We start from the raw sequence: 71,061 nt of genomic DNA on the forward strand, positions 1-71,061 counted from the left end.
GCACTCGCTCTTCAGAACATCCCTTGGGATTATTTCCAGGAGAGCAGGGCACTCCCTGGCTGTCGACGTCAGTTCCTATTTGTGAAGTAAAAGGTTGTGTGTGAGGACTGTCGGTTACTCGGGGGGGTGGGGTAGCTGTGTGTCAAGGGGGCAGCTTGGAGTACAGCTGTGTAGGTTTGGGGTGTGTGTGTGGCTGTGACTGTGTGGAGGTGACTGGTAGGGTTTTGTGAGGTTGTGTGCATGTGTGGCTGTATGTGTGGTGGGGTTATTCTGGCCCGGTGACCAGGTGATTTGACTGCCCAGGTCCTATCACTCTGACCTTGCCAGATGCCCTTGCTGTTTCTGGAGTGAGCTGGAAGGGTCCCCATTCCAGAAGGAGGACCTCCAGGCCGTGCTGTCCACGCCAAGCTTCTGCTTCCTGCACAGGGGAGTGTGTGCAAGGCCATCTAGGCCATCCTCCTGCCTCAGGGCGGGGCTGTGTTGCACCCGGGCTTGGCAGCTGCCCCTGCCACCACCATTCCCCTGCGGGCTTGCACCTGCTCTCCAGGGGTGGCAGGCCGGAAGCCTTCCACTGTGGTCTTCCCGCTCAGGCTGGGCCCAGCTGCTGATGCCCCCTGAGTCTGCAGCTCTGCCGGGGCCCTGAGCGGGGGCTTCTCTCTCCTGCTGGGGTTTTCCTGTGTTTGTGGGCAGCCCTGAAGGCCCTCTCCACCCTTGGGCACAGAGATGGGGCAGACGGAACCCTCTGGAAAGCAGGTTGGCTGTGGGTAGAAAAGGGCTAGTCCCAGAGCTGGGCTCGAATGCTACTTTCCTTTCAGGACTTCCTGAGTGACCTGGGACTTCTACTGCTCAACTTGATCCTCAAACAGAGGTAATCCGGGGCTTCTCTGAGTTGGGGAAGGGTGCCCTGGGATCCTGTCCCTTCTCACCCACCCCAGGGCCTCTCACCACGCCCTCTTTCTTCTCTAGTCATCACCCTTTTGTTCCTTACCCAGTCTCTCCCATGACAATAAGCATCCTGGTATTTCTACATCCTAACAAACAAAACTCCCTTGACCACATATCTTCCACCCTCAGCCTCATTTCCCACCCCCCCCACCTTTTTTTTAATAGCAAAACTTCTCAGATGGGTTGTCTTAATGCCTCATCAACTTTTATTCTCTCTCTGGAACTCTAATCAGGCTTTTGCTCCACATTATTCCAGCCAATGTTTCCATAGCTCAACCCCACAGTCAAGTTTCAGCGTGTATCTTTCCTTGTACTCCCAGGAGCGTTTGATGGCCAGAACATCAGTCTCCTGACTTTTCTCCTTCCTTTCTGGTCTTTCTTTCTAGGTCTCCTTTGCTGGTCCCACCCTCTCCCCACCCTTGATCTCCCTGACTTCTAAATATCGGCGTGCTTATTCCTAGGACTCCTTCTCTGTCCTTTCTCACTCCCTTGGTAATGTCATCCCTCTCAGGGTTCAAAATATCAAAATTAGGCTGACAGCTCCTAAATACTTATCTCCAGCCCAGACCATTTCCCTGATTTCTAGATCAGCGTCTCCCCTTGGACGTCTAGCAGGTATTGCAAACTTATCACCTCCCAAATTCAGCTTCTTCTTAGTAGAACTGCCAGGTTTAGAAACAAAGCAAAAGCAAAGCAAAAACAAAAACCCAAACGCAGGCCACTCAGTTCAATTTGAATTTCAGATAGTCCATGAAACATACTTAAAGTAAAAAAAAATTAGGTGTTTATCTGAAACTGAAACTTCATTGGGTGTCCTGTATTCTATTTGGCAACCTGTTCCTTGGATTCCTCTCCAGCCTTCTCTACTCATGGGCTCTTGGAGTAAACAGCACTTTTACTCACTTACCTGTTCAGGCCTCAGATGGACTCACGGTGACTCATTTTTCTCAAACCGCACATTCAATGTTGGTGAATCTTTTTTTTTTCTTTCCCTCTTCTTTCCTTTATTTCTTTCTTTTCTTTTTTTTTTTTTTTTTTGAGTTTGGAGCCAATAAAGGTTTATTGCAAGGGCTGAGCAAGGAGAACAGGTGGCTCACGCTCAAAAAGCCCGAACTCTTGATGTCCGCGAATTATTTTGTTGTTACTTTCAGATTATTTTCAGAATCGAGAAATTTCTCACTGACTCCATTAGTGTTATTCTGTCAGCGTTAAAGCCATGAATTATTTCTTTCCTAAATTATTACAATAGTCTTACAGCTGGTCACTCTGTTTTATCCATTGCCCCATGTATCTACTGCTAACACAGCTAGTAATTTTTGTTCAAAATGGTCCACTGTCTTCTTGATCACTCAGAGTGACAGCCAAAGGCTTCAGGGTGCTTTTAGGACCCTATGTGAGCTGATCCTATTCAGGCCTCACTGGAACCTTCTGGCCTCATTCCCCACAACTCTTGGCTCTCCCCTGCCCTTCCTCATTGATTTCCTTGCTGTCCTGGGTGCACACTGGATCTTCCCTAGCCTCAGCACCTGTGAACTCACCCTTCCTTCTAGCTGACACACTTTTCCCACAAACCTCTGCCTGGCTTGCTCCCTTGCCTTCCCTGACCTCCACATTCACGTTGCAACCCACGCCCTCAGCCCTGCTCCTTCCTCTCCTGCTGTATTTTTCTCCTTAGCACTATAATCATGTAGCGTATTTTGTATTTTGCTTATTCTTCTTGTTAGTTGTCTCACTACAATCTACAGTCATTTTTGTCTTGTGTCCACTGGTGTGTTCCCAGTGCCTGAAACAGGGTCTGGCACTTTGTAGACCAAAGCACAATAAGCCCCAGTCCTGGGCCAGCATGCGGCCACTGTTTAATGAGCCCCTTCTAGCTTACGGTCCCAACCTCTGGCCCTCCGGAAGTCTCTGACCATGCACCCTCCTCCAGGAAGCTTTTACTGACCGAGCCTTGTCTGTCTCCCTCTCTTCTTGCCACGAGGCCCAAACCCTTGGTCCTCAAGGGTCAGGTGGGCCCTTTCTTGGGGGCCGGGTGAAGCCAGTTGGGGTGAGACATGTGCAATATGCCTGAAGTCAGCAGTCCCTGCAGGGTGAGAGCTTTGGGAACCTTGATCCTGGGCCAAGGAGGTGATGGGCATTGGGCGCCAGGGACTAGAGCCTAGGATGGGTCTGGGTTGCAGGGCTGTGGTTCCTGAACTCACTGTTCCTGCAAACTGAGGAGGACATGTGCTAGGTGCCTAGATGAGTGGCTGGCCGTTAGCCGAGCTGGGAGCAGGAGAGGAGCAGGGCAGGCGGGGAGGGGACAGCAGCAGTGACCTTGCGCCTGGAGTTTGCTAAATGGTATTTGTTTGTGACAGTATTCCAATGCATACCTTTTGATAGGGGCTGTTGGAACATTCTGATGTGGCCTGTAGAAACCCTTTGTTATGATGGAAGCCTGTAGAAGGCAGTTTCGCCTGCATCCCCTACTCCATCCATAAACCTCACTGAACTTGCAACACTTGGCCTGTTCTGGACCCTCAGGGCTGGGGTGTGCTCAGGACTGGTTGCTTCGACACAGCCAGGCTGTCCTCTACAGCCAAATGCCCTACCGGGTGGTCTGAGTTCCCCGGGGGACACATGCGCGTGGACCTCTGGAGGCAGCCGGATGCGTGGGCCTGGGCCTCGGGAAAGAGAAGAACACTGGGAATGCTCCTGGCTTGCTTGTGCAAATGCAAAAATGGTGCAGCCTCTGCCAAAAGCAGTGTGGTGTGTCCTCAAATAGTTAAGCATAGAATTACCACTTGATCCAGCAAGTCCCCACCCAGGTGTATACCTGAAAAATCTGGGAACAGAGACTCAGACAAATACCTGGCATGAATGTTCACAATAGCACTGTTCACAATGGCCAAGTGTTTGGAAACAAGCTGCGTGTCCATCAAAGGCAGAACAGATGGACAAAACGTGGTCCCCCATACAATAGAATATTGTTGCTGCTTCGTCACCGAGTCATGTCCAGCTCTTTGTGACCTAGTGGACTGTAGCATGCCAGGTTCCTGTGTCCGCCACTATTTCCTGGAGTTGGCTCAGATTCGTGTCTATTGAGTTGGTGATGCTGTCTAACCATCTCATCCTCTGCTGACCCCTTCTTCGTTTGCTTTCAATCTTTCCCAGCATCAGGGTCTTTTCCAGTGAGCTGGCTCTTCACATCAGGTGGCCAAAGTACTTGAGCTTCAGCTTCAGCAACAGACCTTCCAGTGAATACTCAGGGTTGATTTCCTTTAGGATTGACTGGTTTGATCTGGCAGTCTAAGGGACTCTCAAGAGTTTTCGCCAGCACCACAGTTCGAAAGCATCAATTCTTTGGCATTCAGCCTTCTCTGTAATCCAACTCTCACATCTGTACGTGACAGCCGTAAAATGGAATCAAGTTCTGAGACATGCTGCAACGTGGATGAATCTTGAAAACGCTATGCTAAGTGAAATACACCAGACACAGAGGACAAATATCACATGATTTCATTTATACGAAATACAAGATGAATTCATAGAGACAATAAGTTGTCAGCAGTTACTAGGGCTGGGTGGAGGGGAGCATAGGGGTTATTGTCTGATGGGTAAAGACTTTTTGCAGAGGTGATGGAAAAGTTCTGGAAATAGAAGTGATGGTTGTATACTTTCAACACTATTGAATTTTACACTTAAAGCTGATTAAAGTGGCAATGTCATGTTATATGTATTTTCTCACAATAAAAAAATGAAGGTAAAAGAAAAGGGGGAAAGAAATATGGGTTTGGGAGTCAGCGCTGTCCAGATGGTCATGAAGCCCATGGAAGAGGGCATGCCACTGAAGATTGTGGGTAGACAGCCTGGGACAGAGCCCAGAGGACCTTGCCCATGAAGGGGGCAGGAGAAGGAGACTGAGGGGGAGTTACTGGAGCAGCAGAAAACTGGAAGAATGATGGTGTTCTAGAAGCCTGGATGTATTAGTCAGTGCCCTGGATTGCAAACAACAGAAACCCACCTTGAGTTAGTTTGGGCACAAAGGGGAATTAATTGGTTTGCAGAAATGTGGGAAGGGCAGGGGTATCTGAGGGCCCCACAAGCACCTGGCTAGAGTCAGGTCTGTTTTCTAGGACCTGGCTCCTGCCTGGATCACCCCTGCTCCTCTGGGACTGCTGCCAGCTTCCTCTCTCCTTGTATGGATGGACTTCTGCAAAAGGCTTTTGCTCATGGCCAGCAGCAGCTCTGAGTGCACACCTCCCCAGGATTTGCTGCTACACACTTCCCTTAGGAAGGATTCAAGTAACGCAAGGAAGAGCCCTGAGTGGCCCCACCTAGAGCACATATCCACCTTGAGGTAAGCAGGCCAGGATGCATGACGGGCAGTTGCCTTTCAGTACAGTTCAGTTCAGTTGCTCAGTCCTGTCTGACTCTTTGCGACCCCATGGACTGCAGCACGCCAGGCCTCCCTGTCCATCACCAACTCCTGGAGCTTACTCAAACTCATATTCATTGAGTCGGTGATGCCATCCAACCATCTCATCCTCTGTCATCCCCTTCTCCTCCTGCCTTCAATCTTTCCCAGCATCAGGGTCTTTTCCAATGAGTCAGTTCTTCCCATCAGATGGCCAAAGTATTGGAGCTTCAGCTTCAGCATCAGTCCTTCCAATGAATATTCAGGACTGATTTCCTTTAGGATGGACTGGTTGGATCTCCTTGCAGTCCAAGGGACTCTCAAGAGTCTTCTCCAACACCACAGTTCAAAAACATCAATTCTTCAGAGCTCAGTTTTCTTTATAGTCCAACTCTCACATCCATACATGATTACTGGAAAAACCATAGTCTTGACTAGATGGACATCTAGATTACTAGATGACTAGTAATATCTCTGCTTTTTAATATGCTGTCTAGTCATAACTTTTCTTCCAGGGAGCAAGTGTCTTTTAATTTCATGGCTGCAGACACCATCTGCAGGGGTTTTAGAGCCCCCCAAAATAAAGTTTCTCCCTGTTTCCATTGTTTCCCCATCTATTTGCCATGAAGTGATGGGACCAGATGCCACAATCTTCGTTTTCTGAGTGTTGAGTTTTAAGCAAAATTTTTCACTCTTCTTTCAATTTCAACAAGAGGCTGTTTAGTTCTTCTTTGCTTTCTGCCATAAGGGTGGTGTCATCTGCATATCTGAGGTTATTGATATTTCTCCTGGCAGTCTTGATTCCAGCTTGTTCTTCATCCAGCCCAGCGTTTCTCATGATGTACTCTGCATATAAGTTAAATAAGCAGGGTGACAATATACAGCCTTGATGTATTCCTTTCCTGATTTGGAACCAGTCTGTTGTTCCATGTCCAATTCTAACTGTTGCTTCTTGACCTGCATACAGATTTCTCAGGAGGCAAGTCAGGTGGTCTGGTATCCCCATCTCTTGAAGAATTTTCCATAGTTTGTTGTGATCCACACAATCAAAGGCTTTGGCATAGTCAATAAAGCAGAAGTAGATGTTTTTCTGGAACTCTCTTGCTTTTTTGATGATCCAACGGATATTGGCAATTTGATCTCTGGTTCCTCTGCCTTTTCTAAATCCAGCTTGAACTTCTGGAAGTTCACAGTTTGTGTACTGTTGAAGCCTGGCTTGGAGAATTTTGAGCATTACTTTGCTAGCATGTGAGATGAGTGTAATTATGTGCTAGTTTGGGCATTCTTTGGCATTGCCTTTCTTTGGGATTGGAATGAAAACTGACCTGTGGCCACTGCTGAGTTTTCCAGATTTGCTGGCATATTGAGTGCAGCACTTTCACAGCATCATCTTTTGTGATTTGAAAAAGCTCAACTGGAATTCCATCACCTCCACTAGCTTTGTTCGTACTGATGCTTCCTAAGGCCCACTTGACTTTGCATTCCAGGATGTCTGGCTCTAGGTGAGTGATCACACCACCATGATTATCTTGGTCCTGAAGATCTTTTTTGTCTAGTTCTTCTATGTATTCTTGCCACCTCTTCTTAATATCTTCTGCTTCTGTTAGGTCCCCATAATTTCTGTCCTTTGTTGTGTCCATCTTTGCATGAAATATTCCCTTCAGTTCAGTTCAGTTGCTCAGTCGTGTCCGACTCTTTGCGACCCCATGAATCGCAGCACGCCAGGCCTCCCTGTTCATCACCATCTCCCGGAGTTCAATCAGACTCACATCCATCGAATCAGTGATGCCGTCCAGCCATCTCATCCTCGGTTGTCCCCTTCTCCTCCTGCCCCCAATCCCTCCCAGCATCAGAGTCTTTTCCAATGAGTCAACTCTTCGCATGAGGTGACCAAAGTACTGGAGTTTCAGCTTTAGCATCATTCCTTCCAAAGAAATCCCAGGGTTGATCTCCATCAGAATGGACTGGTTGAATCTCCTTGCAGTCCAAGGGACACTCAAGAGTCTTCTCCAACACCACAGTTCAAAAGCATCAATTCTTCGGCGCTCAGCCTTCTTCACAGTCCAACTCTCACATCCATACATGACCACAGGAAAAACCATAGCCTTGACTAGACGGACCTTAGTCGGCAAAGTAATGTCTCTGCTTTTGAATATACTATCTAGGTTGGTCATAACTTTTCTTCCAAGGAGTAAGCGTCTTTTAATTTCAGAGCTGCAATCACCATCTGCAGTGATTTTGAAGCCCAGAAAAATAAAGTCTGACACTGTTTCCACTGTTTCCCCATCTATTTCCCATGGAGTGATGGGACCGGATGCCATGATCTTCATTTTCTGAATGTTGAGCTTTAAGACAACTTTTTCGCTCTCCTCTTTCACTTTCATCAAGAGGCTTTTTAGCTCCTCTTCACTTTCTGCCATAAGGGTGGTGTCATACCAATGTTCCCTTGGTATCTCTAATTTTCTTGAAATGATCTCTAGTCTTTCCCATTCTATTGTGTGCCTCTATTTCTTTGCATTGATCACTGAGGAAGGCTTTCTTATCTCTCCTTGCTATTCTTTGGAACTCTGCATTCAAATATCTTTCCTTTTCTCCTTTGCCTTTCACTTCTCTTCTCAACTATTTGTAAAGCCTCCTCAGACAACCATTTTGTCTTTTTGCATTTCTTTTTCTTGGGGGTGGTCTTGATCCCTGCCTCTTGTACAATGTCATAAACCTCCATCCATAGTTCTTCAGGCACTCCATCAGATCTAATCCCTTGAATCTATTTGTCACTTTAGCACCCCAGATTAGAGGGAGAGGAGAATCTTGAGTGGACAGGATACATTGGGGAAGAGGCTCAAGAAGGAAGGGCTGCTTAATCTCTAAAATGACTCATGGTTTAAGATAAGGCCTGGGAGCACCCACTGGGCTTACTCACAAAGGAATCTTTGGTGTGCTTGGCAAGGGAAGGTGTGAGTGGGATGCTGGGCCAGAGACTGGCTCATAGCTGGTGGGAATCAGAGGGAGGTGAGCATGTAGAGACAGTATGTGCAGACCTCTGACTCAGGAGGAACAGTTGTGCAAGGCAGTAGAGAGATGAGGAGGAAGCTGCAGGAGATAGGGGTTCAAAGAAGGATTTTGTTTTTGGTTTTTGGATGGGAGAGAGATGAACATGCTTGGATGCTGAGAGAGCCAGGAAAGGAGCAGAGGTTGAAGAAATAGGAAAGAGTGAGGAGGTGGGGGAGGTAGGGCATCTGAGCACGGGGTGGGGGGCAGATTCGAGTGTTGGCAGGAGCAGGCTCACCCTCTTTTCTGTGCTGGGGGGAAGGGGAAGGACCTGTATGGATACGGTAGGTCTGTAGGTGTGGTGACCGTGGATAGGAAAGCATTCTTCTCAGACAGCTTCTACTTTCTCTGAGAGGTCGGATGAAAACAAGATGGTACTGGCTGGAAGGTGCAAGCAGAGTGGAGAAAGTTGAGAAGGCTAACCAGCATGAGGAGCAGCAGATAGAGTGAAGCAGGGAGGATAAGGAGAGTCACATGGACTAAAGAACATGCATTTGCAGCAGCCTAGCGCTGGTGGCCTGATTCTCACCAGCAGAGCCCAGCGCAGGGTATGGAGGTGGGACAGCATGGTTGGATGGATCTGGGCTGGGGGTTGGCCAAGCAGGAGGGGAAGAGGGACAATAAGGGTACTGGTGGGATGGCAGTTCATTCCAGTTTTATCTCAGCAAGTATTTCTTACCATCTGACTATACACCAGGCACGGTACGGGGCCTAAGGACACATCGGCAAACCAGGTAGATTGTGTTCCTGCCCTCGGAGAGGCTGGCCTCTAGTGGGGGTTCAGTTCAGTTCGGTTCAGTCACTTAGTTGTGTCTGATTCTTTGCAATCCCATGGACTGCGGTACGTCAGGCCTCCCTGTCCATCACCAACTCCCGGAGTTTACCCAAACTCATGTCCATGGAGTCAGTGATGGCATCCAACCATCTCATCCTCTGTTGTCCCCTTTGCCTCCTGCCTTCAATTTTCCCCAGCATCAAGGTCTTTTCAAATGAGTCAGTCCTTTGCATCAGGTGGCCAAAGTATTGGAGTTTCAGCTTCAGCATCAGTCCTCCCAATGAACACTCAGGACTGATCTCCTTTAGGATGGACTGGTTGGATCTCCCTGCAGTCCAAGGGACTCTCAAGAGTCTTCTCCTACACCACAGTTCAAAAGCATCTATTCCTTGGCACTCAGCTTTCTTTATAGTCCAACTCTCACATCCATACATGACTACTGGAAAAACCATAGCCTTGACTAGACGGACCTTTGTTGGCAAAGTAATGTCTCTGCTTAGTGGGGGTGGGGGGTTGGGCAAACATCTATTTAGAAGCTCCCATGTGAGATGAGGGTGATGGTAGGGATTCTGTGGAGTCTAGGCTGGATACAGAGGGACAGGAATGTAGGATGGGCTGGCAGACAGAGAGAGGGTCACAGGGTCAAGTCTGGAGGTGCCTGTGAGGTCAACACACATAGCAGATGTGGTGGAGAGTGAAGGCTGAGGGAAGCTGTGGTTAGAGAGTAGGGTGAATCATCCCTGCCCTGCCCTTCCCTCCCTCCCTTCCTGTTACAATAGCTGACCTGTCCTTTTCCTGTTGAAGTTTGAGCCTCCAAGGGCTCTCCCCATCCCCTCTGACTTTCTTGGGGACGCTTTCTTTCCCCTCTACTGGATTCATCTCACCACTTCTAAATATTCCCAAGTCTCTCTCATTATGAAGGCCAAGCAAATGGAGACAGCAAGAGAGGGCAACTGGATGGAAAATGGGGGCTGAAATAATAATATTATAATAATATAATATAACAATATATAATGTATATAATATATATATATAAATTGCTTGACTGCCCCCATTCTCTTGTAGTCAATATCCTCTCATTTTCTATTCTATTCTATTCCATTCTATTTCAGCCCCCATTTTCCATCCAGTTGTCCTCTCTTGCTGTCTCCACTTGCTTGGCCTTCAAACTGTCCCCTCAGTTCATTGGAACCTGGTTTCTGCAGCCCATTCTCTGTGGATGATACTCCTGCCATGGGCACCTATGACCATCTTTATTAATCTAATGAACACTTGTCAGTCTTTATTTGACCCATGACAGTGTTTGGCCCCAGTGGGTACCTTCTTCTTCTCTTAGAAACTCTTCCTAGAATCTTCTCTCTGCTTCTGACATTAACTTCCTCCTCTGTGATATTGTATCCCCTGGGCTTTTATGATAACAGTTTACCCTACAGTCCCACTCCATTTGGTCTTTAAGCCTCCATCCAAGGGCTTCTTCTTATCTCTCCCCCAAATAGCCTCTGTATAGTATTAACGAGTCTCAGAGCTTAAGCAATCACCTACCATAGTGGCCCAGATAGAAGATAAAAACCAAATTAAAAGCAATCCTCTAGATTCCCTGTGAGGAGGCTTGCTAAAAAGTTTGGGGGCTAACTTGAATACATAAACTTTTAGTGTGGTTGAAATAATAGTGTCCTTTATTAACTTAGTTCACTATACATTTTAAAAATCAGATGTCGTATAAGACATTGTAGCAAGACATTTTATTTATTTTTCCTCCTATTTTCTGAAGCAGTTTTATTTAAACTTTTTAACATTTCTCTTTAAAACCTGGGTTAGTATCACTAAAGCTTTGTTATCATGAACCTTTTATAGAACACATAAACTTTATTTTTGCCCAAGTTATTTGTGTCATAGTGCTTTTTGAATCAGTGTATGATGCTGTAAACTCTGTTCTTTGCCATAAAAGCCTGATTGCATAATACTAGGCTGCATAAATGGAGAAGGCAATGGCACCCCACTCCTATACTCTTGCCTGGAAAATCCCATGGATGGAGGAGTCTGGTGGGCTGCAGTCCATGGGGTCGCTAAGAGTCAGACATGACTGAGCGACTTCACTTTTACTTTTCACTTTCATGCATTGGAGAAGGAAATGGCAATCCACTCCAGTGTTCTTGCCTGGAGAATCCCAGGGATGGGGGAGCCTGGTGGGCTGACGTCTACGGGGTCGCACAGAGTTGGACACGACTGGAGCGACTCAGCCGCAGCAGCAGCAGCTGCTGCATAAATAAACTAAACATCTGCTAGGCGTGTATCTATTGTCTCCACAACATAGCCACTTTCTGTATTGTTCTTGAAGTGACTTTTTATAAGAATGGCTTGCTTAAAAAGATGAATACTTGCAATTATAAGGTCATACCTCCAGAAATAATATTTGAATCTAATTGAAATGTCTTTGTCTCCATTATTTTCTGATTCTACCAAGTGACCCCCATTACATATCCAAAACTTCATTGATTGAGGTTATTGCAGACTAACAAGTTTTCCCCAAAGAAGCATTTTGTTCTAAATGTGCTAACTGAGAGTGTGCCCTGTAATGCGGGAGGCTTTGTAAGGACTGGAATATGAGACCGATCTTTGCTACCTGAGAGATAATTTTGGAACAAAATCTTATCTAAATATTCTCTGGTAGCTCAGCTGGTAAAAAATCTGCCTATAATGCAGGAGACCCCGGTTCGATTCCTGGGTCGGGAAGATCCCCTGGAGAAGAGACAGGCTACCCACTCTAGTATGCTTCCCTGGAGAATCCCCATGGACGGAGGAGCCTGGCAGGTGACAGTCCATGGGGCTGCAAAGAGTCGGACACGACTGAGCATCTGAGAGCATTCAGATGTTTTGCTGACAACTCCCAAATTGGTATCTCCTGGCCAGGGATTTTCCCCCTTATACTCAACAGCCTACTAGATGTCTTCACCTGGGTACCACTCACTCAGTGGGTCGAAGCGTTTTTGTGTGTTAAGCACCATCCTGGGTGTGGGTGGATAAAGGGGTGAACATGCCAGTGTCCGTGTTCTCAAGGAGTCCATCCTAGTGGGCTGACACAGAGAATAAACATGTGGACAAATAGGAAGATGTCCTGTACTAGCCGCCACCATGAAGCATGTAAAAGGCGGTCGTGTGGTAGAGGGTGACTCTGTGGCCTGTGTGTTTCATGGGGGGAGGTCAGAAAGGGCCTCCTGGAGGAGAGTGTTTGATTTGAGATGAGAATGCCAAGGGAAAAAAAAAAAGAATGCCAAGGAGACAGTCGTGTGAAGCTCTGGGGAAGAGGGTTGGCAGAAGTTGGTGCAAAAAGACTCCACTGTGGTTAGGAGAAGGCTGGTGTATGTGGGGGAGGGGCGTTAGGGTTGGGGGGAGGGGGTTGGGGTATGGGGGAGGGGTGGCATTCGAGAAGGGGAGGGCTTAGGGAGATGAGTTTGGAGAGGAAGCTAGCGCCTAACCAGGTAGGGCCTTTCAGGCCATAGCAAAGATTTTATCATCATTTTTACAACCACGACGGGAAGTCACTGGGAGGGTTTCAAGGGAGTGACTTGGTTTGATTTACATGATAGAAAGATCTCTCAGGCTGCCATATGGAGGAGAAAGTGCGGAGGAGCAAGAGTTGGGGCAGGGAGCCACTTCAGGTATCCAGTGTTCAATGAGGTGGCTCTCAGAGATGGTAGGAAGGGAATGGACTTTGAACACATTTTGGATCATATCCAGCTTGACTCACTAATAGTGGGGACGTGATTATGAGGAAAGAGACATCTAGGTCTTTGAATTGAGCAGCTGGGTGGACGGGAATGTCATCTTCCAAGAGGGGGAAGACCAGGACAGAACATAAATCTATCCTCTTTTGGGGGGTTAGGAGTTCTGTTTTGGATGATCAACAGGAAGTTGGAAACATGAGTCTAGCACTCAGGGGAGTGGTTAGGTGTGAACTTATAAATGTGAGAGTCATCAGTTTAGAGATGATTTTATGGATGTTTCTGGACAAGATCACATAGGAGATAGAGGAGAAAAGAGGGTGGAGAACTGGGCCCTGGAGCATTTTGCGTTTAGAGATCAGCAAGAACAATTAAGTCAGGAAAGACCCATCAGCGAGCTGGGAAGAAGTCAGCAGAGGGTGCTGCCTGGGAGCCAAGGGGAGATGGTGTTTAAGGAGGAAGCTCTCGATGGCCAAGTGTTACTGACGGAGTAAGATGAGGATGACCAGTGGATTTGACAACAGTGTTGGCCATTTGGGATCTTAATAAGAGCAGTCCTGATAGCAGTAGCTAAAGTGATGAGGAAGTGGAGATGTCAAGTGTAGACAACTTTTAGAGGATTTTGTTTTTTTGTAAGTGGGGTAGTAGCTGGAGAAGGATATAAAAAAAAAAAGAGAGAGGGAAATGTTATAAGATATATTTACAGAGAAGGAATAGTGAGGCAATAGCTGTGGAACACAGTCGGGGGTAGGGGTGGGTGATAGGTGATGGGAGACAGTGCCTACGTGCAGCAGGGGCTACCAGGAGCACGATGCTTCATCCATGTTAAGGGGAGAAGGCGAACTTGGTGGACGGGGATAAGCCAGTGCTTGCCTACTGCTTCTATTGCCCATTGGCATAGGATGCCTGGCTCTCTGCTGAAATGGGGGATTAAGAGAATGGGGGCTCGAGGTTTGGGGAAAGAGAGGTATGATAAGGTCATCTTGGAGAATAGGGTTAAAGTTTTAGGAAGATGTAGAATTTCTTAGACATGTGGAGTGCCCACTTGAGCTTTGTGGCCAGAAGTTGCACCTGAAACAAGCCAGTCCAGTGATATTATTCTCCAGATATTCTGGAACAGGGGCCACCTGGAGAATTTAACTGGAGTTAGGAGGGAAGGTGGGGGTGTGAAGGGGGTGATGGACATTGAGATAGTGGGGTTATTGACCAATAGATGGGGCAGAAAGATTGCTGGAGGGGGACAAGAGAGAGGAGATGGTGCAGTTCTAATTACAAATGAGGTCTAGGCTATGAGCACACATGTGGTGAGGTTGGACAGGTGGAGAAAAAAAGATTGTTGGAAACGAGGAAGTCCAGAAAGTGAGAGGTCAAAGTTTTGGGTGTGAACAATAATAAGTGTCTTAGCAGCGAGCCGGGGTGTAATATGGTCGATGAATGAGAGGGGGTGTCCAGGCGTCTTATTTGCATTTCAAACTCGACACATCTGAAGCAGAAGTTATCAGCATCCCCTGCAGAACTACTCCTCTGCGCGGTAAGTGGCACCACCACCCAGAACCAGAAACTTGGGTGTCACTTTGATTCTGCTCTCTTCTGATCCCCACACCCAACCAAGTCACCACATCGTTTCGATTCTGTCTCGTAAGCATTTCTTTGATCCAGCTGTTTCTTTCCATCACCCCTGTGCACACCCTGGTTGAGGCCATTGCTCTCTCTCACTTGGACTATTGCATCAGGCTTCAAACAGAGAGCCCTGCCCTGGCCCCTCCGCACTGTGACCAGACTCTGTAAATTAGATCACATGGCTTCTGTGCAAAGTCTCCCTGGTCTTCATTGTTTTTAGGATAAAGTCTGAAATCATTAACAAAGACTGCTAGAGAAAGCGCTGCACATCCAGCTTCTATCTACTTCAGCCTGATGCCTACTATGAGCCCGCTCGCCTGCCTCCAGCCCACCTGTGTTCCTTCCGATCCTTGGCATCAGGTTTGATCTCTGTGCTAGGCTTTTCATATACTCTCCCCTCTGCCTGGAATCCCTTCCTCTCTGTTTGGCAAAATCTTCCTCTTTCTCTAGATGTCAGTTTAAGAGGTCCCAGGGAAGCTTTTCCTGGGTGCCTGAATGTTGATTCCCCTCCCTCTTCCCCAGCCACCGCGGGCCCCGCCCCATACCCCCAGCTTCCCCGGCAAGTCACGAGTTCATTAGCCATCCTCTTCATAGCATGTAAGCTCCATGAGGTCAGGGACTGTTGCCTGATTCTTCCCAAATCCTGTGCACCTGACTGAAGTGAACAGTAAATAGTTACCAACCTGAACTGAATGGAAGATTCTAGAGGTGCAGCAGTTCTGGGGGAAGACAGGTCCAGGTTGCGGTCCCGTGAGCGGCTGGTTAAATGCAGTGGAGGGGGAGGTCCCGGGCCATGAGGCTGGCATGGAATGAAGAGGGCAGAGTGACACACGAGTGGTCCCTGCGGCCGTGGGCCGTGAGAGAATACCAGAAGGCCACAGTGCTCCAGTCTTTAGTGAATGAGAAGTAGGTGCAGCTGTGGGGGTGGGCAGAGGGTGGAGGAGAAAGATGGCAGGACCAAAGCGAGGGAAGAGTTTTCAGGAAGATGGCGCTGGAAAGACAGAGAATGACGGCTTCTAGCTGGTCAATGGTGTTTCGTCTCCACTGGGCTCAGTGGCTTGGGACTTAAAGACCTCTGGGAAGAGTGCCCATGAGAAGGCCTGGTGTGGGGTTAGTCAAGGTTCTACGATGCTCTTGCCCCTGGAGTGAGGAGCCTGGAGTCTCAGAGGGAGTTGTCCATGGCGGGTCTGCAGGTCAACATGCGGGAGCTGCCTTGGGCTGAGCAGTGTGGGGCTGTCTGGTTCTGAACTGGTTGAGACGGCCGCCCTGTTCTCTGGGGTTGGGTGGTCACGGCTCTGGTCTGGCTTGGTGGTCGGGGCCATCTTGTTTCCTGGGGTCGGGTGGCCAGTGGGTGGTTTGGGTGCCCCACCCACACTCTCATTCCTGGGGGACGTCTACTCGTGGCTTATAGCTGCTCCCAGAGAACTGACCTTGACTGAGTGGGACCCATCAACCCTTCCCCACCAGCCCTCCTGCTTGGGGAAGCCTGAAACCAATGACTGACAGTTATGGGAGTTCAAAAATCTGATGCTCTTTACTCTGGGGGGACAATTCTGTGATGGGATTTATGATCCAAAGGCCCCCTCATGCATGGGGCTCAGGCCAAGGCTGAGTTTCCCAGAACACATACCCTGCACAGCTCTACCCTCTCCCTATCCTGCTTCCTTTGTTCTTCTTACCCGCACACAAACTCCTGCCACTGGCCCTGCTTCCAGGGACCCTGACCTAAGACAGGGGTAACTCTCTGATCTTGTCCCATAATCAGGGGTGGGCGTGGAGGCTCTCCAAGGGTCATGGGGGACCTAGCCCCCCACAGATTCAGCTCATTCCTTTGGACTTGGAAGTTCCCCTCTCCTCTCCAGGACAAAGTTTCCTCACCTATAAAAACCTTTAGGCTGGGGGAAGGGATAGAGGTGGGCTGAACTGGGAGTTGGCAAATATACACTGCTGCTGCTGCTGCTGCTGCTACTAAGTCGCTTCAGTCGTGTCTGACTCTGTGCGACCCCATAGACGGCAGCCCACCAGGCTCCCCCACCCCTGGGATTCTCCAGGCAAGAACACTGGAATGGGTTGCCATTTCCTTCTCCAATGCATGAAAGTGAAAACTGAAAGTGAAGTCACTCAGTCGTGTCCGACTCTTAGCGACCCCATGGACTACAGCCCACCAAGCTCCTCCATCCATGGGATTTTCCAGGAAAGAGTACTGGAGTGGGGTGCCATTGCCTTCTCCAAAATATACACTACTATCTAATGAGAATCTACTATATATCACAGGAAACTACTCACTGCTGTGGTGACCTAAATGGGAAGGAAATCCAAAAAGAGGGGATGTATTAATATGTATACATATAACTGATTTACTTTGCTCTACAGCAGAAACTAACACAGCATTGTAAAGCAACTATACTCCAATAAAAATTAATTAAAGAAAAAGAATATGGAACCAATCTTCCATGGATATCAAGGGATGGCTGTATAAACTGTACCCCTAAGGATGTCTTGAACTCATTTAATTATGGTATCCTTCTTATTTCTTTGTCCTAAATGTTCCTAGACTGCTTTTAAAATATGTTCTCAAAAAGAGTTACGCTTAAAAACAACAACAGAAAACTTTCAGTTCAGTCCAGTCGCTCAATTGTTTTTGACTCTTTGAGACCCCATGGACTGCAGCACGCCAGGCTTCCCTGTCCATCACCAACTCCCGAAGCTTGCTCAAACTCATGTCCATGGAGTCGGTGATGCCATCCAACCATCTCATCCTCTGTCGTCCCCTTCTCCTGCCTTCAGTCTTTCCCAGTATCAGGGTCTTTTCCAATGAGTCAGTTCTTCACATCAGGTGGCCAAAATATATTGTAGGCTGGATTAATTAAAGCAGCAACAACAAAACACACAAACAAGGAAACAACACTTTGCTGAACCCCCTGGGCTAGGTGTGGTGGAGGATTCAGACTCAGATAAATGAGACATGGTCCCTTTTGTCAAGCAGCTCATAGACCGTATTTACTCATTTAACAAACATTTGTTGAAGGCAGCTGGGGAGCTGGATGACTCAGCGTCCTATGTGTAAAGGGCTCACAGACCGATGGGGAGAACAGACCCCTCCAATTGGGGGAGAGTGGCTGAGGTGCAGGTGAGGCTGGCACACGGAGGAGGTTAAGGCTGTCTCTGGGGTTTGAGGAAGCGTCCCAGAGGAGGGAGGAAGGGCATTCCAGGCAGAGGGAACAGCATGTCTGAACTCTGGAGGCACGACCCAGCGTGATGTGTCTGGCTGAGGATCCTCAAGCCCTTTGGTGTGTTATTGGTGGTACCAGGAGAAAGGGGGCTTCCCTGGTGTTTCAGACAGTGAAGAATCTGCCTGCTATGCTGGAGACCTGGGTTTGATCCCTGTGTCAGGAAGATCCCCTGGAGAAGGGAATCGCTACTCACTCCAGTATTCTTGCCTGGAGAATTCCATGGACAGAGGAGCCTGGTGGGCTACAGTTCATGGGATCACAAACAGTTGGACACAACTGAGTGACTACCACTTTCACTTTTCAGGAGAGAGGAGGGGGTGTTATGAGGCTGGGGAGGCCAACAGGGCCTGGTGGAGGGCAATGGGGATGGTGGTCGTAGTGGAGGGACTTTCAAAACTGGAGGAGTGATGTTGTTAGATTCGTACACAACCACTCTGTCCTTGTAGAGGAGGGCGGGGGGAGAGGCCCAGTGGGAGGGGTAGGCTGAGGGGTGGGAGAGGAGAGGCAGACTCGGGAAACTTTCAGGGGCTGAAATCAGTGGGATTTGGTGCCACACTGAGATGTGGGCCGTGAGGGGCTGGGAGGTGGGGAGAGGCAGAGGAGGCAAGACCCGTTCTTGGCTCGGACAGCTGGGTGGGTGGCAGTGTGGTTCATGGTGGGGTGTTGGGGGGTGGGTGGGTGGTGATGCTTCAGAAGAGCATCTTTTCTGGGGAAAGATGACGTGGTCAGCTTAGGGGTTGCTGAATGGGAGGCGCCTGGGGGTCTCCCAGAGGGCTGTCCCATGAGTCAGACTGGTGTGGGTGCTGGGACTCAAGCTAGTCCAGCTCGTTTCAGGAGCTGTTGAGGTCTGAGTGGTGTGTGTAGGGTGGAAGGATTGTGTATTCAGTAAAGAGAAATCCCTCAGCCTTCAGGATCCATGAAGAACCTGTCAGCTTGGAGGCACTCCATGGGTCCTGGCCCATGGGGATGGGCCTCTTAAACACACAGGCAGACGCCCCATCCCGGACTCCCTCTCAGCGCTGTCCCACCCACACCAGGCCTTCCCCCTCATCCTTCAAAGGACTCACCCCTGGGTGCCTGTGCTGGGCAGGGTTAGGGAGGCCTGGATGGGTGAGCCATGGGCACTTAGCTGAGGGGCACCAACTCATACTGGCACAGGGTCTCCTAGGATCTCTCTTCCTGCTTTGACCAGCTGGTTGCAGAGTCCAGAGACCACTGGATCAACCTCTGGGCTTCCCATCACCTTGTGGGGGCATGCTCTGTGGGGGAGGGGGTGGTGTGTGTGTGTGTGTGTGTGTGTGTGAAGGTCCATTGTGACCCCCCTCCCCCGCTTTCCTTCCCATCCCTCCCTGTCCCCGATCTGCAAAGTACTGAGAAAATCATATTTATTAAGGACTTGACATACCCTATCGCCATATACAAAAGTCCCCATCAGCTATCAACCTGCCTCCCCCAGGGCTCAGGACCCAGAAACCAAACTGCTTCCTAGCATTGGTCCCTGGGTGGGCGTCTGGAGCTCCACACCTGCCTTCCCCACCTGCCCTGTGGTGGCTTTCTGGAGCAGGCAGACACTCTGGTGGTCTCAGCTGCTGACCTCGCCAGTTATGGAAACCCGCCTGCATCAACCGTGGTCATTTCAGCCTTCATTAGGACAGCGTTCCCATCTTGGGGGTGCTCCCCCGGGGAGAGGGCATACGGTGGACACGCCTCCGGCAGGGGAGCCCGGCGCCGAGACCCCCGGGGTCTGGGGCCAAGGACCTCCAGGCACCTCTTGCCCACCAGGTAGGAGACCTCACCGAGGTTGAGGAGGATGCAGAGGACGGCCGTGGCCACCATGAAGTAGGTGAAGACCTTCTTCTCGGTGGGCCGGGAGATGTAGCAGTCCACGGTGTTGGGGCAGGGCGACTCGGAGCAGGCCACCACCCGGGGCATGTCGTAGTCCTTGTAGAGGCGATGGAAGACGTAGAGGAAGCCCACGTCGACGGCCGCCTTGAAGAGGAGGCTCAGCAGGTAGGTCCACCAGAGCCCGCCCCGCTTCTTGTCCGGGTTGTCGTACAGGGACGGGGCGTGGGGCCCGTGCTTCCGGCGGTGCTTCCGCTCCCGCTCCTGGCGGTAGGCCACGTGCATGACCACGAGCAGCGAGGGGCACGTGACCAGGATGAGCTGCAGGGCCCAGAGGCGCACGTGGGACACGGGAAAGAACTGGTCATAGCAGACGTTGGGGCAGCCCGGCTGCTGGGTGTTGCAGACGAAGTCCTTCTGCTCGTCGTCCCACACCTCCTCGGCCGCCACCACGTAGACCAGCACGCGGAAGATGAAGACCACGGACAGCCAGATGCGGCCCAGCGCCGTGGAGTACTTGTTGACTCCACTCAGCACATCCCGCAGAAACGCCCAATTCATGCTGACCCTGGCCTCGCTTCCCTGAGTGGATGATCTTGGCCCCTGGCGTCACAGGGCTGGAAGAACCTGGAAATGGGCACGTTCGTTAAGGGTGTGATGGGCACATGATTTCACAACCATCGTGTTATCATGTCCACACTGGCCATGACTCGGTGGGGTAGGGATTGCCATCGTCCTAGATTCAGAGGGAGGGAGCTGAAGCCCAGACAGGCACCCGCCCAAGGCGCACGGCTGGAAGTGGCAGAGCTGGTCTTGAGCTTCCATCTTCCAGTTCCAAAATCAGGACATATTTTATTCTAGAAAGTAATAGGTACGCGTGAAAGGTAATCATCCTGTAATGATGTGCCTACCAAGCTCGCTGACTCCAACCTTCAGCTCTACGTGTCACACAGCTTCTAAAGAAACACTAAAAAATGTGGTTTGGATGACCCACTGTTCGTTCAGCTGCCGGGCTGGACCGGGCAGGAGGAGAGGGATGTGTATCTGCTTTATTTTCATTTTTTTCCATACCACATAGCATGCAGAACTTCTCCAGTCAGGGATTGAACCCACGCCCCCTGCAGTGGAAGCCTGGAGTCTTAATCTCTGGACCGCCAGGGAAGTCTGAGGGACCTGTATCTTTATTCTTCAACTTTCTCCAACTGAGCACCGGCCTGAGCCAGGCCCTGTGCAGACCTCAGATAATAGCTACCCTCATCTTTTTTCTGGCTCCAGGAAATCCCCCACCTGACATTCCCTTCTAAAGCAAACAGGCTCTTTGGAATCGCGGCGGCTTGGTACCATCCTGCCACCTCCTGTTTCAGCGCTGGCCCTGAGGGCTGACTGGCCTCAACCCAGTGCGTTCTCTGGAATTCTAAACATTCCAGCCTTTGGGAGGGACTGGGGAAGGGACAGGGGCAAGATTCTGGCATGGTCCTCCCCCCACCATCTACCTTTGCTTTCAGAGACACCTTCCTTCTCCGTCGGCTTGCTGGCTGTTTGCTGCCCATGTGGGCCATTGTGTCATTCAGGCTATGTCCTGCATGCTCCATCCTCCACACCCCTTAGCTGGAGTGCCATCTTGTCCTACTCTGCCTCTGGCTCCTCCCCTGCTCTGACTGAGGAATCAACCATCTTCAGACCTGGTGCCTTTGGGACATTTTCTGAGCACCCTCCTCTATCTGTCCTGGCAGAGTGCCTCATGGGTACTTAAATGGTCTATTTACCTGTTTTCCATGCCAGACTGTCAGCTTCTGGAGGGCAGCCTCTATATCTCATTCATCTCTGATTCCCTGGGACTCAGGACTGAGCCTGGACCAGTGAACACACAGTAGACATTTGTGTGTTCTATGTATGCTCAACCCAATTGAGACCCCACTACTTCCTCATCCTGCCTCTTACTTTATCTCATCTCTAGTCTCCTGTCTTCCCTCTGGCCTGGCAGGACAGTCTTTCCCCTTCCTTCGGGCTTCCCTGGAGTTTCTCCAGAGATCCTGTCTGCCCCTACATCTCCCAAAGCCCACAGCCCTCATCCCTCGGTCCCCTGGGATCCTCAGCCCACCTGGTCTCTGCCTCCCAGCTCAGTCTCCTGCCCGATTTGGTCCTCACCTTGCTTGGTTCTAGCAGCCACTCTCCTGTCCCTGGGCTGGCGTGTCTGCCCGTCTGCCTGGGGATCTCCTGGAGGCAGATTTTGTTCCTCACTCCCTTGCTGGGTGGGGCTTTCTGAACTAGTGAGCCAAACGGGAGTGACCGGGTGGGCAGGCAGGCAGGCAGGCAGGTGGGCGGACTTCCCGGGCACATGTTCAGGGCAAACACCTGTGGCTCTTTTCCGCTGGCCCACGCCTTCTCTGCAGCTCAGTGGGCATGGCTGGGTCTGGCTCGCCATGCTGACAGGTATATGGGTGAAGCTGCCTGAGCAGACGCTGGAGCCTGGTATGTTCATGGTTGGGCCCACGTTAGCACCAAATGGCATTTTTCCTGCCCCTGCCTCCCATGCCATTGCCTAAATGTCACTGTCCTCTTGTCCCTAGGCCCCTCTCCTACCCATTTCTCTGGAAGCCTGGTGCTGAGACCCTCAGCAGCTCACATCTATGGAAAGGGGCAACCTTGATTCAGCCCAGGATTGCACTGCCCCTCCTCCTGCTCCCTGCTTCTGGCAGGACATATCTGAGTGGTGGTGAGAAGTAGGGGTGGGAGGGCCTACCCATCCACCTACCCTCCGTTCCTTTTGATAAGGCACCGATTTCTATCCACCCACTCTCCGTTCCTCTTGATAAGGCACCGCTGTCCAGGTGGAGACAAGGAATGCAGATTGCAGCATGAAATTCTCCAGCTGGCATGGGGCCAGGCACAGCCTCCCAGTCCACCCTCCATGGGCCTGGGCTTCTGGGGAAGTAAGAGCCTGACCCAGTGGGGGCTGCAGAGGGGCCTTGGGCCTGGGATAGGGAAGGTTAATGTGCAGCCAGGGAGGGGCTCCCCTGTTTCATTTCCCACAAGCATTTATAGAGCACTTCCTAATACCAGTGATTAACGTTTATGTGGCCTTTTACAGCCGGCTAACCTCGTCCGAAGTCGTGAGCTCATCCCACCTCACAGCCATCCCACCGGCTTGATATTATTAACCCACTTTGGAGAGGAGCTGCAGTTGCTCTCCCAGAGTCCCAGTGGAACTTGGGTTCAAAGTCAAGTGTTATGACTAGAAGTCTATGAACTTTCCCCTGAGACACACAACTGCTTATTCACTAAGCTTCATTCTCTTTGCAGACAACCCATGGGCCTAAAACTGCAACTGGGGATAAAGGCTAGACTTGACCCAGAGCAAGGAGCATGACCCCCCAGGAGTGCTGGGGTCCTCTTGCAGCTGCTGCTAAGTCACGTCAGTCCTTACCTGGCTAGATCAAGTGCAGCCCTGTGCAGGGGCGAAAAGTTGATGAAAGGAGTCATTAAAGCTCGCCAAGGTTGAAGGAGCAAAGGTCACCTTGAATCAGTGAATGAATTGAATTTTATTATGCCCTGACCATGGACCCCACACTTTGGAGGCATGTGCATGAATATTCTCTTATTAAACCCCTCCTCACAGTGCCAGGCTTGTTCAGCAGGGCTCATCATCTCCACTGTATAGAAAAGGAAACCGAGGTTCAGCTCCGGGTGGTAACTTGAGCAAGATCACACAGCTGGTGTAGGTGGCAGGAACTTGGGGAGAAAGGACTTGAACCCAGGCCACCTGACTCTCCCTCTTGGCTGCCCCTACTCTCAGCTCAGCACTCCCACCCGCAAGGCTGCACCTTGGCTCCCAGGTCCTTCCAACCCAGGCCTGATCAGGCAGCCCCTCACAGCATGGTTTTCTTCACATGGTCTTGAGGGTGGTCTGGTAGGAGTGGAGGGGGAACATCTGAGCCCAGAAAGATGAGGTCGCCTGAGAGGAGATCACCCTGTTTGGAAGAAGAGGTGACCCAGTCCAGGCGGTGGTCCAGGCTCTCAGACCAGGCTTTCCTGGCCGCCAGGCACTCCCGGCATCTCTTGCTCACCAGGTAGGCTAGCTCCACCAGGTTGAGGATGATGCAGATGAGGGCCGTGATCACCATGAAGAGAGTGAAGATGTTCTTTTCCTCGGGCTTGGAGATGAAGCAGTCCACCACGTTGGGACACGGGGCCGCGTGGCACTTGACCACGCGGGGGAGGGTGTATCTGGGGTAGATGGAGTGGAACACGTAGAGGAATGTGGCATCCACGCCGGCCTTGAACACCAGGCTGCAGATGTATGTCCACCAGAGCCCTCCCCGCTTCTTGCCGGGGTCCAGGTAGAGGCGCCCGCCGTCCTTCCCGACGGCCTCTTGGTGCTTCTTCTCCCGGGCCTGGCGGTAGGCCACGTGCATGACCACGAGCAGCGAGGGGCACGTGACCAGGATGAGCTGCAGGGCCCAGAGGCGCACGTGGGACACGGGGAAGAACTCGTCGAAGCACACGTTGGAGCAGCCCGGCTGGCGAGTGTCGCAGTCGAAGTCGCTGTGGTCGTCGCTCCACACTCGCTCGGCCGTCACCAGGTACACCAGCACGCGGAAGATGAAGACCAGGGACAGCCAGATGCGCCCGAAGGCTGTGGAGTACTTATTGGCCCCGCTCAGGAGCCCCTCGAAGACCCCCCAGTTCATGGTGGCCCCCGGCGTCGGCGGCTACTGGGGAGAGAGGATGATGGTCATTTCCCACGTTTAGAGAGCACTCCCTCTCCCTGCTTTATAGAAATGGGTCATCAGCTTTGATCCTCATGGCCATGGCAGAGCTGGGCTCTGTCCTCGTCCCCTTTACAGACAGGGGAACTAAGGTTCAGAGGGGTTATGCAGGGTCACACCTGATCAGGTGCAGAGGTGGGCCTGGAGCACAGGTAATTCAGCCCAGAACCGACTCTCCCCCATAAAAGTGAGCGAAGCCATCTGCTCCTCCCAGGGCTTAAGGGGGTGGCTAATGCCACCTTCCCTGTCTGTCCTAACCCTGGCCCTTCCCCCTCCACAGTGGTCCAGATTTTGGAATGACTTTTTTTCCCTTTCTGAGCACGGCTCTATCCCACCTTAGGCAGCCTCTTCCCAAGGGGAACCTGTTCTGTGTCTTTTACTCGGCTTGGGAGATGGGGGCTAAAGAGAAGGTTGGAACCTTGTCCCCAAACTCCCATCTGGTCTAACATTAGAAATATCCAGACAGCTGTCCTGCTCATGTGTGACTCATTTGAAGCAAGGCCAATGGCAAACCAGCTGAAACTAAAAGAATGGAACATTGATTCTCTTTGTATGTTAGGCTTCAAAGAGGAGCCTCGTGTTCTTGTGCTTCCCAAACTGGCATTCCATGGAACCCTGGCACGGGCTCAGTGGCCTGGCAACAGAAGCAAAGAGAAGGATTCCATGTTTAAGAAAGGTAGGCAAGCACTGTGTTCAGTGCAAAGTTAAACAGGTCCCTTTGCTTGACCCTGTGATTACATTCACATTATGAATAAGGGGTCAGAATAGGTTGCACTGCACCAACTCTTTTGATCACAGAACCTTTTCTTTTTGTTATCTTGTCGGACAGCCTTGTCAAGACACCAAAATGAGAAATGCCACTCTGGTCAGTTCTACCGGTGAGTTTGTGAGCACACAGGAATCCGATTTACCTCCAATTAGGCAACGTGACTATGGTTCAGAGTGAGGAGTGCCTGTGTGTGCTCTTGGAAACTCTCTGTCTGGTTCCTGGGGGGCCCACTGATGCATGCAGCATGGTCTTACCACCCTGGGCTCCCCAGAACCTCAGGGAGCCTGTCTGCACAGCCTCCTGCTTTAAGGGGTTCCTGCTGCCATTTCCAAGCCTGCTCCAGATCGGAGGTCACCATGCTGTTCTCCCCTCCACGCCCCCTGCCCCATATTATCTGAGCACTTGGCATGAATCAATACAGCAACTGTACAAAAGGGTACAGGTTTTATTTCCCGTTTATAGATGTGGAAGGTGGTTAGCACAAAGGTTAGTTCATTTGCCCACAGTGACACAGATGGTAAGCAGCAGAGCTGGGATTTGAACCCAGGCAGGCTAGCTTCGTGGCCCACACTCTGGGTCTGGGCTGCTTTCCTCAGGTTTTGGGAAGCTGCCTGATGTGCGCACTCCCTGTCCCAGCCCCACAGATCCCCAGGGAGGGAGGCTGGAGTGACTCTGCCCCCTACCCTGTCTCTCTGCTGTCCTGTCTATACCACCTACAACTTGAACGTGGGGCCCCTGCTCTGAATCTCCCGCTGGTCTCTGTTCAGTCCTGCCTGAGGTGGGTGGAACCCCTGGCAGCTTCTCAGGGAACATCTGAGGAGGCTCCAACCCAGGGGCTCCCTGCCCAGCCCAACCCAGAGCGGGGGTGGGGTTTCGCAGGCCCAGGCAGGGATGCCCCACCTGCTCAGCTCCTGGCCCCTCTGTGAGCCCCTCTCCCACTCAGTCTTCGGCTCCCACCTCTGCTCACAGCTGAGGAGAAAGGGGGAGAACCCAGAGCAGGGGCGGGTGGGGCCCTGCCCTTCTTCACCATCAGGATGGTCATGTGCCCCGGCCACTCCCCTGACTCGCAGTCGGCGAAGTCTTCCCACAGCTGGGTGTGCCCAGGGCACCTCTGGACACCTCTTACCTGAGTGGCTACTCCTCAGGGCTCTCTGGGCGCTGGGTCCTGGCCGCCAGCACTCCAACTTGGTGGGCAGCCGGCACTCATGTCAGAACCAGGGAGGGTGTTTGGGAAAACCTAGGACAGAGCCTGCAGATTTCGGCAGGCAGCCTGGGTGTGCCACGGGCCAGGGGGAGGAGCAGCTGTGCCGGGAACTGCCATTGGCTGGGCCCCCAGGACTGCCTCTCCTGAGGCCCAGGAGACTTATGGTTGCCCTCCTTTCAGGGCGCTGAGCCTAAAAATCCTGGCATCCTCTTGGGGACAACCACAGGTCCACTCTGACCCCCGGCTTGTCTTCTCATCCCTGGCCTTGTGTGGGAGGAGCCAAGGCCTGTCCTCTCCAGAAATTCCTTCTGATTCTTCCTGGGACTCTATGGGCTGCTCCAGACTCTCCTCCCTCTCCTGTCACTCCTCAGGGCCTTTCATTCTCACGGCTTCAGTGAGCTGTGGAACTGAGTCCCAAATTCTGTCTCCAGCCCACATGCTTTTGCCTATCAACAGCCCCAACCTGGATGCCTTCCCCTCACCTTTCTCCTCGCCTGGCCTACTGTTCTAAGAAGTTTTCCCTGATTGTGCAGGCTTAGGGCCTCATCTTGGGGCTTCCACGGCCCTGAGCTTTCACATTATCATCGGATGGCATTGGAATAGTTGAACTTGCTCCAGGTGGGACTCACCTGTTGAATGAGCAAATCAGTCCCCACCAATGGACATTTTTTAGGGGCTTGTCATTAGCAAGACGCAACACAGATCAGCCCCAGACCCTCAGGAACTCACCCACTTGGCCTTAATTACCAGCTGATAAGTCCAGCACGAGCTGCACAGCTTCTTACGACTGCACAGATGTCAGGGAACAGTCACTAGGCCCAGGCTCCCATTGCTGCTGGAATCTACTTCAGTCTTTGCACCCTGACACTGAGCGCATAAGGGCTTACACAGAAAGTCAACCTCTCCCCTACATACACAGCCCCATCTCTCCCCAAAATATGTACACTGAGCCCCTCCCCAACCCCTGCGCAGCTGCCTGTCCTTCACTCTCCACCCCTGGCCCTGAGGAGCTACTCTCTACCCCATTCTTTAAATTCAAGAATCATTCCTGAGATTTGGCTCTGAGCCAGGTGCTGTGTTTGGCGCTAGGTTACCTGGATAAAGAGAAGATCAGGAGTGGTTGGCTAAGTCTCTTCAGTTGTGTCTGACTCTTTGTGACCCCATGGACTGCAGCCTGCCAGGCTCTTCTGTCCATGGGACTCTCCAGGCAAGAACACTGGAGTGGGTTGCCACGCCCTCCTCCCCCAGGGGATCTTCCCGACCCAGGGACTGAACTAACGTCTCTTGTGTCTCCTGTGTTGGCAGGCGGGTTCTTTACCAATAGCACCCCCTGGCACACAGATGGGCCCAGGGACACACAGGTATAAGGATGTCCTTGAGGGCGAGCTCCAGTAGAAGGGACTCGGGGTGGGCAAGTCCTGTCCAGAGCAGGTGCCTCCCTGTCTAACGGGGCAGGCAGACGAAGGAAGTGCCTGACTGCAGGGGCGTCTGCATCTGGGTCTCACTCCCCTACTGGAGCTCAAGCGCCCCTACATGTGGGTCCACAGCCCTGCATCTGGAATCTCACACCCCTGGACTTGAGTCTCACCTCTGGCACGTTCAGGTCTCTTTCTCGGGTGTACACTGAGATGTCTCGTGCCCTGTGAGGACAGTGTGTGCCGTGCAGGGTGGTGGCTTTGTGGCCTGAATCCGGCCTGGCCGCTGCCTCTCCGTGCTGGGCGTCAGCTCCCTGTCTGTGCAGTGTGACCGTAGCACCACCTACCTCGGAGGGTTGGCATGAGGATTAGCCCAGCCAACAGAGGCACAGTGCCAGACAGTGCCCGGCACAGAGGAGGCCCTTCCTGCCACTGCCTCTGGCGTGTGAACTGCCTGCACACGCCTAGCATGTGGTGGGTCCCCATACGGCTCCCCCCGACCCCACTCTTCACCTCCTCTCCCTGAGACGAAGGAAGGCAGAGAAAGGATGGGAGACAGATGACTCACCAGAGAAAATTTCACAGGATGGATGATAACTTTGGGATAAAAAGATAAAACCTGGGTCAGGCAGTGACTGTTGGGGAGTGGGGAGGGTAGGCAGGGCATACCCTGGAGGGTTTCTCATTAGTGCCTGGATGCAGCCTGTTGGGTTAGATTCTAAGATGTTCTTTATCAGCAGGTCACATGGGCCTGAATTCAATGAATGATGTGTCTGAGATCCACAAACACTGCAGGTCCATAGCAAGTGTCGCATATCCCACATGCTCTTACACACAGGCCACACCGTGGGCCCAGTGCTACACACGTGAGGGGCAGTGCTGGACCCTGGATGCCTAGTATGGGGCCTGTTAGGTACCATGTTAGGCCTCCGCTTACGTTTATGGAATGAATGATGTGTGAAGCGCATGCACTCTGCAAAGAGAGAGACACACACAACTACCCGCCTCTGCATTCTTCCTCCAAGCTATCACCAAGTATAGGAGAGAGGAGACACGTGCATAGATTGGGCATGACATTGTGGGCAGAGCTGTAAGAGACATGGAACAGAGAGGGGAGTGTCAAGTTCTGCCAGAGGAAGACCCAGACAAGCTGACATTTAAGCTGGGTCTTGAAGGATGTGTAGGAATTCACCAAAAGGCGACAAGGAGGAAAGGCCTTTGAGGCAGAGGGCTTAGAGCCTGCAGTGAAAGATGATGGAAAAGCTTTGGAGAGTGGGTTGGAGGAGGGAGTGGTGGGTGTAAGGCGAGTGCAGAGAAAAAGAGAGCAAGCCGGGCAGTCAAGCAAGAAAAGGAAATTTATTAGCGGGAAGAGAGAGGGTGACTGGCTCTTAAGGAGAACCAGTGCCCTCCCTTTCTGACGGAGTCCTTAGACCCCACCCATGAAAAGCTGTCTGAGATCACGTAGCCAGAGGCCTAGAATCTGGTGATCTCGCAGCTTTGAGAAGATAGGCGCCAGTGAGATAACAGGATGCCATTTGGGCAATTTGGTCAGTCTCACAGGTCACTGTGATTTATTCTTTGCTTGCTTGCTTGTGAGGTTGACATAACGAGCCATCTTATCAATAAGACCCCATGTGGGCCCTATCAGTGGTGGCGCTAAAAAGCAAGGATGTTCTGGACCAAGAAAGGTCTGGAACACTCTGCTAAGTGGTCTGGATTATGTCTTGTGCAGAGGGAGGCCTCGGGGAAGGAAGGAGGCTGCGTGATCAGATTACTATGGCCAGTCCTCATTCTTTGTGGTAGTTATGTTCTGTACGTCACCACAAACACTGAATTAGCAAATCAAGAGACTTTGCCAGCAGGGGAAATATAGGGTATGGTTCCCGAGAGCCTCGGACCACAACATTTTCATCAACTGATCAATATATAACCGTGTTTTATGTGTGTCTCTCTTGAAAGATGCCTTACTTATATACAGCGTTGAGTCATTAATGTTGAACTCATAGCCAACAGCACTATAACTTACTCCTGAACAAAGCTCATCCTTCTATCCTTTTTTTATTTTTGGCCTTGGTGTGTAGGATCTTAGTTCTGCAACCAGGGATTGAACCTGTGCCCCTCTGCAGTGGAAGCACAGTGTCTTAACCGCCGGAACCAAATATCCCCGAACAAAACTCATCTAACACTGGTATTTTCTCCCCAAGGCCCATCACAACCTTCCTGTGCTTGGGAATACCAGACAACTTTCAGTGCCACACTTGGGGGCCAGTTTAAACAGCAGAATCACCTCCACAAGCACAAAAATGAGAAAAAATAGCAACCAATCGACCTCCCATGGGACATTGGTTTACAGTATCAGCTGAAACTGGAAGACAAAGCATCTGCTTGTTCAACCTCAGCTGGGACCTCGCACGTCAGGCGACCCAAGCGTTCCCTGCTCTGTGCCTGTCCAAGATGACAGCGAAGGCGTCACGAGTATTGATTTTGAGGTTAAACAAGTAAATTTTAGTGACTCGATGAACTCACCCATATGCAATCTGTAAACAATGATGATTGTATGTGTAGAAAGCTCCCTCTGTGTGAGAGAAGAGGCATGTGAGACCAGTTAAAAAAAAAACAAAACAAGTTTACAGAGGGAGAGCAGGTTGTTGGAGGTGGGGAGGGGAAGATGATGGGGAAGTTCTTCCCGGATGTTCGGGAGTCAGTGGGTTCAGTGTTCCATGTGTTGGATGAGAGCGTGTGGAGGGCGGTCACTTGGACTGTTCATAGCCAGCAGCTGGAAGTAATAGCTGGGGAGGTACTTTGGGGGTTCCCAGCCCCAAGGAGGTGGTGGGTGCCACTGGAGTGGACCAGGTGGCTTTGGGAGAGTGTGTGGAGTGAGAAGAGATGATGGTCCAGGCAGAGCTCTCAGGAGCACTGACATTTTAGGAAGCAGATCATAAAGATGCTCTTGGAGGAGAAAGCACAGTCAGGGCGGGCGGAGGAGGAAACCTAGGGTCAGAGAGGCTGGTCAGGTCCCTGGGGACTTTTGCTAGAGGGATTTCTGCAGAGTGATGGGGATGGAAGCCAGAAAGCAGTGGGTGGAAAGTGCAGACTGCATGTGTTCAGGAATCTGGCAAGTGAGGGAGAAAGGCAGGGGGCGTCAGGGCTGGAGAAGGGCTTGTTCCTTCTGGGGAGATGGGGACAGACGTCAAAGGAGCTGCTGCAGAGCCATTGCCCTGCAAATAGACCCGCCACCCTCTCCCCTCCCCACTCTGCTCTTTCTTGGCTCCCTGGCTCCTACTCTGCCCTCTGTGTTCGCCCAGTTCTTAGCCCAGGCATTCCCGACTCTTGTCATCACCTCTGACATGTTCCTCTGGCTTGACTGACCCCTACCTGTTCTCCCAGTTAATGGGTGTAGGGTAGGGGAGAGCAGAAGTCTTTTCTGGTGACCAGTTATCCCCCCAGGCTCCCTTCTGAATGCACAGGCACCAGGACCTGATACCCCACCAGTTACCTATTAAAACTGCTATTCCTAACAGCGAGCATACTTTGGGTCCTGGAGTAACAAGCTAGGTCAGCCTGTGGGGCCAAGGCGGTGTCTTTTCACTTCCCACTCAGGAGGTGGGGAGGTTGGGTGATGGGGTAATAATGTCAGTTTCATCACTGGATGCCTCCTCTGTGCCAGAAACTGGGCCAAGCACTCTAAATGCATCAGGCGTGTAACACTGCCCACTCTTCCCTCACCCCTCTCTAAGATGTTGCCCACTTGCAGCAGTCATCTTTGGAAAACATGGTAAAACAGGCCTTAAAGTGTTCCAGGTCTTTCAGTCTCCCTCCATGTCTTGAAATAAAAAAATCTCTTATTGCTGGACTTCCCTGGTGGTCCAGTGGTTACGAATCTGCCTGGCAATACAGGGGACATGGGTTCAAGCCTGGTCTGGGGAGACCACACGTGTGATGGGGCAACCAAATCTGTGCTCTGTAACTGCTGAAGCCCAGATACTCTAGAGCCTGTGCTCCACAAAGAGAGAAGCCACTGAGAGGAGAAGCCCCTGCAGCAACGAAGCCCAACCAAAAATAAATAAAAAATCTCCTGGTGGCTAATACGGCCTGTAAAATCTTGAGCCACCTGGCCTCTGCCACTCTTTGTTCCCTTCTGTGTTTGTGCTTTAGCACCGTGGCCTTCTTTTAGTTCTTAGAATGGAGGAATTTCTTTGTTATCTCAGGGCCTTTGCACATACCTTAATGTTCTTTCTTCGTTTTCTCTGAGGAAAGGTGCAGTGACCCACAACAGACTGAGCCAGACCTGCCTGTGAGTGTTTGAGGGCCTCCTGTGGATGCATGGGTCAGCTGTCGCCTGCTGCAGGGACAAAGGTGCCAGCAGCAGCAGTCTTGGGAGGCTGGCACAAGTCCTCTTGGAGGTTGCCAACCGCCCTCCCATAGAGCCTGTAGGCATGAATCTGAGCAAACTCTGGAAGACAGTGAAGGACAGGGAATCCTGGTGTGCTGCAGTCCATGGGGTCTAAACAACAACAAAACAAGAGCTTGTAGACCCTGGGATTGGGTTGCCTCAGGCCAAACAACTAACAGGGAGGGAGCACAGCAGACACTGGATTAAAAATTTACTGAGCATGGCCTTGTGCACCAGAGCAAGACCCAATTTTCCCCTTAGTCCCCTCCCATCAGGAAGCTTGCACAAGCCTCTTATCCTCATCTATCAGACAGAAGAAGCAAGAACTACAATCCACAGACTCCAGAATGAAAACTATAATCACAGAAGGCTAACCAAAATTATCATAGCCTTGTGCAACCCTATGAAGCTATGAGCCATGCCATAGATGGACGGGTCATAATGGAGAGTTCTCTGGAGAAGGGATGACAAACCACTCCAGTATTCTTGCCTTGAGAGTCCCATGAACAGTATGAAAAGGCAAAAAGATATGACACTGGAAGACGAGCACCCCAGGTTGGTAGGTGTCCAATATGCTCCTGCGGAAGAACAGAGAAATAACTCCAGAAAGAAGGAAGGGGCTGGGTCAAGGCACAAAGGATGTGCCTGGTGGTGAAAGGAAGGTCTGATGATGTAAAGAACTTGCATGTGTGCTAAGTTGCTTCAGTTGTGTCCAACTCTTTGCGATCTATGAACTGTAGCCCATCAGGCTCCTCTGTCCATGAGATTCTCCAGGCAAGAATACTGGAGTGGGTTTCCATGCCTTCCTCTGGGGATCCTCCTGACCTAGGGATTGAAATTACCTCTCCTGTGGTTCCTGCCTTAGAGCCAGATTCCTTACCACTGAACCAACAGGGATGCCAAATACCTTTAGTTTCTCCGTAAGAGGAAGTCAATATTCAGTAATTAATGTTTCGGTGTCTTATTTGGGAATGACCCAGCTATTCGATAAACTTCGCTTACTTAATTTAGTGTAACTCCAGAATTTCAAGTTACAAAAATCTGGAGAGAATATTTTAGACATATTTCTAAAGCATAATCATTCTTAACAGTTTATCTAAAAGCTTTCTCGTTTACATTTTCTTTCCTTAAAAGTTTCTTTATGTGGAATTGGGCCACCACCCACTGGCGGGTGTGTCATTTAGCCTTCAGTTTCAGTCAGTTCAGTCTCTCAGTCATGCCCCAGTCTTTGCGACCCCAGTGACTGCGGCACGCAAGGCTTCCCTGTCCATCACCAACTCCCGGAGCCTACTCAAACTCATGTCCATTGAGTCAGTGATGCCATCCAACCATCTCATCCTCTGCTGTCCCCTTCTCCTCCTGCCTTCAATCTTTCCCAGCATCAGGGTCTTTTCAAATGAGTCAGTTCTTCCCATCAGGTGGCCAAAGTATTGGAGTTTCAGCTTCAGCATCAGTCCTGCCAATGAATATTCAGGATTGACTTCCTTTAGGATGGAATGGGTGGATCTCCTTCCAGTTCAAGGGACTCTCAAGAGTCTTCTCCAACACCACAGTTCAAAAGCATCAATTCTTTGGTGCTCAGCTTTCTTTATAGTCCAACTCTCACATCCATACATGACTACTGGAAAAACCATAGCTCTGACTAGATGGACCTTTGTTGGCGAAGTAATGTCTCTGCTCTTTCATCTGCTGTCTAGGTTGGTCATAGCTTTTCTTCCAAGGAGCAAGCGTCTTTTAATTTCATGGCTACAGTCACCATCTGCAAGGATTTTAGAGCCCAGAAAAATAAAGTCTGTCACTGTTTCCATTGTTTCTCCATCTATTTGCCATGAAGTGATGGGACCACATGCCATGATCTTAGTTTTCTGAATGTCGAGTTTTAAGCCAATTTTTTCACTCTCCTCTTTCAGTTTCATCAAGAGGTTCTTTAGTTCTTCTTTGCTTTCTGCCATAAAGGTGGTGTCATCTGAATATCTGAAGTTATTGATATTTCTCCCAGCAATCCTAATTCCAGCTTGTGCTTCATCCAGCTTGGAATTTTGCATGATGTACTCTGCATATAAGTTAAATAAGCAGGGTGACAATATACAGCCTTGATGTACTCCTTTCCCTATTTGGAACAAGTCCGATGTTCCATTTCCAGTTCTAACTGTTGCTTCCTGATCTGCATACAGATTTCTCAGGAGGCAGGTCACGTGGTCTGGTATTCCCATCTCTTGAAGAATTTTCCACAGTTTGTTGTGATCCACACAGTCAAAGGCTTTGGCATAGTCAATAAGCAGAAGTAGATGTTTTTCTGGAACTCTCTCGCTTTTTCAATGATCCAACGGTGGCAATTTGGTCTCTGGTTCCTCTGCCTTTTCTAAATCCAGCTTGAACATCTGGAAGTTCACGGTTCGTGTACTGTTGAAGCCTGGCTTGGAGAATTTTGAGCATTACTTTGCTAGCATGTGAGATGAGTGCAATTGTGTGCTAGTTTGAACATTCTTTGGCATTGCCTTTCTTTGGGATTGGAGTGAAAACTGACCTTTTCCAGTCCTGTGGTCACTGCTGAGTTTTCCAGATTTGCTGGTATATTGAGTGCAGCACTTTCATAGCGTCATCTTTTACGATTTGAAATAGCTCAACTGGAATTCCATCACCTCCACTAGCTTTGTTCCTAGTGATGCTTCTTAAGGTCCACTTGACTTTGCATTCCAGGATATCTGGCTCTAGGTGAGTGATCACACACCATCGTGATTGTCTGGGTCATGAAGATCTTTTTTGTATCATTCTTCTGCGTATTCTTGCCACCTCTTCTTAATATCTTCTGCTTTCTGGTAGGTGCATACCATTTCTGTCCTTTATTGTGCCCATCTTTGCATGAAATGTTCCCTTGATATCTCTAATTTTCTTGAAGAGATCTCTAGTCTTTCCCCTCTATTTCTTTGCATTGATCACTGAGGAAGGCTTTCTTACCTCTCCTTGCTATTCTTTAGAACTCTGCATTCAAATGGGTATATCTTTCCTTTTCTCCTATGCCTTTAGCTTCTCTTCTTTTCTCAGCTATTTGTAAGGCATCTTCAGACAACCATTTTGCCTTTTTGCATTTCTTTTTCTTGGGGATGGTTTTGATCACTGCCTCCCGTACAATGTCATGAACCTCTGTCCGTAGTTCTTCAGGCACTCTGTCTATCAGATCTAATCCCTTGAATCTATTTGTCACTTCCAGTGTATAACTGTAAGGGATTTGATTTAGGTCATATGTGAGTGGTCTAGTGGTTTTGCCTACTTTCTTCAATTTAAGTCTGAATTTGGCAATAAGGGGTTCATGTTCTGAGCCACAGTCAGCTCCAGGTCATATTTTTGCTGACTGTATAGAACTTCTCCATCTTTAGCTACAAAGAATATAATCAATCTGATTATCACCATGTGGTGATGTCCATGTGTAGTCTTCTTTTGTATTGTTGGAAGAGGGTGTTTGCTATGAACAGAGTGTTCTCTTGGCAAAATTCTGTTAGCCTTTACCCTGCTTCATTTTGTACTCCAAGGCCAAGTTTGCCTGTTATTCCCAGTATCACTTGACTTCCTACACTTGCATTCTAGTCTCCTATAATGAAAAGGACATCTTTTTTGGGTGTTAGTTTCACTGATTCCTAAAATATCGATGTTCACTCTTGCCATCTCCTGTTTGATCACTTCCAATTTGCCTTGATTCATGGACCTAACATTCCAGGTTCCTATGCAATATTGCTCTTTACAGCACTGGACTTTACTTCCATCACCAGTCACATCCACAACTGGGTGTTGTTTTTGCTTTGGCTCTGTTTCTTCATTCTTTCTGGAGTTATTTCTCCACTCTTCTCCAACAGCATATTGGGCACCTACCGACCTGGGGAGTTCATATTTCAGTGTCCTATCTTTTTGCCTTTTCATACTGTTCATGCGGTTCTCAAGGCAAGAATACTGAAGTGGTTTGCCATTCCCTTCTCCAGTGGACCATGTTTTGTCAGAACTCTCCACCATGACCTGTCCATCTTGGGTGGCCCTACTCCACATGGCTCATAGTTTCATTGAGTTAGACAAGGCTGTGGTCCATGTGATCAGTTTGGTTAGTTTTCTGTGATTGTGGTTTTCCATCTGTCTGTCCTCTGATGGATAAGGATAAGAGGCTTATGGAAGCTTTCTGATGGGAGAGACTGACTGAGGGGGAAACTGGGTCTTGTTCTGATGGGTGGGGCCATGCTCAGTAAATCTTTAATCCAATTTTCTGTTGATGGGCGGGGGCTGTATTCCCTCCCTGTTGTTTGACCTCAGGCCAAACTATGGTGGAGGTGATGAAGATAATGGCGACCCCCTTCAAAAACTAAGTGATCCCCTTCACTTAGCTTGCCGATGTGTTATAAAGAATGTATACTGAGGCTCAAGGACTAGTCCACCATCTTGGACTGATTTGCTTCTAATTAATCCATTTCATGTCCTCAGGCTACCTCGTTCCTTCAAAGTTTGTGCCCTGCCCCTTCCCTCCTATTTCACCCCCCACCCCCCACCCCCAGAGATTTTACTCCCATACTCTTATTGGAAGCAGAGGGGTGATGTCCATCTTATGTAACTGCTTCAAGGCTGAGTAGGGGTGTGGACTCTGCCTGTCAGGGAGTAAAAATCTCTGGACTGTGCTCTAGGGGTCCCAAGGGCAAGATAGTTTCTGATTTTAGTCAGTATGGGCTAGAACCTTTGCATAAACATCACCTTGATGAGGAGCTATTGTAACTGCTTCTACGCCTTTCTATGAATCGTTCTGAAAATGAAAGTCTTCTCTGGTGGCTCAGATGGTAAAGAATCTGCCCATGATGCTAGAGACCTGGGTTTGATACCTGGGTTGGGAAGATCGCCTGGAGAAGGGAATGACAACCCACTCCAGTGTTCTGGACTGGAGAATTCCGTAGACAGAGGGGCCTGGCAAGCTACAGGCCATGAGATCACAAACAGTCAAACACGACTGAGTGATTAACACTTTCACTTTCCTTGATAATGAAACACTTTTTGTAACAGCATCAGAGTACAAAAAGGTATGGTTAAACATCTGATTAATTGATAAAGAAACTTGGTTACAGTAGCCAGAATTATGAATGATCACATTTAACATACAAAATAATTCTAGCTAAGTGTTTCTCTTTAAGACAACTTGGGGGCCATCTAATATATCCCAAAGCTAGCTGGAAACCAAAAGAACTGTAATTAAAATTTGATATTGGGAAGCTTGTCAAAAAGTTTTAAAACACTTGGTTAAGATCATCAGTCACTGTGAGACAAGACACATTCCTTAACCAAAGTAACCACAGATCTCAAAAGCAAATAATACAAATCACTTAAAGGCAAAGAAACTCATATGGTCTGTCATCAAAAACAGTGTTTCAAGAATACTTGAGAGAAGCCAAATCCAGTCTTGTTCTAGTCCATTTCTAACAAAAAATCCATTTATCCAACTAAGCTCGGTCCAATCTCAGAGAATCCCGATCATGCAAAATTCAATATCTTATTTCTTACATCTTCTACTGAAAAACACATCTTACTTTTCTTACAAGTTTTTTTTTTTTTTAATGTTGAATTACTTTTCTTGTTGACAAATCTGTAAAAGATGGAATAAGGTCTTATTTGACCTCTAGTACACCTGGGTACAACAATAATATTATACTTAACACTGATAACTCTAAGGACATTTCTATATTAATCAAACCAACAAGTTTAAGCCACCTTCAATAGCAGATATCAGTTCAGTACTGAATATTTCCCAGATCATGGGTCCTAAAATTTATCTTGGCCAATTTTTAAGTGCTTACTTTCAAGTCAGTTAAAATAGTCCATTTACAAGTTAACTTTTACATAAAGACTGAACGAGAAATCTCAATTTTTTCCTCTTGAGTTCAAAAGGCTTTTTCCCATTCCCTACTCTGTTTATTTTTTTCTCCTGAGGGTCTGGGCACAGGGAGAGAAATATCAGTTGCTTTTCATGGAGGCATAGTTGAAGATCTCTTGGTCTTGTAAAAATACCCTGAAGGAGTGGTGGCTTTAAGATGGAACCAAACAAAGCTGGCCAAAGAGGGAAAATCCCAACCACTCTTTCACCACAGGCAGAGCCTGAAGCAACAGGGAGGGTTTCCTGGTATTGTCACATGTGAGCCCTGTCTTGTTACTAAAATTTACCACAGTCATTTTAAGTACTGCCATATACATCAACAAACAAACAATATCAAGTATTAATCTGATACTGAATATTTCCCAGTTCACATGAACCTGAAATCCTTTAGCTTAATTTCTCTTGCACTTAGAATTGTTTGATTTTTAAGTGCCTACCTCCCAGTGGTAAAGAATCTGCCTGCCAATGCAGGAGACTCAAGAGATATGGGTTTGATCCCTGGGTCAGGAAGATACTCTGGAGAAGGGAATGGCAACCCACTCCAGTATTTTTCCTGGAGAATTCCATGGACAGAGGAGCCTGGTGGGCTACAGCCCATGGGGTCCCATATAATTGGACACAACTGAGCACCTAAACATGCACGTACTTTTCTTGAAGCCAGTTAAATAGAGCTCACTTACAAATTAATCTCAGAAGCAATAAAAAGAGATGAAGATACATACTAAGGTATACATATATCCAAATAGACACAACAACAGATCTCATAACTTTGTTTCCCAAACTTAGTCATGAATCAGATATCATAATATAAAACAATATTTATAAATAACAGTTGGAATAAGAAAAAAAATTTAAGGCTTCTTTTCCTGTTTTTTTCCTTTTTTTCCTCTTCATTTTCAGGAATTAAAGATGGTTTAGATAAATGTCCCTGAGATCCATGGTCTCAAGGCACAAGGAGAGAAAACCATCTTCTCCTAGTAGGACAATTTCAGAAAAATTTTAACCAATTTTCTCTGGAGTCTAAAGAATATTGTGGCAATACAGTAAAAAGAATCATCTTTTTCTGTGGTCATAGTTTCACAGCCCAAATTTAGACCAGACACTGCTCAAATTGGCCCTGATGACTAGAGCAGACTTGTCCCAGCAGGGATTTTTTCCTCGGGGGGGCCGGGGGGGGGGGGCGGGATCTTGGTATGATCAGCCCCAGACTGCTAATTACAGAAGAATCCTGAACCTAAGGTAACTTCAGTCTATTTTCTCATTCGGTGGCAATAAAGATCTAATTGTAAGAGAGTCATTTTTAGGCCTTGTTTTAAGGCATTGGACATAGCTATATGTCTACCTGGCACTCTCGTGTTGGGGAGTAGAACCTTAGAGGAAATGCTTCCCATTTTAGCTCAAGCAATTTGTACCAGATGTCAGTGTGCTCAAACCAACCTGCAGGCTCAAACCAAAGGAACAAAACCAAGCCAGCCAAACCAAAGCAAAACCTCACCAGCTGGAAGTCACACTAGAAATTAAATGGATGGCAAAGAGATGCTCAGAAATCAAAAGTCAAATGGCACAAATGCCCCAAATGTGACTTCCCAGTCACACTAGACATGTGACCTTGTCCAACGCGCACCTTACAAACGGAGTTGCCTTTCACAGGGAGAACTCCCCAAAATGGAATCAAAGTTCCCCCAACAGGCAAGGTCAAAGAGGTCCTGGTGTGCACTCTAGGAGACTTACCAAATTGCTGGCGGGTGTGTTGCGAGGTACCAAATGCCCTCTTTCTGATCCTCCAAAAGTAACGTCTTCTCGGAGTGGATGTCTGGGGCAATGCAGAGAAGGGGAAACGAAGGTGTCCTCAAGACAAAGAAAGCCTGGGCAACTGCTAGGGCAACCTCTCCCCTATTCTCCACAGCAGCCTTGGAGCTCCTCAGCCAAGATGGTGGACAGGGTGTGATCAAGGCCCAACCCTACAGCAGGGGAACCCTGACGATCTGACCTCAGAGAAATCCTCCAACCTTCTATTCCCTGGGAGGAAGCTGGTGCAGAGAGAAATCCCCAAGCATCCAATCAAGCTGAGTGGCCCTGAGGGGCCGCCTGCCAATGATCAGATCCAGGACTAGCCCCCAGGTTTGTTGCCCAAACCTTGGCTTTCTGTGCATCCGTGTCAAACAGAAACACAGAAACACAGTTATGGAGGAGAAGTAAAGACTGGCTTTATTACTTTGCCAGGCAAAGGGGAACAGAGCAGGCTATACCTCAAGAACCGAGCCTGATGTTGTAAAGAACAATGTTGCATAGGAACCTGGAAAGTTAGATCTACGAATCAAGGTAAATTGGACGTGGTCAAGCAGGAGATGGTAAGAGTGAACACTGACATTTTATGAATGTGTTACATTTTGCACATTTGCATTTTATGAAACAGTGAACTAAAATAGGGGAATGGGTGAATTTAATTCACATGACCATTTTATCCACTACTGTGGGCAAGAATCCCTTGGAAGAAATAGAGTAGCCCTCATAGTTAACAAAAGAGTCTGAAATGCAGTACTTGGGTGTGATCTCAAAAACGACAGAATGATCTCTGTTTGTTTTCAAGGTAAATCATTCAGTATCACAGTAATCCAGGTCTATGCCTCAACCACTAATGCTGGAGAAGCTGAAGTTGAATGCTTCTATGAAGACCTATAAGAACTTCTAGAACACACAAAAAAGTTGTCCTTTTCATCATAGAGGACTGGAATGTAAAAATAGGAAATCAAGAGATACCTGGAGTAACAGGCAAATTTGGTTTTGGAGTACAAAATGAAGCAGGGCAAAGGATAACAGAGTTTTGCCAAGAGAACACACTGGTCATAGCAAACACCCTCTTCCAACAACACAAGGGATGACTCTACACATGGACATCACCAGATGGTCAATACCAAAATCAGATTGATTATATTCTTTGCAGCTAAAGATGGAGAAACTATACAGTCAGCAAAAACAAGACCTGGAGCTGACTGTGGCTCAGAACATGAACTCCTCATTGAAAAATTCAGACTTAAATTGAAGAAAGTAGGGAAAACCACTGGAGCACTCAGACATGACCTAAATCAAATTCCCTTATGATTATACAGTGGAAGTGACCAGTAGATTTAAGGGATCAGATCTAGTAGGCAGAGTGCCTGAAGAACTATGGATGGAGGTTCATAACATTGTACAGGAGGTGGTGACCAAAACCATTCCAAAGGAAAAAAAATGCAAGAAGGCAAAATGATTGTCTGAGGAGACTTTAAAATAGCTGAGAAAAGAAGCGAAGTGAAAAGCAAAGGAAAAAGACATACCGAACAGAATGCAGAGTTCCAAAGAATAGCAAGGAGAGATAAGAAAGTCTTCTTAAGAGAACAATGCAAAGAAATAGAGGAAAACAGTAGAATGGGAAAGACTAGAGATGTCTTCAAAAAAATTGGAGATACCAAGAGAACACTTCATGCAAAGATAGGCACAATAAAGAGGAGAAATGGCAAAGACCTAAAAAAAGCAGATGAGATTAAGAAGAGGTGGTAAGAATACACAGAACAACTATACAAAAAAGGTTTTAATGACCCAGATAATGATGATGGTGTGGGCACTCGGCTAGAGCCAGACATCCTGGAGTGTGAAGTCAAGTGGGCCTTAAGAAGCATTACTAAGAACAAAGCTAGTGGAGGTGATGGAATGCCAGTTGACCTATTTCAAATCCTAAACGATCATGCTGTTAAAGTGCTGGACTCCATATGTCAGCAAATTTGGAAAACTCAGCAAATTTTGGACTGGAAAAGTTTAGCTTTCGTTCCAGTCCCAAAGAAAGGCAATGTCAAAGAATGTCAAACTACTGGACAACTGTGCTCATTTCACATGCTAGCAAGGTAATGCTCAAAATCCTTCGGGCTTCAGCAGTACGTGAACTGAGAATGTCCAGATGTACAAGCTGGTTTTAGGAAAGGCAAAGGAACCGGAGATCAAATTACCAACATCTGCTGAATCATAGAGAAAGCAAGAGAGTTCCAGGAAAACATCTACGTCTGCTTAATTTCGACTATGCTAAAGCCTTTGACTGTGTGGGTCACAACATATCACACCACCTGACCTGTCTCCTGAGAGGCCTGTGTACAGGTTAAAAAGCAGCAGTTAGAACCAGACATGGCACAACGGACTGGTTCAATATTGGGAAAGGAGTTCATCAAGGCTGTATACTGTCTCCCGGCTTATTTAACTTCTATGCAGAGTACATCATGTGAAATGCTAGGCTGGGCGGACCCCAAGCTGGAATCAAGATTGCTGGGAGAAATACCAACAACCTCAGATATACGAAGAAACCATTCTAATGGCAGAATGTGAAGAGGAACTAAAGAGTCTCTTGATGAAAGTGAAAGAGGAGAGTGAAAAAGCTGGCTTAAAACTCAACATTCAAAAAACAAAGATCATAGCATCTGATCCCATCACTTCACAGCAAATAGATGGGGAAAATGTGGAAAGAATGACAGATTTTTATTTTCTTGGGCTCCAGAATCACTGAGGATGGTGACTGCAGCCCCGAAATTAAAAGACGCTTGCTCCTTAGAAGAAAAGCTGTGTCAAACCTAGACACTATCTTAAAAAGCAGAAACATCGTCACTTTGCTGACAAAGGTCCATATAGTCAAAGCTATGGTTTTTCCAGTAGTCATGTTCAGATGTGAGAGTTGGACCATAAAGAAGGCTAAGCACTGAAGAACTGATGCTTTTGAATTGTGGTGCTGGATTCTTGAGAGTCCCTAGCAGAGCAAGGAGATCAAACCAGTTAATCTTAAAGGAAATGAACCCTGAATATTCATTGGAATGACTGATACTGAAGCTGAAGCTGCAATACTTTGGCCACCTGATGTGAAGAGCCAACCTATTGGAAAAGACGCTGACGGCTGGGAAAGATGAAGGCAGGAGAGGGGATGACGTGGTTGGATGGCATCACCGACTCAATGGACATGAGTTTGAGCAAACCCTAGGAGACAATGGAGGATAGGGAAGCCTGGCTTGCTGCAGTCCATGGGGTTGCAAAGAGTCAGAAACGACTGAGTGGCTGAACAAGCTAGCTAGCATCACGTTCCAGACGTAAACGTCACTCTCAGAAAAGCCACCCTCAACCCTATGACTAGGTCAGGTTCTTTGCTTTTTATTCTCTTTGCATGTGTGTCCCTATCACGCTGCATCCCTAGAGTTATCGGTGTGCTTGTCCACTGATACAGTTTTGAGAGCTCAGGCTATGGAACTCAGCTGCCTTAATTCCCAGCCCAGCAATCCTTCTTACTTCCCGCCCTGTAGACTCTGGCTATCTGGTTGGTTGGGTGGACATTCTTATTTTCCACTGGCCCCCTGTGGGCACATAGCCATGCTCTTCCTTTGGGGCCCTTGACCCATTGCCGGTTCTTCATCTTTTTTATTAGGGAAAAACAAACAAACTTTGGCTCTTTGGCCACACTCCAGAGCATGGGGGATCTTAGTTCCTGGGCCAGGGATTGAACCTGCTCTCCTTCCATTGGAAGTGCAGAGTCCTAACGATGGGACTGCTGGGGGAAGCCCCCCTCTGCCAGCTCTCCCTACGCTCCCATTCTCAGCTAAGGGGGCTGGAGCTGGTTTTGCCCGTTGGCCTCTCTCTACTATCTCTGTGACCCTGGGGGGTCTGAATCTTGGCAGCAGTGAGACCCACAGTAGCTGAAGCTGGGGGTCCAAGGCTTCCACAGCTCCCCATCCCTCCATCCAGGCCCACAGTGAGACTGAACTAATGGCCCCAGTCACTGGGTGTCCCGCTGTTCTGAGCAGCTTGTGTGACCTCCTTTGCAGAGGGTGGGGAGGCCAATGTACAGTTCTTGCCGTTTTGGCCGCTGGTCACCACATTCTCTGGTGCTGGCATCCCAGGGCCAAGGACCTCCCTTTGGGCTCTGGCCTGGATGCTCGGCACCTCTGCATAGTCACAGCCTACTGTGGGGACCATATGGCTTATTGCAAACAGTTGGACAGATCTGAATTTAAATTTTGTTCCATCCAGTGGTCAGTACAGGTAGTGAGTGCTGTCAGAAACCAGGCCACTTCTCCTTTACCTGCTTTGTTTTGATGGTTGAGGGGACCTTTGTAAAGCCTGGTGATTTATAGCAGGAGGGCCCCCAGCGCCCAGTGGCCAGCACCCGTCTCTTGGCTGAGGCTCTCTTGGCTTCTGGGACCCCTCTGCCTGCGTATGGGGCAGCCTGGAAGTACCAGGGGGTTGATGCCTCCCCAGGGGCAGCCCTCACATAATGATGGATGGAAGTCAGGGCACAATTCCTCCAGCCTCCTCCCCCGTGGGTTGAGATAGCTATCTCAACCACATCCTAGTCTTCCCCAGACTGAGTTCTCCCCAGCATGACCGAGCCCAGTTGCTCACAGAAACTCACTCAGTTACATACCCTTCACCGGCTCCCTTCCATTCTCGGCCTTACCCCCCATTCCCATGCCCATATTTCCTGGGATCACCTCCCCCAAAAGCGACTTGCTTGCAAATCTGTATCTCAGACTTGCCTTTTAGCAGGGCTCAAACTAAGACATCTGTTGTTGAAGAAGCAGCAGCCTCATTCCTGCCTGATTCGATTCTGCCATCCTTATACTCACCAGCAAGCCCCCATAAGCTTGCTCTTCCACGGACTGTTGACTGGCCCAGGGTGAAACTGACCTGAAACTGAGCTTATGAGTCACACGACCTTGCTCAGTGGGTCAGCCCAATGTGACAATGTCACCCACACTGATCTACCAAGGGGCCTTCCCTGAGGCTTTTGAACATGGGCAGGGAACGTGTCCATCCAAGGATGAATACTGGGAGAAGTGAGGCTCTGGACCAGCTGGCGGCCTGCTGTTTGGAAATGCTGCTTTGCTGGGTGAGACGATAATCCTGGGACAGAGAGGAAAGCAGAAACAAAAGTAGAGCAAGTGAGTGCTCGGAAGGCACTTGTGTCCCTGGCTCCATTTGTCTTTGGAACCCAGTGTTGTTTCCTACAACACGGTTCCTTTGCTCAAGTCTGTTTAATTTAGAGTTTTGTTTTTCCACTAGTCATGAATGGATGTGAGAACTGGACCATAAAGAAGGCTGAATGTCAAAGAATTGATGTTTTGAATTGTGGTGCTGGAGAAGACTCTTGAGACTCTTGGACTGCAAGGAGGTCAAACCAGTCAGTCCTAAAGGAAATGCTGAAGCTGAAGCTCCAATACTTTGGCCACCTGATGCAAAGAGCTGACTCACTGGCAAAGACCCTGATGCTGGGAAAGATTGAAGGCAAAAGGAGAAGAGGGCAGCAGATGATGAGATGATTAGATAGCATCACTGACTCAACGGACTTGAATTTGGACAAACTTTGGAAGATAGTGGAGGACAGAGGAGCCTGGCGTGCTGTAGTCCATAGGGGTCGCAGAGAGTTGCACCTAACTTAGCAACCGAACAATAACAACAACATTTGCAACCAAGAGTACTCTGTGTGACCTTGGGTTTGCCATTTAACAGAGTTTGCCACCAGTTTCCCACTTATCTGGTGTTCGATAAGTGTTTGTTGACTGACAGAGACTCTCCGGAACCTATTTTCCTCATTTGCATATTGGGCTCAATAATAATTACTTTATAGATTGTTGAAAGGATAATTGAGACAATGAAAGGGAGAGGGCTTTGAAGGATCAAACCTAAGCAAAGAGCTCCCTTCTGCCCAGAAGACTGGCAGAGATGGAGTGGGGGTGGTGGGGTAGGGGCGGTGAGGGTTAGGAGGGAAGAGCTGGGGATGGGAGGCATCTTGGGTGAGGGCGCAGAGTCCTGCTGGGTCTGTGACCGGACAGGGCCTGCTGGCCAGTAAGAACTGTATGGAGGTAATGATGATGATGGGAGCAGAGTGGGAAGAGAAGCTGGGAATGACTATTTTTTTCTTTCTTTTGAGAGAATCAATAAGCAGGGCAGGGAAGGAAATTAATGTTTATTGACTTACTTATGAACGTGCACTGGGTCTAACTCCTTGCACACATCAGAGAATACCAACTGGTGACCTGGAGGCAAATGTTTAGTTTGGCCTTCCTAGATCTTAAAGAAACATTTCGCTAATTGCCAGTGTATACAAATCTGGAGATTCCACATGAAAAGATGGTTGGGGGATGCTCTTGAAAAACTAGAAGTTTACCATGGTGGATTCATGTCAATGTATGGCAAAACCAATACAGAATTGTAAAGTAAAATAAAAAATAAATAAATTAAAAAAAAAAAAAGAAAAACTAGAAGTTTAGCAACATGGGGCCCATATTACCTGTGGCATCAATAGCTGGAGTTACGAATGGCTGCCCCCTTCTGTATTCTAAACACAAGAGAAATTAACTTAGATGAATTTCAGGTTCACGTGAACTGGGAAATATTCAATATTAAAAATCTAGTATTAATGTCTGTTTGCTAATCTAATATAGACATGTCTAAGAGTCATAAACATTAAGCATAATATTTTCATTGTGCCTAGGTTTAATGTCCTGGAGGAGGGCATGGCAACCCACTCCAGTACTCTTGCCTGGAGAATCCCATGGACAGAGGAGCCTGGTGGGCTGCAGTCCATGGGGTCCAAAGAGGCAGACACAACTGAGCGGCTAAGCACAGCACAGCCCCCCTCTGACGAGGCCTCTGCTCTCCAGTTTGACCTGACCCCACCAGGCCTCTTCACTCCTGTACGGGACTTGCCTGGCTCTACAGTCATCTGAGATGGTAATTTTGGACATTTACAACTCATCTTCCCAACACTTTTGCAAGATGGGTACCCGTTAGCCCCATTTTACGAGCAAATGGAGGTTCAGAGGTGAAACCATCTGCTCCAGATCACATAGTTTAGAAATGATGAAGCTGGGATGGTAGGTCAGTTCTTATTGACCCCAAAGTTCATTCTCCTGTCAAAACCCAGGGAATGTTTGGCTGCAGGTAGAGAGGAGTAGGAGGAGGCAGAGAGGTTTGGGATCAGTGACCTGGAAGAACGGGTGCCACGGACAGAGGCTGAGAGGTCAGGGGAGGTGGGGGAGATGATCTAGCCAGACCTGAGCATTGCCAGCTGGAAGGGACCCCACGCTGTCCAGACAAAGGGGTCTGTTCCCAGGGGACTTTTAGGACATGGAAGCTGGTGCTGGTGTGGTAGACAGAGAAATGGGTGGTTATTGAGGATTCGCTGAGGGGAGGGAAGTAAGAATGATGTCAGATGTGTTACTGAGAATCTGGGTGGCTGGTGCTTCAGGACGTCAGGAGGAGCAGCGTGGGGGAAGCAGGGTGAGACAGTGTGTCCAGGTTTGCAGAGTTAAGGGCCAGTGGAATGTACACGTGGAGATGTTCCAGGGAGAGCTGGCTGAGTGAGGCTGGAACACAGGCAAGCTCCAGGCTGGAGATAATGGTCTAAAGATTAAGCTGTGATGAACAGGCAGACAAATGGCCCAGGCTGGGGGTCGGGGTCGGGGGGCAGTGGGGTGGGGTGTGGTGGAGGTTAGGGGGGACCGGGTAGGGCAGGGGGTGGAGCGGGTACGGTGGAGGGGTGAGGGACACAGGACCGTAGTCCTGGTGGAGGTGGGAGGGATGCCCCTGTTCACTTTCTCTGAACTTCTACAACCTAATGAGGACCCCACCTCGCCCGGCCCAGCGGGCTTCTCCTGTAATCAGCTTCCGGCTTCTCTGTAATCAGCTTCCCTGGGGATGTTTGGGGGAAATGGATGAGCGTAAGGCGGGCGGGGAAGGAGGGAGGAAGAACTGGTTATCGCTTCCCCTGGGCTCCAAGTGGATAATTACACAGTTCTCTGAGCCCCAGGACTGGGCCAGGCGGCAATCTGTACAGACAGCCTCTCAGAATTAATGGGACTCCAAGGGGTTTGAGATGGGGGGAAGGCCAAGGCTGGGGGTGACTGAGGGGAGATGAACTAGAGACAGGAAGCTGCTGAGTCTGAAAGAGTCCGCAAAAGTAGGGTCAGAAAGAGAGATGGAGAGAGAGGGAAGGAAAGAGCAAGGAAACGGAAGTCCAGAGAGTTTAAGTCACCTGCTCAGAGTCACAGCAGTGAGGCAGAGCTGGGCTTTGGCCAGTCTACGTGCTTCCAGAGCTCCTAGTCTGCAGCCGCTCTGTGGTTCAAGCCTTTGTCTTCACTGGGAAGTAACTGGGAAACGGGTCTGCAGGGACCCCCAGGCCGCTACCTGGGGAAGAGCTTTTGGTTTCTGGAGACGGTGAAGAAAGAAAAGGGGGCTGGTATTACTTGTCTCTCAAACCTTGGCGCAGACTGAGACCCTCGCCCGAGGGAGTTAAGGGCAAGGTGTGCTTCCTCCCACCGTTAATCAGCAACTTTTTTCCATATCTGGTCCCTGCCCTGCCCACACCTCCCCAGGCTTGAGGGCAGAGCTGGGCTGGGAACATTTCTATCCGGGCACAGAACACTCAGTAAATTTAAACACCGCGTGGAAAAGAGACAGTGACATTGGAGTCTGAATACATCTGAAGTTCGGGATACAGAACCGTGTGAATGTTAGTAGCTGGGTTTTGATAAGCATCTTACACGTTGTGTAAGATGTTAACAGGAAAGAAACTAGGTGAAGGGTATACGGCAGCATCCCCCGATGGCTCGGGGGTAAAGAATCTGCCTGCAATGCAAGGGATGTGGGTTTGATCCCTGGGTCGGGAAGATCCCCTGGAGAAGGAAATGGCAACCCACTCCAGTATTCTTGCCTGAAAAATCCTACGGACAGAGGAGCCTGGCGGGCTGCACCCCAAAGGGTCGGAAAGTGTTGGACATGACTGAGCGCAGAAGCACAAAGGGTATACAACAGCTCTCTGAACTGTGTGTGAATTTTTACATCATCTCCAAACAAGTTTATTAAAGGAAAACAATGGGCAGATTCCAGCTGTTGGGGCAGGGAAAGGAGTTGATGATGGCTGGGCAGAGGTCAGGGCCCCAGAGAGGAGCTGGGCTGTGGACAGTTGACCCCGGGGGTCCCACAACAGTGTTCTCACCCAGATGGGACATGGGAGGTGGCACCTAGGGTACCACAGTCAGGCCACACAGCTCACTTAGGGTCCCATTGGCTGAGTGTCACCAGGGCTCCAGCCCAAGTCTGAACTGGGCCCACCCAGGATTCAGTTGACCAAAAGGGATTGTAGCCCACCAGGCTCCTCTGTCCATGGGATTCTGCAGGGAGGAATACTGGAATGGGTTGCCATGCCCTCCTCCAGAGGATCTTCCCAACCCAGGGATCGAACCTGAGTCTCCCGCATTGCAGACCGATTCTTTATTGTCTGAACCACCAGGGAAGACCTAAAAGGGAGTAGGTGGAGGAGAAACACCAGAAATCTCCTGAAAGTCTCTACCATTTACTTCACACCCATTGCATGCTGGCAACCTCCTAAGTTACTCCACACACAGTATCTGAATTCTCACAAAATTCCACCCCACGCAGTAGTCTGAGGCTCAGACAGTTTAGGTAACTTGCCCAAGGTCACATAGTATGTTCTGGCCAGAGCTCTTCTGAGAGCCAGGATGGGAGACTTTCCCTAGCTCGCCTCACAAAAGGGATTTCCTGCACATGTGAAACTGTTTACCTCAGGTTGGTAAACAGTTACTTGAATCCATGTGCTGGGACTCGAACCCAGCCAAAACTCACAGTACCTAGTTTCAGGACCTAATGAAACTCAGGTTCTTGATGTCTTATTGCAGAAAGAATTCAGTGAGAGACAAAGTGATAGGTAAGGAGCGGATTTACTTAGAGACAAACATACTCCACAGAGAGTGTGGGCCATTGCAGAGGGTGAGTGTGGCAGCCTCAAAATGTGGGATAGTTAGTTTTTATGGGCTAAGTAATTTCAATCTGAAAAGACCCTGATGCTGGGAAAGATCGAAGGTGGGAGGAGAAGGGGACGACAGAGGATGAGATGGTTGGATGGTATCACCGACTCAATGGACATGGGTTTGGGTGGACCCCGGGAGTTGGTGATGGACAGGGAGGCCTGGTGTGCTGCAGTTCATGGAGTAGCAAAGAATTGGACATGACTGAGCAACCGAACTGAACTGAAGTAATTTCCTAGGCTAATGAGTGGGAGGATTATTCCAACTATTTTGGGGAGGTGGTGAGATTTCCAGGAATTGGGCCACCGCCTATTTTTTTGGTCTTTGAGGGTGCCTTGGAACTGTCTCTGGATGTGTCACTTAGCTTGCTGATTGGGGACCAAGGTCTAGTCGTAGCTGGCCTGCCTGCCATCTTGGACCCAGTTGATTCTAACTGGTTTATGCTGTGTCCGTGGGCTGCATCATTCTTTCAGAAGTTGTGCCCTGTCTCCTTCCCTCCTGTTTCAGATGCGGCAGAGTTTCTAGGTCTCCGAGTGCAGAAGCACTCGACCACCAGGCCTCCAGCAGCCTGGAACTTGGGAGCTGCAGAACTGAGTTTGTCCCAGGCTCCTCTCCCGCTAGCTCCCACATCATCCCATCCTGGCTCTTGTCTGCACTCCTGCTCTGTCCTCTCTGACACCGGGCCCCAAGGGTCATCTGTCCCCGCTGCATCCTGGAGGCTCAGCTTCTCTTGTGACCTCTGTGCCCCCTGCTGCCAGTTGAGCTAACAGAGCGGCTCCTTCTCCTGTGGACTGGCTACCCTGGGCTCCAAGCAACTGAGGACTAGATGGGTGAGGCATGCAGAGTGGTATGGCTCAGGCTGTGCTCTGCTGATGGGGTGCTTGGCTTTGAATTCCTACCTGACCCCTGTGTGACTTTGGGCAACTTACTCTGCCTTTCTGTGCTCTCAGTTTATCACTGGAGGTAATGATGGTCCGTTCCCAGGTGGTTGCTGTGGGGGCTGAGTGCATGTAAAGGCGCCTGGCATAGAAGAAGCACTCTGACTACTGATTATTATTATCGCTGTTGTTATTACCGTGATGGAATATGGTGTGTTTACTGAGCAGGGGGAGTAAGTGGGGCAAACTTCACTGACTCGTCTGCCACACCCAGCCAGTTCACCACGGACAGCGCCCTCCTACCTCACCTGTTTGTCATCCTGTGGGAAGGACTCGTCCTAAGCAAAGGGACAGTTCAGCCTTCTTTCTGGTTACAGGAGTGTATGTGCATATGTCTAATCTTCTTTGGTTTGTTTGCTTTTTTTTTGGTTTTTATGCTATTCTATTTTTTAAAAAAATTTATTTGGCTGCACCTTTAGTTGGGGCATGTGGAATCTGGTTCCCTGACCAGGGACTGAACCCAGGTCCTCTGCACTGGGAGCGTGAGGTCTTAACCACTGGACCACCAGGGAAGTCCCTGTAAATTAACGTTGACCCACTCTCCACGCTGTGTCTGGGACCTTAGGCTGTGGCCCTGCTTTGGCCTTTACAGCGACACAGTGACGCAAGAGCGCAGGGGATGCGTGGGAGAACAGTGGGGTTTTAGTAGAAAGCAGGGGCTTTGCCTGAAGATCAGGAATTTTCTAGGATTGTAGGAGACTTTCAGCGGATCTGGGTAAGTTAGCAATGGTGTCTTCCCTGATGGCTCAGTGGTAAAGAATGTGCCTACCAATGCAGGAGACATGGGTTCGATCCCTGATCCAGAAGATCCCACAAGCTGTGGACGAACTGAGCCCATGCACCACAACTACTGAGCCCGTGCTCTGGAGCCTGGGGGCCGATCCTGCTGAAGCCCATGGGCTGGGGCCGTGCTCTGCGGCAAGAGAAGCCACTGGAGTGAGAAGCGCGTGCTCTGCAGCCAGAGAGTAGCCTCTGCTCACGGCAACTAGAGAAAGGCAGTCGCAGCAATGGAAACCCAGCACAGCCATAAGTAAATACATAAAATTACTTTTAATAAAGTTAATAAAGAAGCGGGTAATGGGCAAAGAAGGTGGTGATTTAAGGACTGAGCTGCAAAACTTGAATGTCTCCCATCCCCATCTGTGGAACAGCTACTTCGCCCAGCTGAAAATCCCATCTGGAAAACTTTTTGTTGGATGTGTTTGTCGGTGGAGATCAGGATGGGAGAAGGCTAGGTGAGAGGTGAGAGGATGGCTCAGGCCTTCAGATATCGGGGACAAGCAGGAAATGAAAAGAGAAAAAGAGGCCAGGAGGAGGCTGAATAATAACAGCAAACATGGAGTGCTTACTTTGTGCCAGATCCTGTTAATTCAATCCCCAACAACAGCCTAATGGGGAGCTGTGATGATATCACCCCCATTTTACAGATGAGAAAACTGAGGCCAAAAGGGGGTTAAGTAAGTCATTTTGAGCAAGATTACATCTACCCCAGGGGCCTTTATGTTTGCTCTTTCCTGTCTGCAGTGCTCTTCCTGAGGCTAGTACATTAGTGCTCTCTTGACACGTAACAAATTACCCTTCTGATCAGTAGCCTAAAGTAGCAAATATTTGTTATCTCAAAGTTTCTGTGGTCAGGAATTCGAGGGCAGCTTCAGCACCACATTATGATGTTTGTCTTTGTTGACCCTGTCCTTCTTCAAAGTATTAAAAATTCTATTTTATGACTGTGTTGGTATAAAGATAGTTACCTTCATATTATATATTAAAGCTTTTTTTTTTTTTTGCCTAAAATTTCTTTCTTTCTCCTAACTTGAATGGAAATGAAAACATTTTTGTGGGTCCTAGAAAGTCCTGTGGGCCCTGGGCACTGGGCCTATGTGTCTAGTGGTGGAATTGGCCCAGGGTGGCTTAGCCAGGTAGTTTTGGCTCAGGGTCTCTCATGTGGCCGCACAGAGGATATTGGCACTGGCTTCAGCCATCCAAAGGCTTGACTGAACCTGAAAGATACACTTCCAAGATGGTGTGCTCACACAGTTGCTGGCAGGAGGCCCCAGGTCCCAGCCATCTGGGCCTCTCCACGGGGCTCCCTGAGCATCTTCATGACTGGCTGGTCCCCTAGGATGAAAACAAGAGCAAGACAGAGTCATATCAGGAGGAATCCACAGTGCCTTTTAATCTTGGAAGTCATACCTGGTCAACACATTCTTCTGCCATATTCTTCGTGTTAGAAATGAGTCACCAAAGAGATTCTACTTTTTGAAAGGGGTGGAAATATTTCACAGGCTTTGTGGACATACTGTAAAACCATGACACCTGGATTCCACATATGTGTGTTAACATATGATATTTATCTATAAAAATGGTGCAAATGAAGCTATTTGCAGGGCAGGAGTAGAGAACGAACATGTGTACCCAAGGGAGGAAGGGGAGGGTGGGACCAATTGGGAGATAGGATTGACATATATATACCACCATGCGTATATGCATAGCTAGTGGGGACCTGCTATAAAGCACAGGAAGCTCAGCTTGGTGCTCTGTGATGGCCTCGAGGGTGGGGCGGGGGATTTGAAGAGAGGTCCAAGACGGAGGGGATATAGATTTACATACAGCTGATTCACTTTGTTGTCCAGTAGAACAAATACAACATTACAAAGCAATTATACTCCACCCCCCCCCCAAAAAAAATTACACCTGGCTTCAGAGAGGTCTTCCCTAACCACAGTGTATCCCCTCAGTGCCCCTCTCCTAGTACTCTGCCTCCTCACTCAGGGTATCACCGCCTGAAATTACCTTTTTCATTTGTCTGTCTGCCCCAGCTGGAAGGTCAGCTCCATGAGAAGGGGGCGCCTTGTCTGTCTGCTCGCCAGGGTCACTCCAGGGTCTAGTGTGCAGTCAGGTTCCTAGGAGGCTCTCCGTATTTCATGAATGGATAAATTACAGGACCACAGGTGGTGGTGAGAGAGGCAGGAACCACTTCAGGCAGGCGGGTGGTGGTGGTGGGGTGGTGTGTGGACAGGCTGAAGCTAGACTGGAGTTAGTTGTCCTGAGACGGTTCCCCATGATCCATGGATTTGGAGAGAAAAAGGCAGAGTGGTGAGGGCAGGAGAGGCTGGCTGAACCAGAGGGCAGAGGATTATTTTGTGAGCAGAGACCTCAAATTATAGGGTCTAGTGGGGGAGTCAGATGTGGGAACAGTGCAGTCGCTCAGTCATGTCTGACTCTTTGCGACCCCATGGAGTGCAGCACACCAGGCTTCCCTGTCCATTATCAACCCCTGGAGCTTGCTCAAACTCATGTCCATCCAGTCGGTAATGCCATCCAACCATCTCATCCTCTGTCGTCCCATTCTCTTCCTGATGTGGGAATAGGTAAATTACAAAGCATTATGGCAGATGCATAGAACTGTGCTTAGGGCCCTTTCGGAGAAGGCGATGGCACCCCACTCCAGTACTCTCGCCTGGTAAGTCCCATGGATGGAGGAGCCTGGTAGGCTGCAGTCCATGGGGTCGCAAAGAGTTGGACATGACTGAGCGACTTCCCTTTCACTTTTCACTTTCATGCATTGGAGAAGGAAACGGCAACCCACTCCAGTGTTCTTGCCTGGAGAATCCCAGGGACGGGGGAGCCTGGTGGGCTGCCGTCTATGGGGTCATACAGAGTCGGACACGACTGAAGCGACTTAGCAGTAGGACCCTTTAAGATGGATCCTGACACTGTCACCCTTGACTGAGACCATTGCTTTTGCCCTCCCCCTCCTCCCCTGCCCTCTTGACCTGACCTTGTTCACCACTGAGGAGTCCCGGAGAGAGGGGCTCTCCCCGTCTCAGGACAACTAACTCCAGTCTAGCTTCAGCCTGTCCACACACCACCCCACCACCACCACCCGCCTGCCTGAAGTGGTTCCTGCCTCTCTCACCACCACCTGTGGTCCTGTAATTTATCCATTCATGAAATACGGAGAGCCTCCTAGGAACCTGACTGCACACTAGACCCTGGAGTGACCCTGGCGAGCAGACAGACAAGGCGCCCCCTTCTCATGGAGCTGACCTTCCAGCTGGGGCAGACAGACAAATGAAAAAGGTAATTCCAGGTGGTGATACACTGAGTGAGGATACACAGCTCACCTGCCTGTCCTGATCCGTTCAGCCTCTGGGTGGCAGCAGAGGCCCAGGTTGGCCGCCATCAGAGCCAGCAGAGGAGCCATTCTCTGCTGCCAGCTGGGTGGGTGGAGGGGCGCTCCGGCGCAAGATTTGGGACGTTCCAGCCTGTGCTCCTGCCTCTGCATGCTTTCCTACGCACTCCCCTCAGCCTTCTCCTGTGTCCCCTCCTCCTTTACAAGTCTTCTTTTTTCCCTGGAAGATGGAAGAAGAGGGGTGGGCTGTGGGTGCAGAATTTGCCTGAGTTTTACCAAGGTGCTTGGACTTTATCCTAAGGTGATGCAAAACTCACAGAAATGTCTGAAGCAGGGAAGTGACACTATCAGATGTGTGTTTTTAGAAAGGTCACTCTGGCTTCGGGAGGCAGGATGATGGAAACTGAAAGTCCAGACAGGAAGCTGGGCAGTAATCCAGCTGGGAGGAGGCCAGGGCCCTGGAGGGGAACCAGCCAGGCATCTAGGTAGCTGTGGGAATCATCCTGGGAGGAACTGGGCTCAGCTAGGAACGCCAAAGAAACCCATCATGGCTGTGGTTTCTGCGTGCTCAGGACACAGGTCTGGCCCAGACAGGACGGGGCCAGCCCCCAATCCTACCTGACTGGTTTGCCAGGAGGGTATCGGGCTGCTTTCCTGATAGCTCAGTTGGTAAAGAATCCGTCTGCAATGCAGGAGACCCCAGTTCGGCTCCTGGGTTGGGAAGATCCCCTGGAGAAGGGAAAGGCTACCCACTCCAGGATTCTGGCCTGGAGAATTCCGTGGACTTTGTAGTCCATGGGGTTGCAAAGAGTGGGACACGACTAAGCGACTTTCACTCTTTCATCAGGGAAGCAAATCAGGACCAGGGGCCAAAGGTCCACGTGGAGCATAAGGTGAGGTGCTGACTTTGGCAACAGATGGAACCTCTGACCATACCTGGGCTCAGAGGGCAGCTGGCCCTATGGTAACTAAAGGCTGTTCACCTATATCCATGTGCCCTGAAGACACTGTTGTCAGACTTCAGAGAAGATGTGGGGAAGCCCAGAGGATTCTTTTGGGTTTGGGCCTGATCTAGAGTTGACACAGTCCTGTGCTTTGCCATCAAGGGCTTAATCCATGGGTCTCATCAGACCTCACCCCACCTGGCTCTAGGTTCTCCTTCAGGGCCAGTGTGGAGCTGGAAGCTATCTGTGTGATCACAGGTGGCCTTTTGCCCAGAGACTGCAGCTGGATTGTGGCTGGCAGAGTGCCTGGCTGTCTCCCAGGGCTTGTGAAGGGGACTGCTCATACTTCCAGCCTGGGAGCTCTGGCTGCACAGGATGAAAGAGTCATCTCTGAGCCTCTTGAAAGGTTTGGGTTTATCTCTTTTTCCTTCTTCACCTGGGCTATTACCTATGTCTGGAACATTCTCCCACTGCTCCTTTTACCTGCCTAAATCCTGTCCATCTTTTATATGTCACTCCTTTGGAAATTAGTTTAGTTCCCTCCGTTATTCTTGCTCAGCGCATCCACTGCTTTTCTTACAGTGCATTTATTGTTATTCATTACACTTTTATTTGTGTGTGTATGTGTGTGTTGTGACATCTTGGTCCCCTGAGTGGACTGGAAGCTCCCTGGAGGCAGGGAGCATTTCTCTTTTAGGCACCATCATATCCTCAGACTTGAGCCCCCAGCCTGGGGCCCTGTAGTTACTAAGAATGTTTGTTGAATGAGTCAGTAAAAGAAAGAATAAATACATTATGGGATGCCCCTGGGGACACCCCAGGTGTGTTGGGAATTCATAAAGCCACAGAGTAAATCTGGTATCTCCCTGGATCATCAGTTTTACTTGATGGTAAAGAATTAGAAGCCTTTTATTTACTTACTAATTGAGTATTTTACATTACAAAAGTAATACACGGTCCTTGTCAGCATTCAATCAATCGGCATGATTTTTATATTGAAACAAACTGTGATGCATGATGGAGTAGAATGCAAAGTTGACAAGGCTTTAAAGAGAAAATATGAGGCTTCAAAGACATTTTGAGCTTAAGAGGGCCTGTGGTCCAACCGCCGCGCAGGTCTGGGGGTCGCTCCTGTGGGTTGGGGCACTTCTGCAGTAGGTCTAAGACACACGCTGCTGTCAGTGCGTAGCTGCAAAGCATGGGGTGCTGGACTCTAAGAGAAAGCAAACACCAGCCTTTTATAAAGTGAAATCTTCCAGCCAGATTCTGGGGCTTGGGCCTGGGGAAGAGTGCGTACTTGGAGTAGGGATGTAGGAAGGCACTCCAGTGGTTATCAGGAAGGAAATCTCCCTGGTGGGGAAATAATGATCTTGCAAGCAGCCCAGGGAGGAGAGTTCACTTGCTGGGAGGGGTCAGCTGTTTCCGAGATGCAGAGCTGGTCGTCCAGGGCCAGGGCAGAAAACTGTGGTGGAGTGTGTGTGGGGGTGCCATTGTCTTGGCTGGAAAGAGAAACATACAGCCACTCTGGGAGACCAGAAGTGAGTGACTCACAAAGAATGACAGTGTTACACGCCAAATGCAAGCACAGAGTGGAATAAAGACCACGGACCACAGCTCTGGGTTCACACTTCAGCTATGCCACTTTCGTTACTTGGCTTTTCTCAAGCCCTTTCCCTCTGTGAGCCTCAGTTTCTCCATCTGTAAAAGGGGGATCTCTATCTCCATCTCTAAGTGGAACGTAACGAGGGTTACATTCCGACTTTGCTTTCTGCACATTAGAATCACCCAGGTAGTGCTTAAAATGCTGATGCCCAGGCTTTCACCCAAACCAACTGTATCAGAATTTCCAACAGTCTTTCCTGGCAGCTTTATTTATTTATTTTTAAAATTTTATTTTATATTGGAGTATACCTGATTAACAATTATGTGAAAGTTTCAGGTGGACAGCAAAGGGACTCAGCCATACATATATATGGCCCCCTTCTCCACCAAACTCCCTTCCCATCCAGGCTGCCCCTTTACATTGAGCAGAATTCCCTGTGCTCTACAGTGGGACCTTGTTGGTTACTCATTTTTAAACACAGCAGTGTGTACATGTTGATCTCAGACTCCCTAACTGTCTCTTCCCCTCTGGCAACTAAGTCTGTGAGTCAGCTTCTGTTTTGTAAATAAGTTCATTTGTACCGTTTCTTCTGAGATTCCACATATAAGGGATGTCATAAGCTACTTCTCTGGCGGATTTACTTTGCTCAGTATGACAGTCTCTAGGTCCGTCCATGTTGCTACACTGGCAGCTTTTTTTTTTTAAAGCACCAGGTGATTGAGTGCTGCAGCTGGAATAGGTGATCTGACCAGAGCCGTGTGGACCTCTCCAGTAGAAGGAGCGGTGGATGTTTCTCCCAGTTAATCCAGAGCAGACGCTTTGTGGTCAGTTAACAAACTGCTGTGCGCTTCTAACTGGGCAGCTCTCCTTTTCTTAGCTGTCTGCTCTTTGTCTGCATCTGAGCCACTGGGGCCAGGGGGCAGCAAGGGAGGGATACCCTGGGGATGCAGATGCTTCCTGTCTCGTGGCCTCTGATGTGACAGACACAGACCTAGAGGGACAGACAAGGCCGAGAGTAAGGAGCCCTCCTCCATCCCCCACTCTGAGCAGAGCCGGGAAGATTGACTTGATGCCTAAACTTATCTGACACCCCCAGCTACCCGGGGGTGGGGCTGGGGTAGCTTATAGAAACAGAGATTGCTTGGGCCCATCTCCGGTGTTCAGATTCAGTCTGTCTGGGATGTTAAAGGCGAAAAACATTCAATGCTGCTTGTTAGAGCACAGTAAGGAAGACTTTATTTGGGGTGTGGTGTGGGGGTGATACCCAGATAGGTACCAAGTGTACTGCCATGGGATTTTGCATCGAGGGAGAGAGACTGGGTTAGTGGGAATTTTCAGCCAAAGAGCAGAGTGGGCAGAGTGAGTGGATGAAAAATTGCTAAGTGGAAACATCAGGGGTGAGGGGAGATTTTGGCTAAATCAAACTTGCAGGACTCTTGCTGGTGGCAGGCCAGGGTGATCAGACATCCCGTGAGGGTTGTTGGAGGATGAGGAAACTGATCAGATATTTATTGAGAGAGTAGGGGCTTCTGGTTAAACGGACTTATCAGGATTCTTGCTAAAATCAGACAACGCAGAGATGAACGTGGAAACCACTGGAAAAGAGCTCAGCTGTATGAGCTCAAAGGAGTGTGAATAGAGTTTGGTCAAAGAAAGAATCTTTGTGGGGAGGAGGGGCCGAGAATATGTATTTCTATCAAATTCCCAAGAAATGCTACTTGTCTCCCGACTGAGAATCACCAGCTTAAAGAGAGGCCCAGAGAGAAGTCAGGCAGACAGGCTGATGGACAGACAGGCTCTGAGATGAAGAAACCCAGGTGTGTATCACCCCCATTCATACACACTCAGAAGCAGAGAGAGGGAGGGAGACTTGGAGAAACAGGCCCAGGAGCTGACAGACAGTCCAGCCAACCCACAGGCCTGCTCTGAAGCAGAGAAACAGAGGAGGTCAAGAGACCCAGAGAGACAGGACCCACAGTACAGATCCAGGGGGGAGACCCCCCAGCCTAGCCCCTTGCCCCAGGTGAGAGAATGAGACCACAGACCTCAGAATAGGCAGAGCCTGACCCAAATGAGACAGGCAGACGAAGCGGAGGAGGGGAGGAGGGAGCTGAGAGTGAATGTGTGCCACGGCCAGCGGACCAGGGCCTGGGGGTGTGCCCACCCACATCATGACCCTTGGGGAGCCCACGTAGGGGCTTTGGAAGCAATGGCTCCTCCTCTGTGTTTTGGGTTTGCCTAGATGTGACCCTGCTCTTTCACTCAAAGTTTGGTTCCCATGCCCTCCTCCAGGAAGCCTTCCTGACTGCACTGCCCATGGGCGCCCTTGTCTCCCAGGAGTCCTGCGGCTCCAGCTTCTTTGGCTCTCTGTGGATTTCTCGGGGCTTTGGCTCCTTGTTTCTGGTGAGACTTTGAGTCGAATGTGGTTCCCTTGCTGGCCTTCAGTGTCTCCATGTGGGAAAAGTGTCTGTGGGTTGACTGAGTGACTCCTAGGGCCCCTTCCATTTGAAATAATTTGTTTTACTCACCCTCTCTCCTACCTTTTTTGAATCATGTTTCCCTGTCCTTGAAACATGCTTAAATGAGGCTATACATACATACATACATATATATATATATATATATATGTACTCATTGTAAGACATACAAGAAATATAAATGAAAAAGGATGAGATAAAAATATGAGGAAATTACAATATGTGGGTATTTTTCCTCCCCTGGGAGACCTCTGCTCTGGTTTGTGAGCTCCCTGAAGCCACTGGTGTTTCTTGTTACCCACAAAGGGCTTTCTTGGCCCTGGGGAGCTGTTCTGTAATTTTTTTTTTTTTAAATACTAACAGTAATAGAATACTTGGTGCTCACCATAAGCTAGGTACCACTCTAAGCGCTTTCCATGAATTAACTGTTTTAAGCCCCTTCACAGCCCTCTGAGGTGGGAGCCATTATTATCTCTGCTTCCCCGGAGGGGAGGCTGAGGCACAGAGGTGGTGAATAACTCGCCATGATCACATGGCCAGTTAGTGGTGCGGTGGGGATTTGAACTCTGGTCCCGCCACCACACTCTCTGGCTTCCAAAGGCGTTTCTGCCTCGGAGGCCTGGGCCCCGAGTCTGCATGCTTCCAGAAGGTGGAGGCCATGCCATCTGTTTTCATTAAAACCGTTACTACAGCTGCTAAATAATCTCGGCGAACTTCCTGGGGCCTGTTCCAGAAGCTGTACCCACATCATCTCATTCACGCCTTCCCACACCCCTTGAGGTCAGTGTTGCTTTTCTTAAACAGCCTGAACAAAGCTGGAAGGCAGTCTCCTCCCCGGGGCCTGGCTGGGGCCCTCCAGGCCACCCCAGCTAAGCCGGAAGCTGCGATTTATCCCTACACATAGTAAGGTGCACCGAGTTGCCCTAGAAACTAGATTCCAGTAAGTGCCTAAAAAGTAATTATAAACTCCAGAATATCTTTCAGCCGAGCAGGTGGCTGGAAAATTAGAAATCTATTTCTGAGACACCTTCTGCTTTCCGGAAAGGCTGAGGTGACGTTTCGGGGAGGGCCGGAGCTGGTGGCCTCGGTGGGGGAGTGTGCGTGCGTCTGTGCGCGGGTGTGCGCGCACGCGGGAGGGGTCTGTGCGCGGGTGTGTGCGCACGAGGGAGGGACGGCGTGCGGTGGAGAGGCGCAGGGGCGGGGGAGCCGCCAGTCTGGGGGCGTCGCGGAGGCACCCGCCCTGCCTTGGCGCTCCCTGCAGTTGCGGAGGCGGCAGAGAGTCTCCTCTCCGGTGTCACCCCTGAGAGCTGGGTTGCTAGGACACCGGAGCGCAGGAGATGCCGGCTGATTTGCCAATTTTTCTCCCAATTAGGAATAATTAGACAAAGGGAGAAAGCGCGCACTTGGATGGTGGCAAACAGGCTTGGAGCTCGGGGACCTCGAGGAGCCATCGGGGCTTCGTGGCTGAAGATGCCCGGAAGTTTTGCCCTCACCCCCTTCCCGAGAAGGAGCCTCTCTCTCTGGACCCAGAGTGCCGAGCTCGCGGAGGGAGAAAAGAGAGCTTTCATTTATTAAGTGTCTACTGCATATCAGGTGTTGTCATGCCGCCTGCCTTCCAAGCAGGATCCCTTTTCAAGCTCGTGACAAGCCGGGAAGAGTGATGAGCGTCTTCGGAGATGATCCCTTCATTGCACACCAGCTTTGCTAGGCTGTTCTCAAACTTCTTTGGGGTTCTGGCACCCTCCCTTTCCCCTGCCTGGGTGTTCTCGCTTCTCCTCTCTGCGTGGCCAGCTCCTTCTCATGCTTACCGTGACCATTCTCATCCAAAGGAGATCCCCTTCCCGCTCTTTCCCTTCCGTTCCCTGCTAATTTCCTTCATGGGGCTCATTAGGGCTTAACTCTATTTTGTGTGTTCACCTGTTTTCCCGTCTGTCTTCCTAGCTACGTGTCAGATTCACGAGGACAGGGGATAGTGTATGTGTGTCACTCGTGGCATAGCTCCTGGCATATAAAAGACTCTCAATATCTATTGCCGGAGAAGGAAAGGGCAACTCACTCCAGTATTCTTGCCTAGAGGATCCCATGGACAGAGGAGCCTGGTGGGCTGCTGTCCATAGCGTCGCACAGGGTCAGACATGATTGAAGCGACTTAGCATGCATACATGCATTGGAGAAGGAAATGGCAACCCACTCCAGTGTTCTTGCCTGGAGAACCCCAGGGATGGAGGATCCTGGTGGGCTGCCGTTTATCGGGTCGCACAGAGTCAGACACGACTGAAGCGACTTAGCAGCAGCAGCAGCAGCAATATCTATTGGTTGAATGAATGCATGAGTGAATAAATGAGGATCTCTCTGTTATTGAAAGGAAGTGGAGGCTCAGTGAATATAAGGTTTTTCGCTGTGGTTTGCAGCTAAGAAGTGGCAGTCAGACCTTGGCCCCACATTGATCTTACTCTCAAGCTGGTTCCTTTTTTTTTAAATTGAAGTATAGTTGATTTACAATGTTGTGTTAGTTTCAGGTACCCAGCAAAGTGATTCAGTTTTACACACATATATCTGAGCTCTTTTTCAGATTCTTTTTCCATATAGGCTATTGCAAAATATAGAGGATAGTTCCTTGTGCTATACAGTATGCCCTTGTTTATCTGTTTTATACATAGTCAGTGTGTATATGTTACTCCTGTGTATATGTCTCTTCCTGAAGCATCATGCTGTCTTGGTCCGGGCCCCTCTCCAGAAAAGTCTGTTGTATCTCCTGTGCCTCCCCCCATAAGAGGGAAGCTATCCTTAGATCTGGGTATTCCAGATGATGGCTGTGTGGCAGTATAGGGTAGTGGTCCCTGGAGTTAACCTTCCTGGGCTCAAATTCTAAATCTGCCAATTTGTACCTTTGTGACTCTGGGTCTCAGTGTTCCCATCTGTAATGTGGGGACTTATTTCATAAGGCTACTGTGAGGCTATAATGAGGTAACGCATCTGGAGAGTTTAGAGCGTGTGCCTGGCATGCAGGAAGTGGCTCCTCCGACCTGAGTTCTAGAAGCAGCAGGGGTGACAACTGGCGGCCGTGTGTCCGCGGCACACCAGGGCCACATCAGGCAGCTCCTTGGGTGCCTGGTGTAAAGTATTCTGCCTGGCATCGGAAGCCCCCAATTCTTCATCACTCCACTGCTGGGAAGCTAGAGGGAGGCGAGTGGATGCGGAAGCGCCTAGCACAGTGTCTGCCTCCCACCTTGCTGGGACATCCGGCTGAGCCATATTGGAAGCACCCTCTCCAGCCCAGTTGGGTCATCTCAACTGATGCGACATGGAGCAGAGATGAGCTGTTGTCACTGAACTCTGCCAAAGTTGCAAACTTGGGAGCAAATATGGGGTAGTTTTATACCACTGAGTTCTGGGGTAGTTTGTTACAGAGCAAAGGCTAACCATACAGTCTAAGATGCTCTCCTCCTGGATCTGTATGTGGCTGGCTCTTCATCATTCTAGCCACTTCCTATGACAGTTGTCCCTGACCACGCAATCTACAGAGCCCCTTTCTGTGACTAGTAACGTTCAGGTTACCCTTTCTTATTTTCCTTGTGTACTTCATATTCATTTATTTATCTGTCTCTTCTCACTAGAATGAGAAGCTTTGGAGAGTGACTTTGTCCACCTCCCCAGTGCCCAGAGCAGTGCCTGGCACAGGGTAGGACTTCAATAAATGTTTCTTAAATCAATCACCCTCCTATCAGTTATGAATTCTGTATTTTAAAAAAATTACTTATTTGGCTGCACTGGGTCTTAACTGCAGCATGTGGGAGCTTCAATCTTTGTTGCGGTATGTGAACTCTTGGACTCTGCAGCATCTGAGATCTAGTTACCTGGCCAAGGATTGAACCTGGGCCCTCTGCATTGGGAGTGTGGAGTCTTACCACTGGACCACCAGAGAAGTCCCTGGGTTCTGTATGAACTTCCTGTCCTTGTTGTGATGAAATACCACAAACTTTGTGGCTGAAGACAGCAAATGTATGGCCTTGCAGTTCTAGAGTTCAGAAGTAGAACATGGGTGAGTGGGCTGTGTTACTTCTGTGAGGGGGCAGGAATCTGTCTTCTTGCCTTCTCTAGCTTCTCCAGGCCTCCCTCATTCCTTGGCTTGTGGCCTTGTGTCACTTCAATTTCTGCTTCTGTCATCACTGTCATCTCTTTTTCCCTGACTCTGATTCTCCTGCCCCCTTCTTATAAGGATCCTGCAGAATCCTGATATAAGGATATCATTGGGCCTACAGAAAATCCAGGATAATCTGGAAAGAAGCCTTAATGGAATCACACCTGCAAGTCTCTTGCCTTGCAAGGTTACATTCACACATCCGGAGGACTAAAATGTGGGCATCTTTTGGGGGTGAAGGTGAAGGAGGAGAGTGAAGAAGTTGGCTTAAAGCTCAACATTCAGAAGACTAATATCATGGCATCTAGTCCCATCACTTCATGGGAAATAGATGGGGAAACAGTGGAAACAGTGTCAGACTTCATTTTTTTGGGCTCCAAAATCACTGCAGATGGTGATTGCAGCCATGAAATTAAAAGATGCTTACTCCTTGGAAGGAAAGTTATGACCAACCTAGAGAGCATATTAAAAAGCAGAGACATTACTTTGCCAACAAAGGTCCATCTAGTCAAGGTGATGGTTTTTCCAGTGGTCATGTATGCATGTGAGAGTTGAACTATAAAGAAAGCTGAGTGCTAAAGTATGGACACTTTTGAACTGTGGTGTTGAAGACTCTTGAGAGTCCCTTGGATGGCAAGGAGATCCAACTAGTCCATTCTAAAGGAGATCATCCCTGGGTGTTCTTTGGAAGCAATGATGCTAAAGCTGAAACTCCAGTACTTTGGCCACCTCATGTGAAGAGTTGACTCATTGGATAAGTCTCTGATGCTGGAAGGGATTGGGGGCAGGAGGGAAAGGGGACAACAGAGGATGAGATGGCTGGATGGCATCACCGACTTGATGGACATGAGTCTGAGTGAACTCCGGGAGATGGTGATGGACAGGGAGGCCTGGCGTGCTGCGATTCATGAGGTCACAAAGAGTCGGACATGACTGAGCGACTGAACTGAACTTGAGGGCTCTTATGCTGCCTTCCTTAGGCCTGATGCTCATCTGTCTATTTCAATGATTTCTTCTCTCTCCTTTCTCTCTGACCTCCACCCTGGTCCCAGGCTTCACAACCGAGAGGCTGCCTCAGTGGACATGCCATGGATTCTCTTCTCAAGCAGCTCTTGACCATGAAATCTGAGAGTGATAAGGGGATTCTAAGACTTCTTAAAATTTAATATGCCAGTGTTCTGGTACTGTGTATTATTGTACTGAAATGTAGGTGATTTTTGCTAATGTACCAGTGTTATTTCAGTATTTTAAAAAAGCCAAATTATGGCCATGTGAGGCCTACGCAGAGAATTATATGCTGCATTAAGATTTCCAACTGAGCAAAGCTGCACTCATTCAGAAAGCGTTCTGAGCACTTCTCGGCCTCTGAGAGACCTTCCAGAACCCTCACTGCAGTTTTAATTCCCACACTGGCTGACGATGAGCCTCTATCCCCATGTTTCAATCCTCTATATTTCCTTCAGAGCCACTTGGGGTCTGATGGAATCTGCCTAGAATTGGCGGGTGGGATGGCTGGGTGCAAAGGGCTTTGGAGAAAGTGGGAAGGAGGTTTTGTATGGTGACATAGGAAAGAGGAGAGGGCAAAGGGGGACGGAGATTCCCCAGACCCAGTTCTTAGCCCTCCTCCACTCTCTTTCCCAATTTATGTAACAAACATGTACAGACCTTAATGGGTGCCAGGCTTTATTCTAAGTGTTATATAATATTAACTAATTTACTCCCCCAAAGAACCATTGAAGTAGGTACTACCATTTCCCCTGCTTACACAGACAAGGGCATAGAGAGGAAAAATTACTTGGTCAAGGTCATCCAGCCAGTGAGGATCAGCCTGGGATTGAACCAAGGCAGTTTGGCATCAAATTCTATGACTTTAGCACTGCACATGCTGTATTTTCCTCAAGGGTTAAATTCCCTATAATCTCCCCTCCTATATCCTCCTGAGCATCCTCATGGGGACTGCTCCTCCCTTTCTGATCATTCATTTTGGCCAGGGCCTTTTCTCCCCTCATGCTACCTGGAGAGACTCAAGCCAGGAGGACCAAGTAGGGTCAGACATGGATCCCACCCCATCTTGGGTAATACAACCTTTGAGGCCTTGCCTGGGGCTCAGAGGTAAACATAGCTTGCTTTTAGCAAAATTTTGGTATGAGTACTAGTTTTTTAGTACCATCTAAACCAATTACTGAGATACAGCCATCAGCTGTTTTGCTCCTGACTTGCAGCCATGGGGCTATGACCAGAGCCTTGTTAATCATTAGGCCATCTGGGCAGTGACCCGAAGCACCTACCTATCAAGAATTTCAGACATCTTTGAGATAAGTTAGGAACAAGCTGGGTTTTCACATAAGGCTGCATATACAGCTAGTGGGATGTAAATGAATCCTCCTTCTGCTAAGGTAGGCAACGCCCTCAAGGGAACACTGCAACACTTCTGACATGTGTTCTTTTAATAGCAGTGAAGCTTGCATCAGCACCCACATTTTACAGACGAGGAAATGGAGGCTCAAAGAGGTTTAACAAGCTCCCCAAAGTCACTGCCAGTAAGAGGCAGAGCTGGGTGTGAGCTGGGATTGCTCTGTCCAGTGCCTGTGCTTTTAATGCAGTTCTGCTGCCTCCAGAGAGATGGATGGAAGGCGGTCTTGATGAGGATACAGCCCGGCCCATTCCTCCTCTTGTCTTATCTCATAGCCGGCGTGGGGTAAAAGTGCTTGCAGCAAACGCAAGATGGTGCCCCATAGGACCCGTCTGTGACAGAGATATAAGCGTTCTGGCTGGGAGAAAGGGGAAGGGAAGGATGTTGAGACGACTTCAAGAAAGAGGTGGCATTTGAAAGGGGTCTTTGACAGGAAGAGGGACTCTCCATTTAGGGCTGTGTACACATGCGTGAATTCATCCAATAAATATCCCTTGAGCCCCTACTATGTGCCAGACACCATGGTGATCACACAGTACATGTTGGTGAGTAGAGGAGACATTGCCCTGCTCTCCAAGCTGCAGTCTAGAACTTTCTGTGACGATGGAAATGTTCATGCTGTGCAGTGGAGTAGCCACTAGCTGCGTGTGGCTCCTGAGCACTTGAAATGTGGCTAGCTTAAGGAACTAAAATTTTGATTTTATTTGATTTTAATGAATCAGCCTCTTGTGGCTACCCTATTGGATAGTGCAGGCTCAGGGGAAAGGCAGACATGAGCATAAATTGCTTATGGTGGTAAGTGCTATGCTGGAAACCAGATACAGTGGGTTTAAAATGATGGTGAATATGACCCTGCAAGCCCCCTTCTGGACATAAACCTAGGTAAAACTGTAATTCACAGAGATACACGCACCCCTTTGTTCATAGCAGCACTAATTACAATAGCCAAGACATGGATACAACCTAAATGTCCATTGACAGATGAATCGATAAAGATATGTTACATATAAACAATGGAATACTACTCAGCCATAAAAAAGAACAAAATAATTCCATTTGCAGCAACATGGATGCAACTCAAGCTTATCATACTTTGTGAAGTCAGTCAAAAAGAGAAAGACAAATACCATATGATATCACTTTTATGTGGAATCTAAAATATGGCACAAATGAACCTATCTACAAAACAGAGACTCACAGCCACAGAGAACAGACTTGTGTTTGCCAAGGACTGGGGAGGGGGATAGACTGAGAGTTTGGGGTTGGTTGACACAAACTATTAAATTTAGAATGGATAAATACCAAACTCCTGCTGTATAGCACAGGGAACTGTGCTATATCCAATCTCCTGGGATAAATCATGATGGAAAAAAATATTAAAAAAGATAATGTATATATGTGTAAAACTGAGTCACTTTTCTATACAGCAGAGATTGTCACAACATTGTAAATCAACTATACTGCAATTAAAAAGATAAAAACATGATGGGACACATCCCCTTTAGAAAATCAAGGGAGTGCCTCTTGGAGGAGGTGACATTTCGGTAGAGACCTAGAGGGTGTGTGTGGCCATAGGAAGAGGTGGGGAGCATCTTAGGTGGAGAGAGATGTTTATGAAAAGGTTCTGAAGGAGGAAGGGATTGGGTACTTGAGTCTGTGAAAGGAGATCAGTGTAGTGACGGGGATGGACGGGTAAGACGGTATGAAATGAAGTAAGGGTGGGAGAGACAGTTCTGATCACTTGCGGGCTTGGGTAAGGAGTTTGCCCACTTGGTTAGAGTGTGAGGGAAGCCACTGAAAGGTCTTGTGCTCCGTGCTGCCATGTGGAGGAGGGATTGGAGGTGGCCACAGTGGAATTAAGAACTCTGAGGTGGGGTCTGCAGCAGTGGTGCAGATGGGGGATGGTGCCACGGAGCAGAGTGATGGCTTCAGAGATGAGAGATTGCCTTTACAGTTGGTCTAGATGTGGAGGGTGAGGAAGATTTCAGAATCAAGGGTGATGCTCAGGCTCTTGGAAGAGTCACTGGGCAAATGGTGGCACCATTTCCAAAGAAAAGAAAGCTTAAAAAAAAATCAAGAGTCCAGGCTGTTGGACGGTCACCCAGATGGCTGTTGGAGTCGGCGGGAATGCTGAATGTTTATGTAATTATGTTTCATCCTGGTGGACTGAGTTTGTATACACACTCCATGTGGGCGGGCAAGCATTCATGTTTGTGCACATCTCTGCTTTGAGTAAAGTGAATGCATACGTTTGGTGTGGGATGACTGTGTATGCATATTAATGTCCACATTTTGGATGAGTGTATGCGAATGTGTGGGCTTCCCTGGTGGCTCAGTGGTAAAGTCTGCCTGCCAAGGCAGGAGACACAGGTTCAGTCCCTGGGTTGGGAAGATCCCCTGGAGACGGAAATGGCAACCCACTCCAGTATTCTTGCCTGGAAAACTCCACGGACAGAGGAGCCTGAGGGCTACAGTCCATGGGGTCTGAAAGACTCAGACACTTATCGACTAAACAACAGCAGCAACAAAGTGAACACACGTCCTTAGCTGTGGGTGCAATCAGTGTGTGTGAGTGTGTGCATCTGCTTATATGCAGGGTGAAGATGTGTGCAGGTGTGGGGTGATGAGTGTGCAAATTTCTGTGCATGTGTGAACGCAGCTGGTGTGAATAGACGCAAGGGTGGGGCTGGATGCAGCTGTGCACCGCTTCCTATGGGCGTGTGCGTGCAGGGTCTGTATGTGCGCCTCTATTGGGGGGCCGTGTGTGCAGATCTGTGTGTGTCTGTCCTGTGCATGCACACTGGAGCACAGGTGTGAAGGAGTGTGTTCAGGGATAGGCTTGATGGGCGTGATGTGCCCATCTGTGTTCACTGTGAACGTGTCTGCCAGTGCCCATTGGGGTTCCCGTGCCTGCAAGTCCCAGAGGCAGCAGCTTGCAGTGCATGTTATGACGTGTTTATAGGTCTCTCAACCTTAATGCATTTAAATTTCCAACCCTAGGTGATCCCGGTGGACTGCAGAGCCATTTGTTTCTTGCTCTGCTTTAAAAAGAAAGTTTCCAGAGTAAGATCCCTTCTGCCTCCAGCCTGGCAGCAGTACCTGATTCTTGAGGACTCTTGATGGGAGGAAGACCCAGACCAGGGTGTCGAGATGGTGTGGACAGGGCAGGGGGCACTGAAAACTAGCTGGGGAGGGGGCTCTCGAGTGTGAGGAGGAGGAGCAGGCTGGGGTGGCCTGCGGATGATGAGGTGGGAAGCCCCAAGATATGGAAGCCCCAGGACGTGCAAGATCGCACTTTTGATCTCCTTGCATGCTCACTTTCTCTCCTGTCCATCTGTGAACTTGTACCTGAACCTCTGCTTCTCACACTACACATGCTCCTTGGGTAAGTGAAAGTGTTAGTCAGTCAGTCATGTCCAGCTCTTTGCGACCCCATGGACTGTAGCCCGCCAGGCTCCTCTCTTCGTGGAATTCTCCAGGCAAGAATAGTGGAGTGGGTAGCCATTCCCTTCTCCAGGAGATCTCCCCGACCCATCTTCCCAATCCAGGGAAAAAACCTGGGACTCCTGCATTGCAGGCGGATTCTTTACCGGCTGAGCCCCCAGGGAAGCCCCTCCTTGGGTAACTTAACCCTAAACTGCTCTGAGGCAGGTCCCGATACCTTAAATCCCTTCTCAGGTTCTTCCTGGCATCCCGAGAATGCCTCAAGTGCCTTCAACAACCACCAGTGTCTGCTGTTTCCCTCCCGACCCTGTAGAAGCGCAAAGTCCCCTGGGCTGAAAGGGCTGCAACTACTGTGTCACTGTGCTTAGCGTCCTGAGGTGGGATGGGGGGCTGTTGCTGACTCAGCTGCTGGCAGATACCCAGGGAGGTGGGAGAGAAACGTCCTTCAAACTCCTGCTTGTGTTTATGGGGGCATTTTGCGTCAGGTCCTAGGGCCGAGGCTGCTGGGATGTGCTGGGGAACCAGGTGACACAGCGGAGCTGTGCTCAGAATTACCTCCACCTTTGTCTTTGGACCAAGATCTGGGCTGCAATTCTCCCTTGCTTTAGGATGAGTTTTCCCTCCGATCCTCCTTCCATCCTCACACCCCAGCTGCTGGTGTGAGGCCTCGCCTCCTGCAGGCACGCCTGAGTCCACAGGCAGACTCTGGGTGGATCTCTGTATCCTTTGGTTCCACCCATCACCCCTTCTGGTGATCATCCTTTGATACCACCGTCTGCTAATCTCATGGTCTAGTCACTGGGGTCTCATCTGAAAGAGACATTTATCGTAACACATTTTTCTAGCCTCAGGTCAGGAGCTGTAGCTCGTGGGATGCAGGCTCCAGGGGTCCTTTTCTTGAACTTTGATCAGCCACAGACCTGAAGGACCCCACACTCTGACTCAAGGGAACAAGCCTCCTGCTGGGTCTCCTTCATTTCCTGTTTGCACCACAGGACTCCCTGAGGCAGACTGTGTGGCGTCCCTTGGGCTTCTCCCAGGAGGAATTCTGTCTGTACACCCAGTGGATAAAAGGGCAGGAAAATACCCTGCAGAGACCCGTGGAGAC

The 71,061-nt window shown here is 49.3% G+C and overlaps 2 protein-coding genes across 2 annotated transcripts; both read right to left on the minus strand.

The window, feature by feature from the left end:
- Positions 1 to 19,107: 19,107 nt before the first annotated feature.
- GJB4 (gap junction protein beta 4) lies at positions 19,108 to 21,791 on the minus strand. Its single transcript, XM_040231760.1, has 2 exons — positions 21,730 to 21,791; positions 19,108 to 20,208 (listed from the first exon to the last, which is right to left on the minus strand). The coding sequence occupies exon 2, from the start codon at positions 20,140 to 20,142 to the stop codon at positions 19,342 to 19,344; it is 801 nt and encodes a 266-aa protein (XP_040087694.1). The 5' UTR covers positions 20,143 to 20,208; positions 21,730 to 21,791; the 3' UTR covers positions 19,108 to 19,341.
- A 1,288-nt stretch (positions 21,792 to 23,079) lies between these two features.
- GJB5 (gap junction protein beta 5) lies at positions 23,080 to 26,381 on the minus strand. The gene is made up of 2 exons (XM_040231761.1): positions 26,246 to 26,381; positions 23,080 to 24,296 (listed from the first exon to the last, which is right to left on the minus strand). The coding sequence occupies exon 2, from the start codon at positions 24,270 to 24,272 to the stop codon at positions 23,451 to 23,453; it is 822 nt and encodes a 273-aa protein (XP_040087695.1). The 5' UTR covers positions 24,273 to 24,296; positions 26,246 to 26,381; the 3' UTR covers positions 23,080 to 23,450.
- Between the last annotated feature and the right edge of the window lie 44,680 nt (positions 26,382 to 71,061).

This window comes from Oryx dammah, unplaced genomic scaffold, assembly GCF_014754425.2.
Source record: "Oryx dammah isolate SB20612 unplaced genomic scaffold, SCBI_Odam_1.1 HiC_scaffold_28, whole genome shotgun sequence".
Taxonomy (NCBI): Eukaryota; Metazoa; Chordata; class Mammalia; order Artiodactyla; family Bovidae; genus Oryx; species Oryx dammah.

What these genes read in the sequence shown, in the direction of transcription:
- GJB5 (XM_040231761.1), bottom strand. Translation starts at nt 24,272, where the DNA reads ATGAACTGGGGGGTCTTCGAGGGGCTCCTGAGCGGGGCCAATAAGTAC.
- GJB4 (XM_040231760.1), bottom strand. Translation starts at nt 20,142, where the DNA reads ATGAATTGGGCGTTTCTGCGGGATGTGCTGAGTGGAGTCAACAAGTAC.